A 70,676-nucleotide genomic window follows, 5' to 3' on the forward strand; every position below is an offset into this window, starting at 1 on the left:
GCCAACTTGACATAGATCCCAATGGTAAAGCAGTGGATCAAAAGGTATATCGCTCCATGATTGGCTCCTTGCTTTACCTTTGTGCATCTAGACTGGATATCATGTTTAGTGTGGGAATTTGTGCACGGTTTCAAGCCGCACCTAAGGAAAGCCACTTTGTGGCGGTCAAGCGAATTTTTCGATATTTGGCTCATACCCCTTGGCTTATGGTACCCAAGAGGAGCAAACTTCAACCTTGTAGGCTATTCGGACTCGATTGGGCGGGAGACAAAGTGGATAGGAAGTCAACTTCCGGAGGGTGCCAATTCTTTGGTTGCTCTTTGGTAAGTTGGTCCTCTAAGAAGCAAAGTTGTGTGTCTCTCTCGTCCACCGAAGCGGAGTATGTGGCCGCCGGTAGTTGTTGTGCACAACTTCTATGGATGAGGCAAACTTTAAAGGATTATGGTGTCATTTGTGACAAAGTGCCTCTTTGGTGTGACAATGAAAGTGCCATCAAGATTTCTCTCAACCCGGTGCAACACTTCAAGATGAAGCACATTGAGATTCGGTATCACTTCATCCGGGGATCACATTAGGCGAGGGGAGATCGAGCTCAACTATGTCAACACTCATGATAACCTTGCAGATATATTCACGAAGACCTTGGATGAAGCAAGATTTCGCGAGTTAAGGCATGAGCTAAATATCATTGATTCGAGCAATGTGGCCTGAACCCTTGCACACCCCACCATACTCAACTTGTTATCTTGTTTAGGTGTAGGCATGGGCATAGGGGGAGTGTTGTTCTCTCAATGAACTCTCCCCCCCCCCCATTATGCATAAATTGATCAACTCTTTCACATTAGCCATTTTTGATGGTACTTGTGCTTCAAAGACGAGTTTTGGTCATGGGTCCAAGGATAATTCTTCGCGGTGCCATACCAATTAACTCAAACATAGGTGGCTCCAGCCACCGCCCTCTCTCTGGAGAGGTTGTGTCGCGTGTTTGGTCCTTGTTGTCTTTTGCCTTTCTTTCTTCGTGCTGAGCTTGTGTTTGAGTTGCCTCGTGTGTTAGCTCTTTGGTGTGTCTGTTCTCGTGAAGGTTGCATTGCAAATGTTGTTTTCCTCTCTTGTTTGTGAAACTTCCATTTTCTTGGGTCTACGGTACTACCGTGGCTTGCCACGATACTACCGCAGGAGCTGAGCATGGTACTACCGCAACCAGCACGACAGTAATTTTTTACTGCCACTGGAAGAGCGGTACTACCGCCCCGCGTGCGGTACTTCCGCCCGGGCGGTACAACCGTGATGACCCGCGGTACTACCGTGCAGTCGTGAGCGCGTGGGGTTAAGAGCGGGCAGGGAGAGTTCCAACTCCCCCATACCCATTCAACTCTTTTTCCCCATGTCGTCTCTCTCTCTCCTGCCCAAGAACCGCGCCGAAGGACCTCGCCAGATCTCCATCTCCAGCCGCTCTCCTCGCATTCCGACCAGTGGGATCATTCCCCACCTCGCCCTCTTTCCATGGAACAAGGTTTCTCCCCAAATCCCTCTCTCTTTGCCTCGTTGTTTTGTCTCTAGGTTTTTGGGGAGATGCGTGTTGTTCTTAAGATTTTAGGCCAAATCTTTGCAAGAGTAGGAAGTAGGAGAGTAGTAGTGCAGTAGAGATGCTATTTGGTATGTTGCCACACAATTTTTTTATCAACCGTAGTACCGCTCCACTGTTGCGGCTGTGCCCATATCTGATTCACCACGGATCTGACCCCGAGCGGTACTACTGCACCTCCCGTGCGGTACTACCGCTCTGGCCGTTTTCACCTCATACGGTACTACCGCTCCTCGGGAGCGGTACTACCGCGTGAGGCGCAGAAGTAAAATTTTACTTCTGCTCCAGGCGCGGTACTACCGTGCCATCCCGGCGTGGTACTACCGCGGCTGGAGCAGCAGTAAAATTGAAGTTCCGCGCAATGGTGTGGTACTGCCGTTGAAGTCGAACCTTCCCTTTGGCAACTACCCAATGTTATTTCTACTTGTTTCATTTGTTTTGTTGTGGTCTTTGCATTGATCCTTCTCGCTTCTCTTGCGTGTTCTTGTGTTGTGTGTCATAGGTGGTGGTTGCGGTTCCAATGTCCGTTGTTCGAATCCCGTCCGCGACACGGGCTCGAAGAGCCTGCGCAACCAAGATGAGGCTCTAGAGGGCTCCAATGCCCCCCAACGCAGAACCAAGACCACCGCCACCAAGACCAGGGAGCCATCAATGGGCATGGATGAGATGCCACTAGCTGAGTTTGTCACTCGAAGGAAGATCAACCCCTATGTGAATCTCCGTGCAAACTTCAGAGGGAATGAGTTGTTCTAGACTAAGCAGTAGAATCTTATCTATCTGGATGTGATCAAGGCCAAGCAAAACATATCTACCTGGACATGCACTGGATTGACATGAATCATATGAGGCAGGATAAGCATCGGGCATATTTTGGTGAGGCTTTGGACCTGGTGGAGCAGTTTGGCATTAAGGACTTGATCACTTTCCACTTGGACTTTGACCCTGAGATTGTGGCTCAGTTCTTTGCCTCGGTCCACTTCCATACTGATGAGGCACGGACCATGACATGGATGACCAATGGACAATGTATGACCGCTAAGTGGAGGGAGTTCATGGATCTGCTACAGGTTCGTGATGAGGGGCTCAACTCGCCTGTTCGTGTTCGCCCTCATGCCAACCCTGAGTCCTCTAACAAGAACAAGCTTCAGCAATACTATGTTGAGAAGCAGCTTCCCAGTGGCAAGAAGGCGTGGGTGCTGAACCCATTCCTTGACATCATGCATCGGATCTTCCGCAACTCCCTCTTTCCACGCATTGGTGACAAGGATAAGGTACATGCCTATCTCGTGGATATGGTGCTCATCTGTGAGGAGGCGCGTCGTGCTCAGACGCAACCACTTGATGTCTCACATATCATGTGGTGTGAGCTACGGTTTGCGGTGTTCAACCGTAAGGTACCCATCTATGGTCCTTACCTGTTTCACTTGATCTCGAAGACTTGGGAGAAGCCCTATCCCAATGATGAGTTTAATGCCCTCGACTGGATCCATCACGAGCCCATCAAGCTCCGCATCAAGCCTCAGTGGGCTAACACCACTACCCGTGCTGAAGCAGAGGCTGCTCAGATGGATGTGGATGAGGATGAGATTGAGGAGGAGGAAGCGGATGAGGACAGCTCTGCTGGGTATGCTCCTCCCTCTACTGAGCCTTCATGGGCTAAGAAGCTGAAGGCCAAGATGAAGGCCTTGTTCTGTATGCAAGCCAAGGGGCAGTACAGGACCCATGTTGCTTCCAAGGAGAGTCGCCGCCGTGACAAGAGGATCTTGAGGACATTTCGCGAGGAGATATCCAGCGGGTCCAAGAAGCACATCACGCAAGAGGCAGAATGGATGGCGAAGCAGGGCTACCAGTGGACTGAGTCTGAGGAGGAGACCATCCCCGCTGCCGAGACCGACGAGGAGCGTGACGAGTGATTACTCCAGCTTGAGCTACCACCTGTGTTGTAGGGGTCCTCTTTGCCTTTTTGGTGTCTCGATGCCAAAGGGGGAGAGAATGTAGGATTTGCAAGTCTTGTGTCGTGTCGTGTGTTGTCTCGCTTTATCGCCTTGCTTTCATTCTGTTGAACCTCGTTGATTTGGTTTGCTCGTGAGTCGTATTTCCTCTTCATATGGTGTAAGACATATGCACTCTAGCGTATCTTATTGTCTTTCATGCTTAGTAGCCCGTGAGCTTATGCTATCTTGCTAGTTACTTTATGCTCATGTCTATTATCTTGCCTCCTTGCTTAATATTAGTTATTTTATTGCAAGATATGCCTCGCCTATAAAATATACGGGGAGTGTTGATCCTAGTATGTGTGTCGTGCAGTCCAAAGCACTTCTCTAGTGTGCACACATCTAGGGGGAGCTCGTCGATATTTTATAGATGTTGAGTTTGCCTATGCTTCATTTTATATCCCTATGTGCAAATCTCGTATTGTCATCAATCCACCAAAAAGGGGGAGATTGTAAGGGCATATTTATCCCTTAGTAGTTTTGGTGATTGATGACAATGTTTTTGCGGCCTAATTGTGTGCATTGAGCATTTCAGATATATCATGCCTAAGCACAAGACGATTTGGTGCCCCTCGAAGATTATTGAAGACAGTGTTTCTCTACATTTTTTCGGTGGATTTGAGTCGTAGGAAAGCCATACTATTAAGAGGGGTCCGCATTGGAAAGGTTTGGGTGGAATCATCACGTACACATTCGTTCCTTTCTGCACCACCTTTCCTTTGGCTCTTTGGAGCATCCTCCGTTTCTCCGTATCTCTACAAAAGGAAGGACTCCTAGTGTTTCTGAACTCGGGCATGCGGTAGTACTGCTCCTCAGAGCGGTAGTACCGCAGGCCCCTGCGGTAGTACCGGCCATGGGCGCGGTAGTACCGCAGGTGCTCACGGTAGTACCGCTTCTTGGACGCGGTAGTACCGTGGCCTCAAGCCTGCACAACAGCACGAGCGTAAGTAGGGGCGGATGTAATTTTTTACATCCGTGCCCTATGCAGTAGTACCACTCCTGGCTTGCGGTAGTACCGTGTCGGATTTTTGCATAGATTGAAACTCAGCAGAAGTTGCCACGGATGTATTTTTATATGTCTGTGCCTTCCCAGCCTAGACTAATCCTGCCTTGCGGTAGTACCGCAAGGGGGCACGGTAGTTCCGCGCCAACGGTTCTACCGCTCTCTGCCTTAATGCTTCAGGACTGGTTTTAGCCCCTGTCGTGCCAGCGGTAGTACCGAAGTGCTTCACGGTAGTATCGCGGGCCCTTGCGGTAGTACCGCTTGTCTAGTGCAGTAGTACCGCTCGTCGCATGCTGAGTTAGTGGATAAATGTTGGATTTGTTCTTTCACTATAAAAGGGGGGTCTTCTTCTCCGTGTTGACCATCTCTTCCACCCCCAAGCTCCATCGTTGCTCTAAGCTTCATTTCCACCTGATCTCTCTCCCTAGCCAATCAAACTTATTGATTTTTTAGGGATTGGTTGAGGAGGCCACAATCTACACTTCCACCAAGAGAAAATTGATTCCCCCACTAATCCCTTGCGAATTTTGTTACTCTTGGGTGTTTGAGCACTCTAGACGGTTGAGGTCACCGCGGAGCCATATTCCATTGTGGTGAAGCTTCGTGGTGTTGTTGGGAGCCTCCAATTAAGTTGTGGAGATTGCCCCAACCTTGTTTGTAAAGGTTCGGTCGCCGCCTCCAAGGGCACCAATAGTGGAATCACGGCATCTCGCATTGTGTGAGGACGTGAGGACAATACAGTGGCCATAGTGGCTTCTTGAGGAGCATTGTGCCTCCACACCGCTCCAACGGAGACGTACTTCCCTTCAAAGGGAAGGAACTTCGGTAACACATCCTCGTCTTCCCGGCTCCACTCTTGGTTATCTCGTACCTCTACTTGTGCAAGCTTATATTGTTTTGCTTCTTGTGCTTGCTTGTTTACTTGTTGTTGTTGCATCATATAGGTTGCTCACCTAGTTGTATATCTAGACAACCTACTTTGATGCAAAGTTTAAATTGGTAAAGAAAAACTAAAAATTGTTAGTTGCCTATTCACCCCCCCCCTCTAGTCAACTATATCGATCCTTCCAGAGGGCACCCAAGGATTTGGCTAGACATGACTTGTGTTTGTATGGTGGAGGGGGGGTAAACTTTACCTTTCAGTTTGGGGACCGCCGCTAATGTGTTTAGCATGGAAGATATTGAAAACGCTCGGTCGTGACGTTGATAGGAAAGGCATACCTCTCAAAATTATATTCATCTCTGTTTCAAGCTTCGAGCGCTGGCACCTCTGCAATTTAATGCTTCCCTCTGTGATGGGCCTATCCATTTACTTTTATATTATTTTACTTTTATTGTTGAGTCATCACCTTCTTATTTAAGCACCAGTTGGGGAGCACTATTGTCATTCTTATGCATTGAGTATAGTTAATGTTTGGTGTGACTTGACTGAATCTCTCCTACTATGAATTACAATATTTAGTCGCTACTTGAACTTCAGAGGTGCTCTGCATTTATGTTTTGCGATCTCAAAAAGGGATAGCGAGATACCATGTTATTATATTATATCATGATTGTTTTGACAAATTGTTTGTATCTAAGATATCTTATTATTGCTCGCTAGTTGGTTATGTCATTGGTATGAGTAAATGTGAGATCTAAATGTCATCATGCACATGGTTGGTTCATAATCTTTGTTGAAAATTTGAAGAATTTTTTGGCGAAGCTTTTCTGCGCCCTCGCTTTGCCCGCGCATCGGCAAGATTAACACAGAGGAGCGCCCCGAAAGGCTGGGCAGGCCAATTTTTAGGTGCATATCCAAACAACCACCAAAAAATGCGGGCAGGCTAATTTTTTGGCAGGGCTAGCTTTGGTAGTAATCCAAACAGCCCGACAGTACGACAAGGTCGACCTGTAGCCAATCAGCGGCCCTTTTGACTCAATGAAATGTGGGGCACCGGAGCCTGTGCATGATTAGCAGTTGCATGCAATAATAATCTTTAAAAAAAGGAAAAAGTCTAAAAATAACCTTGAATTCGTTCTCCAAGTCTGAATCAAACCCTGAAGTCAGAATCCCTGAAATTGTCACTCTGTATTTTTTGATCCCGGTTTATCCCGGCTGATTAGTGCTAAAAGCTGGTTTGGGCTTCAGGATTGCTTACGTGGCAAGGATTAGGGGTTTATTGGATGCAATGCTAGACTGACTGCGGCCCCTTCCAGTACTCACTTAAGTTGCAGCGGCGGGGGCAAATTAAGGGCTTGAGCAGGGGAACCAAATTAGGGATCGTTAGTAGGCTGGAGACGGGCGGCGGCAGCGGCGACGCCGGCAACGAAGGTTACTCAAGCAGGAGGCGGGCTCCGGCAGTAATAGACGACGTCTTCCTCCTCCCGCGCGTCGTACTCAGGCGGAGGTCGTGGGCACATGGCTCCGTCAAGGTCGTCCGTGCCGTACTGCGAGGACCCCATGGCGTACGAGCCGGCAGTGGAATGCCACTGTAGGAAGATTCTACTGCTGCGTTCATGGAATTGTAGTAAGCTTCCAATCTTCTTCTCTTGTAATTTTTCCTCGTCCTTGTTTCCGTTTCTGATGGTATGAACTGTTTCAGTCAGAGAGATGGCTGTGGATTTTTTTTCAGCGGCATGATGATCCCTGCTACCCATTTGTTGTACAACTACTAATGGATCTTTGGGATGCAATCAGGAGGTTTGAAGCTGCATGTGGTGATGGCTGGAAGCAATGGATGGAACAGATGCAGAGAAATGGAACAGAGGATGCACTGAGACAATTAGTTCTGAAGAAGAATGCAGAAGTTCAAGCAAATAGGGCAAGATGTGATAGTTTAGAAAGAAAACAAATGTCCAGCATTGTGTTTTATGGCATGATCATGTTAGTGGCAAGTTTATTTGCAAGATTTGTCCTGCATTGATAGCTAGAAGATGAATGTAATGTCAAAATTTTGTACTAGCAGAATGATGTAATCGCTGGATGATGGAATGGTACTTCATATTGTTGGATGATGTTATATTTGCTGGTTCATTTTGTTGGTCGGCAACTTTAGAAAATAGCAGCTAGTGCTACTTCTGGATATTTGTCCAGAGTGACAAAATAGCAGCTGGTACATTTTGCATTCGAAAGACATAAACAGATATCACACAAATAACAGGTAAATTTGTCCAGACTGACAAAATCACTACTTCTGGATATTTTGCACTGGAAAGACATACACACATATCTATATATCACATAAATAACAGGTAAATTTGTCCAGACTGACAAAATCACTACTTCTGGATATTTTTGCATTGGAAATACATAAACACGTATCACAGACAACAAGTAAATTTCTCCAGAGTAACGAAATCACTAGTTCTGGATATTTTGCATTGGAAAGACATAATTGGTTCAGTTCTACATAGATGCATTAGTTCAACACATATCTGGTACTACATGACCAGAGTGACATAACCAACAAAGTGACATAACCAGCAAAATGAAATAACCAGCAGTACATTAATATGCTAACTTAAATCACTAGTCCATCATATCATTTCTTTGATTTTTTTTCTTGGCTTGCACATTCTGTTTGTTTGTAGCCTTCCTCTTCCCTCCACTTGTTCATGCTTGTGCTTGAACTTCTCCTCCGCTCTTAGCCTGCTGGCTTGCTCTGATCTGAGCATCAGTGTTTGCTTGCTGTTGCAAAATATGAGAGTACATAGGCATGTCATTGCACAAATTATTAAAATAAAAGGACAATCATTTTAAAAAGAGAGTGAACTTGTATTTACCTCAGATGACTTCATTTTCCTGCCAGTTTTCTTCAGGAAGGCATTCTTCTTCTTCCCTTTTTCAGGATTCTTGTTGCAGCCTGTCTTGTTGTGGCCCTTGTGGCCACACATGCTGCAAGTAATTTTAGTGCCATGCTTTGACATTTTCTTTCCTTTGGTGCTTCTCCCTCTTCTCTCTTTCTATCATTCTTCCTAGGCCTACCTGGCATACTCACGTACCCAGGTGCTTGTGGTCTAGGTTTGTCAGAGACAGGCCATCTCTCATGTCCTTCTGCTGGCTCCAAGCAGTGTTCATATATCTTCTTAAATTGCTCAACTGAATAGCACTTGTGAATGAAATCAGCTATGTTTCTTCCACTCTTGTATATGGCACTAATGGCATGGCAGCAAGGCAGCCCTGCCAGCTGAAAGTAACCACAAGAGCAAGTCCATTTGTCCAAGTTTACTGTATAGCTCCTTCCTCTGCCACTGACATGTTTCACCTCGAACCCTTCCTTGCCATTCCAGAGAACATCACAGAACTGAGTCATTTTGATGGCCACCTTAAGCTTCTTGAAAATGTTTGGGCATATATCACTAGATTTCCACTTTGCACTTTTGCTTCTATTTTCTTGGACTCTAAGTGTCATCTTGTGTCTAATCTAGCATGGAGATGATAGGATAGAATCTGGCCTCAACTATAGCATTATTGAAGGACTCACATAGATTGTTATCCACTGAGTCACAAAGGGATCCAACAGGAAAGAATGCTCTTGCCCAATGCTTAGGCTCTGTCCTCATTATGTCCCTTGCACCTTCAAGTGTATCTTGAGCTAACTTGGCCTTCCTATACATGAAGTCTTCTCTGTTTGCAGCCTTGGCAATTGCCCAAAATTTCTTTTGCAAAGCATGCTCTCTAAACTTCTTTTTCCAGTTAGCATAGATGTGTCTAGCACACATTCTATGTTGTGCCTTTGGCAAGTAGTCTTGCATTGCACTGATCAAGCCCTACACAGAAGTTGGAATTTTATTTAGCATTTGTACATAAGACAAATGAGTACACCTAAAAAACCAACATAAATGTTTCATGCTTTGACAACATGATCATTTAAAAGCTCATAATTAACAGCATACCTTCTGCTGATCTGATATGAACACCCATCCTTCACCTTGATCATTAATATCCAAGTCCTTTATCAACAGGCCAATAAACCACTCCCAAGTTTCGGTTGTTTCTTTCTCCACTACTGCCCAAGCTACTGGATACATTTGATTATTAGCATCTCTACCAATAGCACATAGCAACTCACCTTGACATGCTCCTTTGAAAAAACAACCATCAAGCCCAATAACTCTTCTGCATGCTTTAAAACCCTATTTCATAGCACTAAAGCACACATAAAAGCTTTGGAAGATATTTTGATCCATGTACTCAGGGTCCAAGCCAACAAGGATTGTGCTCCCAGGATTGCTCCTAAGTAGTTCAAGCTGGTAATCAAACACCTTGGTGTACTCATCTTTCAGTCCAGCAAGTAGCTTCTCTGACACTATCTTCTTAGCAGCCTTGCACTTTGAAGTTGATACATCAGCAAAGAAATCTTTCAGAACAGTGGCTTTAATGCTATCAATTTTCCATGTGGGGTTGGCTCTTAAGATATGCTCATATCTCCTAGCAATAACTTTTGCAGTGACAAGATGATTGTCTCTGTTAGGTGCACACTCATGTTGATCTTCATATGTGATCACCTAGAATCTAGAACACCTGCTAGTATAAGCACCATATATAGTACAGGGACATCCAGGCCATCCACATTTAGCCCTAATCCTCCCTTCTTCTGACTTCATGAAGTTTATACTTCTAAATGTCAGGAGTCCATATTTTATTAGTGCCTTTCTCATCTGATCCTTGCTCCTGAAAACCATTCCTAGGCAGAATAGTGGAATATCTACCTTAGGGTTATACCTTGGGAACTTAGTCTTCCTCCTAACAAATTCTCCTTCATGATCACTGTCCTCATCATATGAGTAATCTTCGTCATCTGAGTCAAAGTGGTCTTCTCCTACCACTTCTTCCACATTAGCCACTAGATCTATTGGAACGGCACCAGATGGATTTCTCTTAGCCCATCTCTTTGAGTCTCTAATTCTCTTCTTAAAAGCCCTTGCTTGTTCCCTTAGCTCAACATATTCCTCTTCCAGTCCACTCTCATCACTTCCTGCCACATAATCACTATCATCTTCCTCACTGTCTGAAATTGCAGAGCCACTGTCATCACTCTCATGTTCATATGTATGTTGATCTGCTGCATTATCTCTATGTGTTCCTGGATTAATGACCTGAGAGGTATGTAGCTGAACCTGAGAACTTTGTGCCTGAATTTGTAAACTCTGTATCTCAACTTGTGCACTTTTAGTCCTCTGTTTCATTCTGAAATTGTGCTTTGTAGGGCTGCTAATAACCTGGGTTATAACACCACTATCATTTGGTACAAGCATACTTTCTGTTGCAGTCAACGATGATGGATTTCCACTAATTATCTGAACATCTTCCTCTGCAGTTATGACTGCATCTGGTTCTGTATCACTCCCTCCATCTAACTCATTGCTCATCTCATTTTCAAAATCACTACCACTATCACTTGCACTTTCATCATCTTGCTCCCCAAAGTACTCCACATAGACCTCAGCCACTCCTCCATCAGTTATGCATTCAGACATCTTCATACAGCCAGCATCATCACACAAAAATAATAGGCCATCCACTAGTTTTTTACCAGGGATCAGGAAGTAAAGCTTCATACTTTCTTTGAAAGGTATGTGATCACCAAGAAATCCTTTGATCTCTGGCAAAGATAATTTATCCCTTTCAATCTCTGACATTCCATCATCTCCACCAACATAGTCTAAAGTAGGTCCTATTCGAACAAATTGCCCACCGAAATTAAACCGCACATTCAGTTTGTCGCAAGCATCCATGATGAGAGCACAAACCCTAACCTGCATTGCCACACATTTTTGGACGAAATCAATGGCTAGTACAGCTTTTCCGAACTAAATGTAAAAGTAAATCCAATGTTTTCCAACAAATCAATGCCCTAATTAACCTCATTTTCCTGCCCAGAAACCCTAACCAGAGACAATCAATGGCAAAAAAATGCAAAGATGAGAAGAGGAACAGAAGGAGGAAGGGGATTACAGGAGATTTCTCCGGCCGCCATGATCGTCTTGCCGTCCCTGAGATCAACCACCGACAATCGCCATGGCCGCTGCGAGAAGGGACGGGAGGAGAAGCGTCGAGGGGCAGAAACAGAGGAGGGAGCGAAAATATATTGGGATTTATGAGAACGATAGGACCCACTGTCAGTCCAACTATTTCACCCTCTTTCCGCCACATATTCAATCCCAGTGCAAACAAACGTCTAAAGGGCCGGGATAGACCGGGATAACAAAAGATAAGGTGACAATTTCAGGGATTCTGACTTCAGGGTTTGATTCAGACTTGGAGAACGAAATCAAGGTTATTTTTAGACTTTTTCCTTAAAAAACTGCATGTAGCATGGTGCTGCGGACAATTTCTGGCAACATTTTTTTGCATGGACAATTACTAGCGACTTTTTTAGGGGACAATTAATAGTGACTTACAAGTGCATCAATGATGTAACTATATTATTTTGGTGACTTTATTGCACATTTGCTGCATCTAAATCTTTTTAAGAAAAACTAAATCTAAGTTTTGCTCTGTATATCTTCTTAATTTTAGACAATAGATGCATTTAAATATTGTTACAACTAGTATAATCATCATGTGATCAAATGATCGCAAACAAAACAAAACAAATATCTTATTTGCAAAAAAATGGTAGATATGATGGTCACAAACTAAACAACGACAACTTACCAAATTTTTAGTCATGACCTTGTTTTGGTCATGCCAAAAATTTTGATGGAGCTAGTTGGGGCTCAAACCAAACATACCCTGAATCCCGGTTGATTTGGCAGTTAACACATCATTCCTAGTCGTTCTTTTGGCATCGATGGACAAGTTTTTTTTTCTTTTGAGAAACACATCGATGGATAAGTAGGAGCCGAGCACTTAGAAAACTCGTACAAATGAGAGCTCCTAGCGCCCAGGCGCTTCAGGCCATATTAAAATACATTTTTCATTTAGATCATAAAGATCATAGTACAAGTCATGTAAACATCAACTTGACAAATATGAAGAGACAACAAAACGCTAGTCTCTGCATAATGAAACATTAGCCAAGAAAGAAAAATACAACCAAGATCAACGAATCCTCTCAGTTTGACATCAACGTCTGGACTCCCCGGTGATTTGGTGGGCGCTGCCCCATTTCATGCAGTATGATAAGGTTGATCTGTAGCCAATCAGCGGCACTTTTTCACTCAATAAAAATGTGAGACACTGGGCCATGTGCATGATTAGCAGCTGCATGAGGTAATCATCTTTACAAAAAACTGCATGCAACATTATGTTGCGAACAATTACTAGCGACATTTTTTTGCAGGGACAGTTACTAGCAACGTTTTTAGCGGATAATTACTAGCGACTTACAAGTGCATCAATGATGTAACTATGTTATTTTGGTGACTTTATTGCACATTTGTTGCATCTACATCTTTTTTAAGAAAAATTGCATCTAAGTTTTGGTCTGTATGCCTTCTTCATTTTAGACAATAGATGCATTTAAATATTGTTAGAACTAGTATAATCATCATGTGGTCAGATGGTGGTAAACAAAACACAACAAAGATTCCATTTGCCAAAATTTGGTTAGATATGATGGCCACAAACCAAACAACGACAATTTGCCAATTTTTTGTTGTACCCTTGCTTTGGTTATGCGGAAATTTTGATGGGGTTAGTTGGGCTCAAACCAAACATACCATGTATGAACTAGGCAACATCCACCAAATCACAAGGGAGTCCGGCGCTAATCTTTTGACGGCGCTTTTCCTCGCCCTCGCTTCATCCGCGCATCGGTGAGATTAACACGGAGGAGCGCCTGAAAGTGATGTGACACCATCTATCATTGCTAAAAATATTGTTGATAAGGCCAACCAGAAAAGGTATATAATTCCTGCGAGACGCAAAGAGAAAAAGAAACATAAAGAATGCGTGGCATTGGGGGGCAATTTTTTTACATAATGACATGATGCCAACACATATTTCTACTGGACATTGTTCACCTTGGCGCACCAGAGGACGTCGAGCTACTATTTAAAACGCCATGCATTCAAACTCAATTACTTGAGCACACAAGGAAATATCTAATGAGCATACAAGGAAAGCTAACTTTGTTTTGGACGTTTGTGATCAGCTTGCCGGATTTTTAAATTAGCTAAATCTTGTTTAGTTAGATTGTTTTATTTCTTTCTTATTATGATTTGGTCAAAGTACGAGAGTTGGATAGTTTGTTACGTGGCGTTAGAATCCAGATCGGTTTCAAAGTCAGGAAACAAACCAGGCTTAGCCCATGTGCCTGCAAGCACTATTAAAGGCCATATCGGCCGTTTTACGAGGGGTAGCTTTTGTTTTAAGTTATTTTCAGAGATGAACAGATTGGTAACTCGGGATATCTTCGAGACGCCGTTTGATATTTGTTGAATAGCTCTAGAGGCTATGTGATTTTGGTGTGAGATTGATTCTAGTATTTCAATTGCCGCTGGTCTGCTGAAGATTGTTCACGTACTTCCGTTGTTGGGTGTGCGTGTTATTTCTGTGGTGATTGCATCTACAAGATCGCGAGCGCCACATCGTTTCAGAAGACATCGTACCGTGAAAGATTGGAAAAATTATTCGTGCCATTGTTTTTCTGTCGCCGGTTGCATCAGGTGGTATCAGAGTAAGGTTGATCACGGTACAATTTTTTTTTTGTTATTTGATTCAATTGTTTGAAAGATGGTGAACTCGCAGCATGACAAATCTGATCATGAGGAGGTCGATGAGCTTCCAGAGGGTTTAGAGATAAGTGATGATTTGCGTATCCATCTGATGGCGATCAAGGGACCCAACAAGAAGCTTGGGACAAGGGTTGAGGAATTGTCTGCAAATATTGTAGGCGTCGAGGACAGGTTGAACTAGCGTTTGACTGCCAGTGACCGACAGCGCACTGATAGTCTACAGGTGGTGACTGAGAGTCTTAATCGGCTCACCGCAACAGTTCAACGCCTTCAAGCGAGAGATGTGGCACCCCGACAGTCCCGCTCACCACGACAATGTCGTGACCGCGACAACGAGATGATGGCGATTTTTCTGAGGACTCCGATGCTTGTGGAGGCTTACCTCACATACCACGGCATGATGCTGGGGATCGCCGCCATGCTGGGCAGCGCCGTGACTATGGCGGCAATGGTGCCCACGAGGATGATGGTTTGGGTCGAATCAAGATAACCATACCTGAATTCTCGGGATGTTGTGCTGATCCGTAGAAATATTTGGAGTGGGAGATGCGCGTAAATCAGATTTTTTTTATGGTTACAACTACTCCAAAGAGAAGAAGGTTCGTGTTGCATCGATGGAATTTACAGAGTATGCTCTTGTATGGTGGGATAATAAGAACTATATTCACGAGCGACTAGCGACATGGGCTGACATGAAGCGAATCATGAGGGAACGTTTTGTCCCTGCTTATTACACTCGCCAGCTTCACAATAGACTGCGTCGCCTAGTGCAAGGTACAAAATTAGTTGATGAGTACTATAAAGAGATGCAAGTTTTGATGATCCGTACAGCTGCGCGTGAGTCTGCGGAGGCGACCATGGTACGTTTCTTTGAGGGGTTAGAAGAAAAGATTCGTGACCATATTGATTTAATGCAATATAATGATATTCATGAGTTGTTTCATCAAGCGGAGCGTGCTGAACGTTGGGTATTGGAGAAGCAAGCTTCAGAGACTCGTCCAATTTATAACAGTGAGCGACATGGTTCTTCTCCTATTGATGGTGGGTTTAGTGCTAAATCGACTCCTTATAAGTCGGGAAGCATTGAACAGAGCAAAGTGGCGGCTGCATCAAAGGAGGTTTCTCAGGTTTCATCTAATGTGACTTCATCTCATCATCGTAATATTATTTGCCCTGAGTGTGGAGGACGTGGACACGTGAAGCATGAATGTTCCAATCAACGAAGGATTCTACTTATTGATGCGGAATATATTTCAGAATTTGAAGATGAGACGCCAAAGTTAGAGGATGGAATCGAAAGAGGTCATGATGATATCATACTATGTTATCCTCAAGATGATCCTGATATGAAGAGTTTGCTAGCATATAAGGTCCAGCGAGATGAAAAGACCATTGTTGAACAAGGACAACGACGAAGTATTTTTTTAATTGCATGTAACATTAAGGGAGAAGTTTGCAAACTGATAATTGATGGTGGCAGTGCTAGCAACATGATTAGTAAGGATGTGGTGGAATCTCTTTTGTTGCCAACATGGGAGCACCCAAGACCGTACTATATGAAGTGAATAAATGATGTTGGCAAAGTGAAGGTAACTCACAGGGTGAAGGTTCCTTTTTCTGTGGATGGCTATGTTGATAAGGTGGAATGCGACGTTATGCCACTACATGTTTGTCACCTTATTTTGGGGCGTTCGTAGCAGCATGATGTTAACGCTCTTCATCACGGACGAACAAACAGATACACTTTTATGCATAAGAGTGAGTTCTACGCTATTCTTCCCAAGGATGCACAGAATATATAATGTATTATAGAAGTGTTCAAGAAGAAATCTCCAAGGCCTAAGTCGAAACCAAGGACGGTTTCCTTTCAAAGGGAGAGAGGATGATGTGACACCATCTGTCATTGCTAAAAATATTCTTGATAAGGCCAACCACAGAAGGTATGTAATTCCTGCGAGACGCAAAGAGAAAAAGAAATAGAAAAAATGTGTGGTACTGAGGGACAATTTTTTACATAATGACATGATGCCAATATATATTTCTACTCGATATTGTTCACCTTGGCGCACCAGATGACGTCGAGCTACTATTCAAAACCCATGCATGCAAACTCAATTATGTGAGCACACAAGGAAAGATCTAATGAGCATACAAGGAAAGCTAGCTTTGCTTTGGACGTTTGTGATCAGCTTGCCGGATTTTTAAATTAGCTAAATCTTGTTTAGTTAGATTGTTTTTTTAATTTCTTATTATGATTTGGTCAAAGTACGAGAGTTGGATAGTTTGTTAAGTGGTGTTAGAGTCCAGATCAGTTTCGAAGTCAGGAAACAAACCGGGCTTAGCCCATGTGCCTGTGAGCACTATTAAAAGCCATATGGGCCGTGTACGAGAGGCAGCTTTTGTTTTATGTTATTTTTAGAGATGAACAGATCGATAACTCGGGGGTATCTTCCAGATGCCGTTTGATATTTGTTGAATAGCTCTAGAGGCTGTGATTTTGGTGTGAGATTGATTCCAGTATTTCAATTTTTGCTGGTCTGAAGATCGTTCACGTACTTCCACTATTGAGTGTGCATGTTGTTTCTGTGGTGATTGCATCTACAAGATTGCGAGCGCCACATCGTTTCAGAAGACACCCTATTGTGAAAGATTGAGAAAATTATTCGTGTTATTGTTTTTCAGTCGACGGTTGTATCAGAAAGGCTGGGTGAGGCAATTCTTAGGCGCCTATCCAAACAGCCACCAGAAATGTGGGCTAGCTAATTTTTTGGCGGGGCTAACTCTGATGGTAATTCAGACAACCCTTTAATCTCTAACGCCTCTTTCCAAGCTGCAGCGTTGGGCTTGCCTTAGACCTTATAAATATTTAGGTAGGTGCTTAGATAAATAAATTGATTTTTTTTAAGCACAGATGCCTATTTATAGAGAAGAGACATCTAATTAAGCGTTTATTCTGTATAAATAAACACCATTGCTTAAAAAAAACTGATTTATTTATATAAGCACCTTCTTACATTAAAGTACAATGCCTTATACGCGGGGCAGCATTTAGTGTGGACCCATGGCGGGTGACGTGGCCGTTGTCTGGCCATAACTCACACCACTTTATGTAGTGCCTGCCAAGAGCTAGTCCATACACCATCAACCCCGAGACCCAATCACCCAAGCAGCCAAGTAGCCAAAAACTCCAGCCTTCCTACACCGAGAAGCACCCAAAGCGCAGGCGCACGTTTGATCAACCCCTGTATTCCCTCGCTCTTCTTTTCGTCCCCGTCGCACCGTCTCCCACCGCGCGATGGCGCCGAGCGCAAGCCCTAGCCCAGGCCTGGCGGTCACGGCGCCGGTCCACCAAGCCCGCGTGCGGGTGCTCCACCCGGGGCAGGGCCTGCCCCCTGCTGGCGCGAAGCCCGGCCCGGTGGTCTACTGGATGCTGCGGGACCAGCGGCTAGCCGACAACTGGGCGCTCCTCCACGCGGCGAGCCTCGCCGCTGCTTCCGCGGCGCCGCTCGCCGTCGCATTCTCCCTGTTCCCGAAGCCGTTCCTCCTCTCCGCGCGCCGCCGCCAACTCGGATTCCTCCTCCGTGGCCTCCGCCGGCTCGCCGCCGACGCCGCCACCCGCCGCATCCCCTTCTTCCTCCTTACCGGTACACCCTTCGCATTTATCCCCTTCTGGTGTCTGACTTGTCGGCCCCGCGTTTTCGAAAGAGGGAACCGATTTCCCGGTACGAGAAACGTATTGTAACCGTTTACTATATTTCGCTGACAGGTGGGCCCATGGAGATACCAGCGCTGATGCAGCGGCTAGGGGCGTCGGCGCTGGTCGCCGACTTCTCACCGCTCCGGCCGGTTCGCGAGGCACTGGACGCGGTAGTGGGCGCGCTGTGCCGCGATGCTGCCAGTGTGGCCGTTCACCAGGTAGAATTCGAACCGGAATCACAAGGGAAATTGCAGTCGTTTTCAGGGGAATTCGACTGAGAAACATGCGGGCTTTGTGGCATTGGCACACAGGTGGACGCCCACAACGTGGTGCCGGTATGGACGGCATCGGGGAAGCTGGAGTACTCTGCCAAGACTTTCAGAAGCAAGATGAACAAGGTGTTGGATGAGTACCTGGTTGAGTTCCCCGAGTTGGGAGAGGTGGTGCCATGGGACAGGGAGCAGCCAAAGGACATTGATTGGGATACGCTAATTGACACGGTTTGCAGGTCCGGATGTGTTGCGACAAATTCACTGCATATGTGATGTGGAATGAAGAACTTGTTATGAGTGGTGTTGGATTCTTTGCTGATGTTGCAGCCAGGCAGAGGACGTGCCAGAGATTGACTGGTGCGAGCCAGGCGAGGCGGCGGCAATGGAGGCACTTCTGGGTACCAAGGATGGGTTCCTAACGAAGAGGATCAAGAGCTATGATTCGGACAGGAATTATCCCACAAAGCCAATGGCATTGTCCGGCCTCTCTCCCTACCTGCATTTTGGGCATATTTCAGCACAAAGATGTGCTCTCGAGGCAAAAAAACGTCGCCATCTTAGTCCCAAGGTGCCATTGTTTGCTTTGTGAATCTTGTGATTTGAGACCTTATGCAATAAAATAATACTCCTATATCATTAGACGTCAGACTATATTTCTTCTTAACAGCACCAAACTGCAAATCTGAATTTCAGTGCTGAAGTTAGTATGTTATCAAACAGTGAAAGGCCAATGACTAATAGCTATGTGAAATATCAATTGTTTGGGAACAGTCAGTGGATGCTTTCTTGGAGGAGCTGATAATAAGGAGGGAGCTAGCCGACAACTTCTGCTACTATCAGCCTCACTATGATTCGGTAGCCGGGGCTTGGGAGTGGGCGAGAAAGACACTAAAGGATCATGCTGCCGACAAAAGAGAGCACATTTACACGTGAGATACTCTATATTTTGTATTTGGGCTATATATGTATATCTGCTTGTCAGCAGTGAGGCAAAAGGCTCCTTAACTAGAATTTACTTTGCCTTGCAGGAGGGAGCAGCTTGAGAATGCAAAAACAGTTGATCCTGTATGTTTTAAATAACACCGTTCTACTCCTGGAGATACTAACGTCATTCTTACCTCATTTACTAATCGAGTTAGGTGTTTTCTTCTTGGATTCTTTATCAGCTCTGGAATGCATCACAGTTGGAGATGGTCCACCATGGAAAAATGCACGGATTCATGCGGTAAAGTAAATTATGCCTAGTTACCTACTTTAGATATCATATTTTTAATGCATTTTATTTGATCTTTCATTATTTTGATGTCATTTGGGTTGGTACGAATTGCCTGAGAAGATTATTCTTGTTGCTAAAAAGATGAAAAACTAAACTAATTATGTCTATAATCCATTAACCCATGAAGATCTTACAGGTCCAAGTAGGTGGCAAATCTGTGCGATTTAGAAAAAGAACATTTGAGCATCTATGCTCCACTTTCATCTTGGGGTCACAAGATGTGTTCTAAATTATTGTTTACTTCTGCAGTTATGTTCTTTGTAAAGCATATTGCTCTGCCCTGACATGGTAGTTTTCTGCAGAATGTATTGGGCCAAAAAAATTCTAGAATGGACCAGTGGACCTGAAGAAGCACTTTCAATAGCAATATATTTGAATGACAAGGTAATTTTGAGATGTTTGGCAACATTGTAGAGTTTTATTATGTTGCATTTCTTGGTGCTGGCAAATAGCTTCAATTGATAAAACACATGAAGCACATTATACAGTCATAATGAGTGAGAAACTAAACTTGCCAAATTTTAGTGTAAGATCCTATGCAATTACAGATCTCCTGAAAACACCGAACCATCAGTTGCAAGAGCCTACATTTGATTAAGTTTGTTTATAGTACTAATTATGGGACAACAGAAATTATGTTGATATGGTGGTGTAACAAGTGAAGTTGATGCCGGGCTGAAGTCAGCCAATCACTGCAAACTCTGGCGAAACAAGTCCAGCAGCCATGGGTATCACCTGGACAATCCAAATGGATCACATAGCAATTAGAAGCATCACAGCCTGAATCCAACGCACTTTAATTAGTTATCAACTAGTGCGCACGCAGATATTGTCTGCCTCCACCCTCCAGTCATGCCATTTTTCTGGTTTTCTAGTCTCTGAAAAATAACCTGTCCCCTTGTATGGCCGGCTAGGCCTTTATTTATAGTGCACCCAGGCACAATGCTATACTGTCTAGGACTCTGTTTCCATGCCCAACGGGAGCATCAGACTAGGACTAATATTTTTACAACAGACATGAGGACAAAACCGCTTCAGCCACCATTTTGGTAATGTAGGATGCAACTAGATTGCCAACTAATACTCGTATTTTATGAAAACCTATGAACCGACTAACTCAACAGCCGGCCTTAGAGAAACTGCCCTGATTCCATGCCATCGCGAGCATCCTGAGAGGCTTCAGCTACCATTTTGAGCAAAAGGCTGAAGTTTTGAAACGGTGTGTGCTATTTTCAGAAGGTTTTCTTGCCTGACTTTCTTCAGCTTAGAATTGTACTGGGCCTAATTTGTTCGATGGCATTTAGCTTGTCGATACCACCAAAGACTTATGTTGTCCTGCACATAGTTATGACCTACAAGTATTTCTGTCGCCTATGCTGGAGAGAAGAACACCGTTTAGTGTTCTTTGTGAATGCTGATTGTTCTGAAGATGTTTTTGTAACTCTTCAGTGATTTCCTTTTAGTCGCAAGTGGCAAATAGATGTCTAAGTTACGTCTAATAATCAAGAGAAATTTTGCTTGGTTGGTTCTTTTACAATAAGTTGGATGTAAGATGTCCATTACAAGTTGGGAAAAAGATCCCCAGGGAATAGCTCGAAACTGTACCTAAATTGCCGTAACCACCATTTTATCTTTCCTAGTTCATGTTATTGGCTGTTCACTTTTAAGTACTTGGAACGATTGGTAAGTCTTTCTAGAAAGCTAAAAAGTTCTGCTTCGCATTGCATTGATAGAAATAAAATGGTTACACGTCTAAGGCTAGGCATAGCAACCAAACACAACCACGGAGGACCACAACTAACAACCATTAGACAGTCGTTAGTTGCTACAATAGACAAACCATCAAACCTGCACCGGCTGTAATCTGTTGCAGTATGTTTTTGAACTAAATCTTTGGAATTAATCTGTTGCAGTATCACATAGACGGCAGGGACCCCAATGGCTATGTTGGTTGCATGTGGTCTATATGTGGCCTCCATGATCAGGTTTGTGAGATCCCCTTATTTTGCATTTAAACCCTTGAAAATCCTTTTTGGAAACACATTTATTAATCACAGTTTGGAGGCTTGCGAGTAGTTTTTACAACCGTACTATTTTCTTAGGGTTGGAAGGAGCGTCCGGTATTTGGAAAGATACGTTACATGAATTATGCTGGTTGCAAGAGAAAATTCGACGTTGATGCCTACATTTCTTACGTCAAAAGATTGGTTGCTCAACTCAAGAAAAGGAAATCGGAGGAATCTCTGAATTCAGCAGCCAAGTACTCGAAGTCTGAGAAGGACTAGCCCAGCTACTAACTCTAGTTCCGCATTGATTTTGATTCTGGTCTATAGTGGTAATTGGCAGTTAAAGACAACTTAAATATTGTAATTAGTTGTTTGTTCGTTTTAACTCGTGGGTTACATAGGCTTTTTTTGCGGGGACGTTTACATAGGCATTTGATCACATAATATTCCAACAGTAAGAATGTAGAGGCAAGCTCTTTCGCTCCATGATGCACCATTGAGAAATCTTCGCTAAGGCACATATACCTCTATACGCACGTCGTCACATCCTCTTGCCCTGCTTCTTCATGGGAAACTAGACCACCACCTCCATCTCGCTCCCTCAATGACAACGGCATCTCAAAACTGTGAGGCGCAATGAGATCCGACTGGGTAGCACTCCGGCTTGATCTCATTTGTTACTTTGTCGACCTTATCCTTACCACCAACAAGATGTTTACATTGACACACAACACATCTACATGGCATGGAGGGACCCCATGGAGCATCGATGCCATACAACTGCTAGGACAACCTCCTCCAATTTCCATCCCCATATGTGGGTGACGACACTGGTCAGCCTCTTCGCGGGCCTCTTTCATTCGTACTCATTGCTCAGTGGCCATACCCTCCTCAGGGTGTCTTGGAGACTTCACGAGTATACTAAGTTACAAGGTGACGAAAAACCGCGAGGAAAAGTAATCTAGCCAAGACTTGCAGCTACCTTATCAACTGGATCTCCAAACCGGTGCAAGCAAAGTTCTAGATCATTACGAATGTTTCTAATTGTAAGAAGATAGTTGTGACCTTTATTCCTGAAAATATCCGCATTGCTAGTGTCCCAAATCTTCCACAAGATAATGAGGAGCAGTTCTGGCCAGACACAGGGATCAAGTCTGGCAGGAGGAGTGAGCCGAAGGTCTTGAAACATGTCCTGTGTGGTGAGGCCATGTTGTAACCAAATCTGAGCAGTAGATGGACAGGAGGTGAAGAGGTGTAGGGTGTATTATGACGTTCTTGGACAATGCATGTAGTGAGCATCTGGGCTAAGTTCATGTGGAAGAAATTAGCTCGTGTGTTAAGTCTACCTTTGAATAATAGCCAAGCAAAGATCTTAATTTTGTTGGGGCTTCTGGAACGCCAAATGAGTTCAACGTGATCATCCTCATCTTCGTGCATTGTAATATATATCACAGGTTGCTTTGGAGGGGAAGTTGGATCCATGCACAAGGTAGCACTTGTCTACACCATCTGAGAGCTGGACATCATGTAACAACAAAGAAAGAGCCACAAACTCGTTTGGGGCAATAGTGGTCAGTAGGTTCACGAGGTTCGCAAGTAGCCCATAAAGCATGATGTGTGAGTGGGGAGTAGAGGCTTCGGAAGAGGTTTTTTTTGCAGGGTGGGCTTGGGAAGACTTTGGCTCGAGGTGTGCAGTGGAGCCAGGTGTCATACCAGAAAAAAGTTTTTTGGCCATTGTTTGTGTGCACAAAGGTTATGTCTAGTAGTGTGGGTAGCTGGGATTGGATGGCATTTGTGAGGAAGGAAGGTTTAGGGCAGGAGGCAATGTGTGGGAGGTTGCAAAGGTGTTGTTGATCTAACCAAGAAACCCAAGGAAGTTAGGGTGTGGAGCTATCAATAAGGTATTTGTGGCCAATTTCATTAGAAGGCAATTGTTTTGTGTAGCTAAATCTTCCAAGACCAACAAGTTTCTTAGGTTTGCAAACGTTTCCCCAAACAATCAAGCATTTATGGCAGGAGAGAAGGCAGAAATTAAACAACGAATTAGTTTGGTCAAAGGAACGGTCCGCCCTATCCACTCAAAGTCTTGCATTGAATTATAGCCGTGCCTGATGCACTTTAGCCCATCCGACAAAACACTACTTTTGGAAACGACCTTCTCCTAGAACATTGAAGCTAAATGATTGATGCCTCCTCATAAGTTTATGGGTCTGAATTTTCATGAGCGATTATCGTGATGATTCTGACGACATGGTTGGGGGGGGGAGGGTTATTTCATCGGGCCTGCAGCAGATGTCTATACTGTCGAGGCCATGCGTTGAAACAAGGCTTGGCTCTAGCTGGAAGCATGAGAATTTAGAACTTGATGATCCACTCCGACTATCTCTAATCGACGGAATGTATGAAAATAGTGCAAGATCCCTGTTGGTGGCGGCACCATCACATATGATTGTTTCAACACTATAGTTGATTATTCACAATGTTGTTTTTTTAGCACTATGCTCGAGAAACCAATCGTGTACCTCATGAATTAGCAGTATAGCTCGGGTTCATTCACCGGAAATGTGGACGGAAAACCCCCCTGATTCTATTTTGATTTTTGACGATCTATCCCTATTTGAGATGAGCTCGCCATGAAGGCTTTCCTAAAAACATGTTGTATTCAACCTCTAGCTAAGTTAAAATCTAGGTTCAATATATAAATGGGCTAGACCTTAGTTTTAATACTCTATCCATCACTCTCTGCTTGACTCCCATCAATCCATCTGGGCTATGGGTTGCCAGCCGCGCCGGACTCCCCTGTCACGACGACAAGGTAAGCCACTGCCTACGACACTAATCCCAAGCGGTTTACGTCGGTCAGGGCCGCATCGCGACTCCATGGGAGGGAACTCACCCTGCCAACATCATATGTTGAAACGGGTGTTGTCCATCGGTCTCATCAGACAACAGGGAGGAGACTGGAGATGGTGAAGGAGAGGGACAGGGTGGCGGCTAGGTCGCCTGTGTCGTGCTCCTCTAGAGCGACGCAGGCGATGTTACGTGATGAGATGGACGATCATGTCTCGATATCTTCTACTATATACCCAAATCAAAGCAGAGAACCAAATTCATCCTACCCATACATATCTCCGATCCTACTGTCCACGCCGCTCCCGTGTTTAGCATCAAACGTGTTTATAGCATTAAAACACCTGATTGATCTCAGCCATCATATATACCCCTATAAAAGCACGAATAGTGAAGAACCAAGTCCATCCTCCACTCATGTGTTTAGCACCAAAGATCTTATCTCGGCCGTCAAAATATGTCAATCTGAAGACCTGACGTTTAAATGGCAAGTAATTATCTCTTGATAGTTGTTCATATTTAGATCCCATGGTTATCTTTCTCAATCTGCTCTCTACGCAAAACAGGACTGCACTTAAATAAATTAAAAAAAACATAGGAGAGTACTCGTATGGATCAAGCATATATTTTTATAGGATATAAGAATTGAATTCTTGAAAATCATATTGTTATCCATCCAATGTTAAGATGGTCTAAATCTTGTGATCATAAACTGTGGTTACTGGTTTAGTAAATACTCACTCCGTCCTAAAAAAATTTGTCTGAAATTTGTCTAGATATGGATGTACCTAATACTAGTATCTAGATAAATTTAAGACAAGTAATTTGGGGTGTTAATATTTTTTATGATCAGGTGGGTGGTGACTAAGGCTGGTCGTAATGGTAGTATCATAGCTAGTATCATGCATACCAACTAGACTATTTTGCTGAGGTGGCATAGAATTAAATGAAGAAAGAGAGTGTTGAGTATCATATCATGATACTGTATCATATTAAATGCTATGCTACTATATGTCATGCATGACAATAAATAAGATAGCTATAATACTAGTATATGGTACTATGCATTACGGAGGTAGTATCATAGCTTAGTATCATGTGCATGATATTAAGGTATGATACTACCCATTACAAGCAGCCTAATTCAGTTAGATGATTGTGTTGCCAAAGGACGGCGATCCCATTATTTGATTCCTACCCCCAACAAGAACACCGAAATTTTGTCCGGGAGCTGACTGTACACTAGTGGTATCTGGCCAAGTGCAGAATCACCGCCAACCGCCACGCGACCAAATCCAAAGCCGAGACAATCAGTCGACAGCAATGATGAGCCAGTTAAATCAAATAAATGATCATCACCAAACACGTTAGGCAAAATCAATCCGGGCGGCGGCGAGCTGGAAAGCAGGAGGAGCCGAGCTGGAATAAAATCGGCGGCGACCGACGACAGGAGGATTACAGACGGAAAACTCGTTTTGGCTTTAAAGAAATCCAAGCCTTGTCATCATCATCGCCACCACCTCCCCCGTCCCGCTTCTCTTCCCTTCCCCGTCCCATTCCCTTTCCCTCTTCGCCGCCGTCCCAGACAGGCAGATAGCTCAGCTCAGGGGCTCTTCCTCTCCCCAAGACCATCCGCGCCCCCATCCTCTCTGGTTCTTGCTTCGCTGCGCCGCCGCCGGCAGCTGAGGTGAGGCTTCCCTGACCCCGTCATTCGTGTATGCCTCCGCCGTGTATTGGCCTGACCGTTTGTGCTGATGTCAAATCTGGTTCCAGGGACAAGAAGTGAGCAAAAGGAGAAGTCGATCGATTGGTCATTATGCGGCGGTGGTTTTGCTGCGCACATGTTGACACACCGTATCAGGAAAACGGGGATGAGTTTCCCAACAGTCCTGAACGGGCAAATGGTACGTTTGAGCATTGCCTGCTTCTAGAATCTGAACATATAAATGAGTTTCCGACAGACTGATACATCATGTTTCTACCCTTGTCCATGTTGAGTTGGCATTTTTTACATGACTAGTGCAAATGGCAGTTTGTACTATTAGGAATTGATAACAAGGGACTGCCCGTAATTCACCCCTGCTGGTTGATAGAGCTTTGTATTAGATGAGAGTACCATTTCCAGTGCAATGGGCATACTTGTCTCACTTGCAATCGGTTTTGGGGTTATTGACCAATTGGAACTTTATTTCCCTCCTACCATTATGATGGAAAAACCAGTTTTATTCAGTAACTCCCTCCGCCCCGAATTACTTGTCGCACAAATGGATAGAAATGGATGAATCTAGAACTAAAAATACATTTAGACATTCATTTCTGCGACAAGTAATTCCGGACGGAGGGAGTATAATATTTTTTTTTGAACGGTCACCGGGGGGGATAGCTTCCCCACCTGAATATATTACCACTCAAAAGAGATGTCTGAGAATTACAACAGCAGTTCGGTTACAACGTCAGCTTTAGAGGATAACTGAAGAGAGGAAGTTAAGCCATTGCCTAGCAAAGATATTGTCTTCTTTCTTTTTGAACCGGAAAACCCATAGAGAGAAATCTGCTACAATATTTCGTATCGTGGTTCTGTGGGAGTGATCCTCGTTTCTGAACACGAGAGCGTTTCTCGAGTCCCATAGTTTCCATAAGATAGTCAGAGCCACAGATGGCCAGATGTTGGGGTTGAGGCCCAAAAGCGTTGGGTGTTGGTGCAGAGCAGCAAGGGAGGTTGGAGCCGGCAGACCCAAGGAGGACCAGACCTGTGTCGCGTAAGAACAGTTGGAGATGAGGTGGAGGGCATCCTCATTCGGGTCTTGACAACGCGGGCATGCAGCTGATTGGGCAATGTGCTTGTGGAACATGTTGGCCTTCGTGTTGAGCCGATCGCGGAGGAGGAGCCATGCGAAGATCTTGACCTTGATCGGAACCTTGGAAGCCCAGACAAAGTCATGGTGAGGGTTGGTGTAATCTTCAGCAACAATGGAGGAGTAGGCGTTCTTGGCAGAGAACGGTAGTCCATGGGTGAGGGACCGTTCGTCGGATCGGTCCACCTGCTGGAAATCCTGCAACAGCAACAGCACACAATCCAACTCGCGAGCAGCAGCATTAGACAGACGGTTCCGCAGGTTCGCCAATAAGCTGGTTTGCCAAACAGTAGCCACTAAAACCTTGTCATCAATGGAGTGTGAGGAGAGGTTTGGGAAAACTTTTTGGAGAGGCGACTGTAAAAGCCATTTTTCAAGCCAGAAGAAGGTGGAGAGGCCATTGTAGGTGATCACAAATGAGTGCTCAATTAGCAGTGGCAAGTTTTTGTTGATAATTTTCCAAAGAAAGGAGGGTCTTGAAGTTTTTGCTGCGATGCCAAGAGGGTATTGGTGGTGATACCACTGTGTCCAAGGGACGTTCGGGTGCTGCAGAATTTTGGATGAGAATTTCATAAGCAAGCAGCGGTTCTGAATTTCTAGATTTTTAATGCCTAGACCACCGGTATCTTTAGGTTTGCAAACGTTTTTCCACGCGACTAAGCAGCTCGCCCCCGTGCAAGTTGCCTCGTTGGACCAGAAGAACGCCCTCCAAATGGCGTCAAGTTTGGCTATGATCGACTTAGGTAATCGAAAGACGGACATGAAATAAACTGATAAAGAGTCTAGGACCGCAGTCAGCAGGGTCAGGCGAGCACCACATGAGAGCAGGCGGGCAACCCAACCGAAGAGGAATTTCCGAAAGCTGTCTATGATCGGGTCAAAAGCTGTGAGTGGCAGTTTGGTGGGGGAGAGGGGTAGACCTAGATAAATTAACGGAAAGGAGGATAAAGAACATCCAATAGGTGCAGCAATGTTGTTTTGAGTGGATGAGTCGGTGGCGATGGTGAGAAGAGCCGTTTTTTGGAAGTTGATGACCAACCCCGTTGCAAGGGCGAAATCGTGTAGGGTTTTTCTGAGAGTTATGGTGGCGGCGTCGCTAGCAGCAGCGATTATCAGGGTATCATCAGCGTACTGAAGTGTCACGGGTGGTTCGTTTGGTCGTAGCGGGTGGCAAAGTACGTTCGTTTGGAAAGCGTTGGTGATCAGTCTTTGAAGAATGTCTGCAACGATGATGAACAAGTATGGCGAGAATGGGTCACCTTGGCGGAGGCCACATCTACATTGGATCCAGGACCCCGGAATGCCATTTAAGAGTATAGCCGTTTTCCCAGTGAGCAGGATGTTTTGGACCCATGAACAGAAAATGGGAGGAAACCCTCGAGCTTGTAGGATTTCAATGAGGGAGGACCAGCATATTGAGTCAAAAGCTTTCCTGAAATCGAGCTTGAAGACCATGGTCGGGGCTTTACGTGTGTGGCAAGCGCTTAGGATATCAGCAGCATAGATGAAATTTTCCGCAATGTTGCGTCCATGTAGAAAGCCCGTTTGATCATAATGAATGAGCAGCGGGATGAGTGGTTTAACTCTATTTGTGAGAACTTTGGCAACTGCTTTTGGAGTGCAGTTTTGTAGAGAGATGGGTCTAAAAGCGTCCGGAGATGTTGGCGCCTGGGTTTTTGGAAGGAGTACCATGAAGGCACGGTTGAAGCGGTCGAGCGAAGCGGTCTGATCGTGGAAGGCAAAGAAGAATGGTAGGATGGATTGTTTGATATCATTTCAGAATTTTCTAAAGAAGATGGGTCCAAAGCTGTCCGGTCCAGGGCTGGCGTTGGCGTTCATGGTGAGAAAGGCTTGGTGGATTTCGTCGTGGGAGAAAGGTTGTGCAAGATCACGGAGCTGGGGGAGGGGAGAGGGGTATAGCTGTAGCAGACTGAAGTTCCATGTAGCATTTTTTGTGGTCCCGATTAGTTGTTGGAAATAAGCTTTTAAGATGTCAGTTTTTTGTTCGTGCAGGAAAACTTCGGAAGTGTTGTGTATAAGCATGGGAATTTTGTTTGTTCGAGATCGCTGTGTGGCAGAGGCGTGGAAGAATCTAGTGTTCTTGTCGCCGTCAACGGCGACCCTGATCTTACCCCTTTGTTTTCAGAAGGCAATTTTTTGTTTGATGGCACGTTGTAGCAGGTTGGAAAGCGTAAGCCTAAGTTTCTATTCGAGTGGGTAGAGAGGAGCGAATTCCTTGTTTAGGTCAAGAGCCTAGATTGCCAGTTTGCAATTTGTTTCCCGTTGGTAGATGGGCTGCAGCGTCTTGGCCCAAGATTTTAGGGCCGATCGTGTTCCTTTAATGTTTTGAGCGAGAGAAGCAGCTGGATCTGCGGGAAGCCCGTTGTGGCGCTGTGAATTGGGCTGCCAGCAGCCGCGCACTATGTTTCTACAGGCTGGGAATGAAGCCCAGAAGCGTTCAAATCAAAAAAGGCGGGAAGAAGGGACGGACGTGGATATAGTGACCAGGAGTGGAACGTGATCAGAAATGAATCTAGTAAGAGAGGTGAGGTGCGAGTTGGGGAAAAGAGCATCCCAAGATAGGTTGATAAGTACCCTATCTAGACGTATTAGCGTAGGCGACAGTCTTTTATTTGACCAAGTAAATTGTCTATCAAGAAGTGGAAGCTCTAAGAGAGCAAGTTGATCAATGGTGTCATTGATGGCGTCGGCCTCCGATCGTCGGAAGTTTTTGTTGTTTCGTTCATTAGGGAATCGAGTAAGGTTAAAATCTCCGATTAGGAGCCAGGGGGATTGAGATGGTGGTTCGATCTGTTTGAGCTCGTCAAGGAATACTAGCTTTAGATCTCTTTGCGAGGGGGCGTAGACGTTTGTGATGAAGATGTTGTGTGGCGAGGCAAGACATTTGAGAGTTAAGGTAGATGTGAAACGCCTATGTTGACAATTGAGAAGCGAAAAGCAGCGTGAGTTAGTAGCCGAAAGAATTCCGCCCGCAGATCCGATTGCGTCGAGGTGGTTGTTAGAGTCTAGGAAGCATGGTAAGATCGATCGTAGTTTGATTGTATCTGGTTTTTGTAGTTTGGTTTCTTGGAGAAGGGCTATTGATGGGCGCAAGAGATTGATTTCAGAGAACACATTGGCACACTTGTCATTATCTCCTAACCCGCGAACATTCCAGGACAACGATAGAGTAGGTTGCGTTTTTCATAATGGAAACTTAAACTGGCACCTTACATAGGGGTAGTGACCCGACATACAACCATTTCGGGTGAGGATACAGTGAGACAAACTGACAGAAGTAGGCGTGAGCACCATTACAACTAGTTTCACCTTAATATAGCAACTACGGGGCGGTGCGAGGCACCGGATACATGGCCAGCAATGGCCGCCACACGAGTGGCCGATGAGGAGAGAGCACATCATGGCGATCCCAGGCCACCGGAGCCCGATGCGATGTCCGCCACCATCTCCGGCATGGCGCCGCAGGCAGCAGCAACCGCAGCAAGGTCGTCAGGCGAGGCAGGACCGCGAGCAGAGCCGTCGATGAGCCCAGTGTCATCGCAGAGACGAGCGTGGATCAGAGCGTCAGAGAGATCCTTCGAAGCAGCGGATAGATCGAGCTTCTTTGCCTTAGAGCGCATGGCCTTAGTGGTCATGGAAGAGTAGACAGGCGGCTCGATTTCAGCCAGCCGAGCGCTGCGCCTGGCCTTGATGCCGGAGTCGGCAGCCATCTTGGCACGCCTGCTAATGCGCCTGGCAAGGCACTCATGCGTAGGCTCAGGAGGCAGGTCCATAGGCTGGACGGCAGGAACCACAGGCAAGGGAAGCGCCGGAGGGGCAGGTGGGGAGGGTGGAGGAGACGGTGTAGGTGGCAGAGGAGGTGGAGAGGGGGAGCTGGCAGGACGAGCAGGGGGCGTGCAAGGCGCGATCGAGCAAGCTTCAGGGCTGGAGAGGGAGAGCGTGCGGGAGGAGTCCATGGAGCATGGACAAGCATGGCGACAGGCATGCCGTCAACCATGACAACAAGGATCGGGATGCCGTCTAGAGGCATAGCCGCGGTAGGAGATGGAGGAGGGCCCGAGGGCGACTCCGGCTTGCATGCAAATGGGGACATGGCTGTGGCAATGTTTCGGATCTGTGTAATGGTGGTGGGTGAGAGACGTGGGTTTGATATCTGGGAGGAGAGGGAGTCGTTGTCCCCGTCCTCAGAGGAGAAGGGCGATGCCCCGGAGCCATGATGGAAGAGCGCGCGGCTCTCCAGTTTGACAACGACGACGTCATTGTCTGGCAGGCGCACCATGAGGCAGGGGGGAAGGACGAAATCGCGGGCAACCATAACGAGAGCGCGAACGCTAGTGGTCGCCCTGGAAGCAGTGCTGGTCGGCGGAGACAAAATCTCCAAGATGAGAGAAGAAGTACTCTGCCCCCTCAGGGTGCCAGAGCTCGTCGGGGTAATCGAACGCCTCGATCTCGGCCATGTGGATGAAGATGGCCGTGGATCTTTTGTCAGCGTGTTCAGACCGTTCGAAGAAGAGGGTATTGCCCTGGTGGTGGATCGGCCCATGGCCAGTGGCCGCGAGGCGCTCCTCTGCGTTGGCAAAGGAGAGACGCCCGGCGCCACGTGCGGAGGAAGTGAGGCCGAAAGTGGGGTTGTTGCGGTGGTGTGCGATGGCCTGACGTATGAACCGGAAGGGGTTGTGCATGGGAGTGGCTAGGTGTACGTAGGCTAGGTTGTTAACTTGGCGAACGAGGCAGCTTGGAGGGACGAGGAGAGGGATGTGCGGTTCCGGGGGAGAGAAGCATGAGGCTGAGGTGGGTATGGTGGCGGGGGAAGGGGGAGGAGGCGGAGGCGGAGCGAAGGACGGCACCGGAGGCAAGGAGGAGGATGTGCGCGGCCCGAAGATGAGCGGGAGACGGAAGGGAGGCAGATCGTTGGTGAGGACGCAGTGGGAGCCGAATCAGATTGGCGCGCCGTCGGAACGCGTGGAGACAGCCGACGAGCCGGAGGCGGTGTGGGTGCCCATCGTGCGCGCCATTGAGCTGCATGGCGGACGCACAAAAGCAGGGTTAATACACGGGGAAGGGGGCATAGAAGGGAAGAAAGGAAGGTAGCGGATGGCCTTGCACCTGAAGCTCCGGTGGCCGGAGGACCAGCAGCGAGAGCACCGGACGGGGTCGCGGCAGTCAGCGATAGTGTGGTCACTAGCAAGGCACCGAAAGCATCTAGTCTTCTTCTTGCGGCTGTAGTGGTGGTGGATGTGTTTGAGGCTGGCCATCTGGGGAGGAGAGGATTTATAGGCCGGAGAGGCCGATGGATGGGGAAGGGAGGATGCAGAGACCCGAGGCGGGGAGCTTAGCAAAACCTCCCGGTAGCTGCGCGGGTCTTGCAGCGGCGTGGAGACCGAAGAGCGCGCAGGGCTGGCAGCAGTGGCAGAGGCGTGACACTGGTTAATGGCGATCTCGGGATGGAGCTGAGGGGACTGGGCGGAGAGTAGGCTGACGGAGGTAGGGGAGGCAGGTGGTGGAGTAGACGTGATGATGGGTGCATGCGTGTGCATGCAAGCGTTGGTTTTATCACGCGGTGAGAACGAACGGGAGGGGGCTTGTGGGTCCCGCGATTCAGTGATTGTAGGGTATGATATATAGTGCGAATTGGCGTCTGGGGGAGCGAGCAGGCCCAGCAGCCGATCGGAGGGCGGCTGTGGCGACTCAGGTGGACCGGAGCCATCAGTGGCATGTGATGGATGGCGTGTGAGCGGGTCGTCCATGGCCGTATCGTTTAAAAAACTAGGTTGGTCGATGGAGGGTACAGCGTAGCCGTCTACACTGTCTTGTTTTCTTTCTGGAGAAAGGATGCGGGGAGACGTGACGGGGGTGGCCGAGCTGGATGAGAGGCACACGTGTCCATAGCCATCGAGTGCATTGCGGTCAACCAAGGCAGCGGCAGGGGAATCCACACATGAAACAGTGTGGTGAATCTCAGTGGACAGGTGAGAGAGATCTTGCGGTAGTAGTTTAGTTGACGGGTGCGGTCCAAGCAAGGACGTGTAGTGGGTAGGCAGGACGGGTGCGGACAGGTCAATGGCGTCCGGTTCAAACACGACTGGCAGCGGTACCGATCGCACTATTTGAGATGCTTGGTCAAACGAGTCAAATAGCTGAAGTTCAAAATTTGAAAACAGTATGGGCGCGCAACGGAGGACTTCAGATCTAACCTTGACCGAGAACACATGCACTAAAAACAAGTTCGGAGCGAGCGTGACTGCGTGGAAGACCCGTTGGAAAGAAAACTGGTGGTCTAAAGCATTATTAATCAGAGTTTCATTAGCGCAAACTGACTTAGAGCAGAAAATGATCCATATTGGAATGGTGGGTTTATGAGTTAGACATGTGGTGGGTGTGGTGACAAGGCAGTGGTACTTAGAGAAAATCAGCTTATTGAACGAAATGCCAGGCCGGAACGGTCGTACCTTTGCATGCGATCGCTGTGGAGTGAGCGTTCTGGAAGTCGCAGGAGGCCCAGATGGCAGCCGACCGTTGACGATTGTGGGTCCCACCTGCATGGAGGACATGCACGGGGGGGAGCGTGGGGGCTCGTCGACGACGATGCGAGGTGGCACCGCCGATGCACGGAGCGGCGAAGGCGCCTGCTCAGCCGGCATTGCCGGCGTCACATGTGGCGCCACGGTGATGGTGGCGAACATGCGAGGAGCCACAATTGGGGAGCAGGCCGCCATGAGTGGCGACGTGGCAGGAGGAGACTGGCGCAGCGAATGCTGCGTTTGAGAGGCGCTCAACGGAGATAGAACGCGCAGCTCCACCAAAGTGGAACGAGAGTAGTGTGGCCACGAGAGTTTCGTCGACCATGAAGTCAGCTTTGTGGACGAAGAAGATGATTGTGGTTGGCGAGGCCGAGGCAGGTGGCGTTATGAAAACTTTGGATGAGAACAGGTCGAGGATGTTGCGTGCGAAGTCGACGCCGGGCGAGGGAGAGCGCAGGAATGCATCCGCATGGCCGAAGCGGTCACCGATGTCGAAGTTCTTTTTTTGGTGGATGGATGGCTGGTGTGCGAGGGTGGGCGGCGGTGGAAAAGGAAGAAACTGGATGGAGTGTGTTGTGGCAACGAGTATGAGCTCGGCGATGAGGGCTCGAACGATGCGCATGTTAGAGACAGTGATGCGAAAGAGCTAATCGTGGAGGCGAGTCTCCTGGAAGGCGGGAGCGTTGCCACCCAGGCAGGCTTGCATGAGGACGGCCATAAGTTCTTCGTCGAGGTCGAGCGATGAATGGTGGACATGCACGGAGAGGAAGCATGGAGGCTCGTGGCGGCGCGGGTTGATATGCTTGAAGAGGCACCGCCATACCTGCGCCTGGAAGTCGTCACCCATGGCGTCGCCAACTCCGAGCGCGGCCCACAGGGCCTTGGCGAGGGAGTATAATATAGCGATGCACAACTTTGTTGGGTACATGCATTGCTAGCTGTATATAGCAGATAGTTGACTGAAACAGCCAAACTGTACTGTCACATAGTCTAGACTAGTCTAACTAATACAATTATTCATTCATCAACGACAAGTTTGAAGTTCATTCCTCCGGGGCTATCTGTAACTACCAATTAGACCGTCATTTTTGGTGACCAACATGACAGTCTATTTATTCGAGGTCTTCGAGGAAACTTGTCTGGTACAGTTGAACGGCATTGATCAGCTGATGGTTTTTGCTGATTCAGTTATTCAGTTGAACTATTGCAAAGTTCAGTTATCCTGTAGTTCATGATAGTTATGGAAGGAAGGAGTAGGTGATATCATATATCTTTTTGTCAAGCGTAGGTGATACTCCGTATCATATATCAACGCATTCTGCATAATATCTCTGCGTTCTATGTCTCTGCTGCTGACACCATATCCGTTTTAACATATGGGCTTCAGGTAATGGTTTTACTCAAGTTGGTGATCAGGGAAAAGCACCTCCCTCCATTGAAGTACCTGAATTGTCATTTGATGAACTGAAAGAAAAGACGGATGATTTTGGGTCAAAAGCTTTGGTTGGTGAGGGTTCATATGGAAGGGTGTATTATGCTGTTCTAGAGAACGGGACACATGTGGCTGTGAAAAAGCTTGATACTTCAGCTGACCCTGAGCCTGACAATGAATTTATCGCACAGGTATGGTTGCCAGGTATATAGCTATCTGCATATGTATTCTATAAGTTATCTACAAACTTTATTGACCAATTGTTATGGGCCTTTTCCTTCTTTGGATATAGGTCTCCGTTATTTCTAGATTAAAACATGAACATTTTGTTGATATGCTTGGGTACTGTCTGGAAGGAGATCAACGCTTACTGGCCTACGAATTTGCTACTATGGGTTCTCTGCATGATATTTTGCATGGTATTTATCTAGCATACACATAAGAGTTACCATTAAGCAAATTCAAGGTTTTATATATGTCCATTCCATGCATCCTGCCATCAAAGCTACACATATATAACATTTTGCGTATTCTTTTTGAAATTTTGCTCTTTCAACAGGGAGAAAGGGTGTTGCTGGTGCACAGCCTGGCCCAGCACTTGACTGGATGCAAAGGATCAACATTGCTGTTGATGCTGCAAAAGGGCTTGAGTATCTTCACGAGAAGGTCCAGCCTTCTGTAGTCCATCGGGACATACGGTCGAGCAATGTACTTTTATTTGAGGACTACAAAGCTAAAATTGCAGATTTCAACCTTTCAAATCAATCGCCAGATATGGCTGCTCGTCTACATTCTACTCGTGTGCTTGGAACCTTTGGATATCATGCTCCCGAGTAATTATTTCAACTCATATATCTGAAATATTTTCCATAGTTCTGTATAATATATTTTTGATTGTGGTCCTGAGTAATAATCTGCTGGGGGTTTCACCAAATCATTGCAGTAAGAAAGGATTCTAGTGAACTTCAGCTTTGTGTTTTGCAACTGAAGTTTCTTTAACACTTAATATTTAGGCACTGAATAGATATGGCAAACTATAATATTCACCTGATTCCAACATATAAGAGGTGTCCTATGCCATGCAGGTATGCCATGACTGGCCAACTGACGCAAAAAAGTGATGTGTATAGCTTTGGCGTTGTTCTTTTGGAGCTCCTAACTGGAAGGAAACCAGTAGATCACACGATGCCAAGGGGACAGCAGAGTCTTGTTACATGGGTATGTATGCATTCACTTCTTTTGTTCACCCTATTATTCAACAAGATTCTGCCTTCAAAGGGGAAGAGATGTCATGTCTTTGTCTGTGGTGTTGTCCTGATGGGGGTCGATTTATAGAGGCTATAATAGACTTAATAAGGCTGAGGCTAACAGCCCCATTTTCACAGTACGTAAGATGTAACATATTTATGTTCAACTTCAAACCCCTTGTGTTTTCTGGCTGTAGATGCAATAATGCATGCTTTTATAATTCCATATAACATATTTGTTCTGGATTATGCGTAAGCAGTTCTGTACATGTCTGGATAACTTTGTTGTTTGGCACGTCAGTAAAGATTTTTGCAATGTTTCGTGTAATTTATTACTCTACCAGAAAAGGTAGCCGGATGTAGTAATTTCTAGGTTTAATTTATAGACTGATTTGTTATTCATCTTCAAACCAGGCAACACCAAGGCTTGGTGAGGACAAGGTAAAACAATGTATTGATCCAAGATTAAATGGAGAGTACCCTCCAAAAGGAGTTGCCAAGGTATATCTTCCTCCCTCCTCCCTAATGCATATGCCGATATGCGCTTGTGAAGCACTGTTTTTAGTACACATCTATATGTGTATCATTTTGTGCTAAAAAGGAAAGTTATAGATGGCCAACAATTACAAAGCCACTCAAAATGGCTGCGACCTGATGAGAACAACACTATGTACATGCTTAATACATCCAAAGATGGTTTTATTTAGGAAGTGGATGGACGGGCATTTCTCAGCTTTGCTCAAATATTCTTCAAGTTACTTTGTGTTGCTAGGGAAAAACTGCATTGCTAGCTCTAGTTTTTCTTTCTTTTAGGAATGGATGGACATTTCTCAGCTTTTAACAATCTTCAAGTTGCTATTTCTTGAACTAGATTTGTGAAATTCTAGCATATCAACCGTTGTTTTATTTGCTATCTGTGCAGCTCGCGGCAGTGGCAGCTCTCTGTGTGCAATACGAGTCTGAGTTCAGACCCAGCATGAGCATTGTAGTCAAAGCATTGTCTCCCCTTATAAATAAACCACAGCAGCCACCGGGAGCTCCAGACACACCTTCAGATACTTGACAACATGTGCAATTCGAGATTCATGTAAAGTAATACCAATTTTCCTCGGTACGTCATTTTGATGCAACTTTTCCACCTGTTTATATGTTGTCTTGATCAGGTTGTATATCAGAGAAATATAATAACACAATCTTATGGATCACCCTGTAGGTTGCCCTGGCAGGTACTGCTTGCCCATATTTCTTGTGGTCGTCGAGGACTACTGCAGCTAATTGGTTTTTTTGTGTCCTTTTCACTCCTATACTTGTTTTGTTTGTTCTGTGTTCTGTGTTCTTCAGGCAGTACTTGATGCTTCCTTTCACCTTGTAATTGGGTTGCTCATACTTCGATCTCAGTGGTTAATAATGCCTTAATTCTTTGAGTTTGTATTCTACTCCCTCCGTTCCCAAATATTTGTCTTTCTAGACATTTCAAATGGTTGCAACATACGAATGTATGTAGACATATTTTAGAGTGTAGATTCACTTATTTTGCTCCGTATGTAGTCATTTGTTGAAATTTTTAGAAAGACAAATATTTGGGAACGGAGGGAGTAGTGTTTTAAAATGCCACAGGTGCTAATGCATGTTTGTTGAGTTTTTTTAATAGAGTTTAGATTCTCTGCCCATGAAATGTTCACTTCAGTAAGCTTTTGTTGCCTATGTTAACTTATAATAACTAGTCTTAGTAGTCAGAATCCCGAAAAAAATAAGTCTTAGTAGTCAGAAATTTTTCTTGGTGAGAATTTGGTAAATTATTAGCAGGTTGTTTTGGTCTGGTAATTTGTAGTTGCCTGCCATACACAGTTCTTTTTGCATGTTCTTTTTACCTGATGGATTGTAAACATAGACGATCTGTCGCCAACATGTAGTTCAGACGCGGTGAAAGTGAAAAACATGTACTCTGGTGCAATTTGTACTCCTCGTGAAGTGCAACATGTACTTCACGCACATGTAACATATGCTCCATGTTGCTAACATATACTCTGCCTGGCGCATCAATCGCGCACTAGTGTATGTGTTGAGTGTGCATGGAAATAAAAACGCGGGGGTGGGATGGGGGCAGGCACCGGGCTAGCACGAGTGAACCAACCCGGCAGAGGGAGCCAGGCGCAACGCATGCCCCTCCTGTCGCAGCCGAACTAGCCCGGCGTGGGGCGAGGATGCCGACAGGCGGGTCCCGCCTCTCCTTCGTGCACGGGACAACGCGCAAGATGCTGCACGTGAGGCGGCCAAAATCACCCATGATGGTGGCTCTGGCTGAGCACACGGTCCACATGTCATGGACCCTTGAGATGGGCATCCGGGTGCGTACTGTCCGACAAATCACACGACATGAAGAGCCCCCGAGAGGCCCCCGCGGCACGCCACCGGGCAATGGACGGGGCAAAGGACAGTCTCGCTCGTGGAGACACCCAGAAGGCGGGCACGCCAGCCTCTTTTACAAGAGTAATGATACCCCAGCATCTCCACTAGGTACCCAATAATAAGGCACAAACACTTTTTGCGACAAAAAAGTGCTTTGCCCTGTATGAAAAAGATTACTTTAATTTGCAGCACCACCAAAATAGGGCACCAGGTGTTACAAATATGCAACATTTGGGCGGCTGGAGTAAAACAAATTTGCAGCCGCACCACCACCGTGTCAACACCACCCAATCAGCTAAATCTACACCCCGCCGCATGCTGCATCCGCAGCGGGATCTGTTCAGCATCTTCGTTGCCGCCCGCTGCGCCGATGAAATCCGCCACCATGCAACCTCCATTTCACCACACCACCTCCGCAGCGGCACGCTCGATTCGGTCGCCACCGGCCACCGCCTGCCGCCGCCCGTCCCCACTCGATGCCGCCCCACCTCCACGCCGATGTCGTTTTGTCCTCGCCCTCATTGTCGCGGCGTCGCCATACTCGCGACGCCGCAATGCCGTCGAAGCTCAAGTCAAGAGCAATACCAGCTTCAAGAGGGTGGGGGCGCATGGCTCTGGCCACTTCGGCGTCGAGTTCCAATGCGACGACCGTCGCTACTGGCTCGACACGTTCAAGACGGCGGGCATCATGACGTGAGCCTATGAGATCGTCGATTGGCGGCTCGGCCGGCCGCGAGAGGAGCTCAACTTCTCGGGGATCACAACCCGAGAGGATGCAGAGTTCATCGGTCTGCCAGTGAACATTATGCCGGTTAATGGGGAGGAGGAGGAGAAGAGCAATGCGGAGTTCATCTACATTGTTCCCGGCGAGAGCGATGCAGAAGCCATGGCGAGGTTCGCGAGGGAGAACTCGCAGTACATCCAATACATGACGGAGTTCTTTTGGAAGCGAGACCACGAGACGAAGAAGGCGGTGAAGAAGGAGGACGAGGCTGGCCCATCGACGGTGATCAACCTTTCATCGAAGGAGGAGTTCACATCCGATCAAGAGGAGACCCTGGCATATTGGAATTCGGTCGACATCCACTGTGTGTCAGACAAGTAGAGTAGTAGTGATCGTTTATGTTAGATCAAGTAGTATGGTGAACTTTTATGTTTCGGGTTTAAATCTATGCAATGTTTGGGTGTTTGTTTGAATTGATCTATGCAATATGCTTTCAAAAAAAATTAGGCCATCTATTGTAGTGGGAGGTCTTTAGTGTTGTGAAATGTTTCGGGTGTTGCAAATGCTTCAACCAACTTTTTCTTGGCCCTATTACAGAGGTCACCTATTGGAGATGCTTTTCTTCGAAAATGATCAAATCTATTATAAAAGTTCAGCGGAAGTACATTGAATTTCAAACATAATAGAAAATAGAGCGAAGTGCATAGTAGGTCCTTGAACTATTTCAAAGATATCATGTAAGTTCTCAAACTATGAAACTTTTCATCTAGGTCCTCGAACTATAGTAAGTGTGGCATGCTAGGTAAAATATGGTTCTCATACTACTTTAGTGTTTAGCTGATTTTGGACCTGAACGACACACTTATTGCACTTTGAGGACCTGAATAATGGTTTTCATAGTTCGAGGACCTACGTGACACCCCTCAAATAGTTTGGGGACCTATAGTGCACTTTACTCTAGAAAATACATTAAGATTTCGAGACCACCGAACGAACACTAATGCCACTAGAATGAGCCGCCTCCGCGGCGTTGTCAATACTGTCACCGCTTTCCTACCGAAGCCGGATTGATCTTGGTGATGACAGCCGGGATGTCTTCATGCACATGCCCCTAAGGATCAGTGCCCTAGAGCCGCAGTCGTCGCCATTGAGCTCTTGCATAGATCTGATCATCTGAAGCACCTGATACCAAATCTCGCCACATGATGAAAAACTCTTAACTTCACCGCTCTAAGAAGATGGCAGGAATCTACGCCAAAGCTCCTTCGACTATGTCCAGACCGACAAACTCGAGGTGAATCGAAGCTTGTAAGACAAATTTGAAGAAGAAGTGTCGCCATTCGCCCAAGCGCGGCACCTACAACAGCTTAAAACTGTAACTTGATCTTGCTTTCCTCCCTCCTCCCGGGTCGCCCCGCTCGCGTCCGGGAGGAAACCCTGGCCACCGCCGGCGGGGGTCCCCCGCCTTCTCCTCCTCAACCTCGTCGCCGCCAAAGGGTGCGGCCAGGCGAAGTCTGGTCGGCGTCGACGGCGGTAGGGAGATCTCACCCCTTCGCTCGGCGGGCTCAGTATGGGCCGAGGCGGCTGGGCCGGGGTGTCGCGCTAGCGGCGGGCGCGACAGCGCGGTGGCGCGCTAGAACCGACCGACGGTGGCGTGGCGGGTGGCGTGCTGGAGGTGCGCGCTTGGGGGCCGGTTTTGGTCGCGGCTCCGATAAATCTGGCCATCCGGGTGGCGTGGCCCGGGGCGGCGCTGGTCACGGGCGGCGATCCATGCCTCGTCTTTCGGCTGGTGGGGGTGGCACCGTGACGATGGTGGTCGACCCTCTCTCGCATGCTGCTCGGCTGGTGGTTGTGGCGGACGTCGACGACTCGGCGGGTGCCGTTGGCCGGCCGGTGGTGGTGGGGTGCACTCCGGAGGGAGGCAGAGGCCTCATGGTCCCTATCCCCGGTGGCGCAATGCGGTGGCTGTGGCGAGGGCGAGGCCAGCGGCTACGGCAAGGACAAGGCCGACACCTGCGGAGAGGTCGAGGTCGGCGGCTGCGGTGAGGTTGAGGCCCGCGGCTGCTAGCAACCCTCTCCCCTACCTGGATCTGGCCGGCTGGGCCTTCTTCCTGCCAAGGGTTCGTTTTGGGGTGAAGGGAGTCCATTTTACCTCTCATCGGTCGGTTACATCCATTAGGCGTCGTTGTGGTTGCAGAGGGGTCATGGATGGCGGGGCGGCGACCTCGATGGTGGTAGTCGCTATGCTTGTGGGCGAGGTGCGCGACTCAGGTGTGGCCTGGTTGCGATGGCCTCTCGGGCGGCGTGGCGGCCGGTGCTTCGGTGAGCGGTGGTGTTTCAAAGGTGGAGCGTGCGTGCCAGGGGGCGATCCCCTGCTCGGCTTCGGTCGGGCCGGTGGCGGCGGCGTCCGTGGGCGTCGTCTCCTTCCTGAAGGTGTCGTCGTGGCTACTCCCCCCCTTCGAATGATCCAGGTGAAAGCCATGATCCTTTGGATCCGACGACGACGGTGCTCTCCTGGTCCCTATCCCCAGTGGTGCAATGCGGTGGCCGCGACGAGGACGAGGCCAGCGGCTACGGCAAGGATGAGGCTGGCACCTGCGGAGAGGTCAAGGCCGGCGGCTATGGCGAGGTTGAGGCCCGCGGCTGCTAGCAACCCTCTCCCCTACCTGGATCTGGCCGGCTGGGCTTTCTTCCTGCCAAGGGTTCGTTTTGGGGTGAAGGGAGTCCATTTTACCTCTCATCGGTCAGTACGTCCATTAGCCGTCGTTATGGTTGCGGAGGGGTCATGGATGGCGGGGCGGCGGCCTCGATGGTGGTAGTCGCGCTGCTTGTGGGCGAGGTGCGTGACTCAGGTGTGGGCTGGTTGCGATGGCCGCTCGGGCGGCATGGCGGCCGGTGCTTCGGTGAGCGGTGGCGTTTCAAAGGTGCCAGCGGCGATCCCCCGCTCGGCTTCGGTCGGGCCGGTGGCGGCGGCGTCCGTGGGCGTCGTCTCCTTCCTGAAGGCGTCGTCGTGGCTACTCTCCTCCTTCGAATGATCTAGGTGAAAGCCATGATCCTTTGGATCCGACGGCGACGGTGCTCCGGTGCCGTTTCCCTTCTTGAAGGCGCTGTCTTGGAGGGCTACATTCGCCGAGCTCAGGCTCATCTCTCCGTGACAGTCTGTCATGGTGGACTACTCCGACTATTTCAAGCTCCGTCCTTATTGCTCATTTGTTGTATGTTTGAAGTGTTGGAGTGTTATGGCTGTTCCTGTACCTGCTATCCGGTCTTGGGTGTGTTGTGTGATGGTGTGGTGTGGTGTTGTGTGGTTTTCATTGTCTGTATCGGTGATCATTGCTTTATAATATAAAATGGGGGAAAACCCTTTTTCGGTAAGTGCGACACTTGCGAGGACTAAAAACCTTAAAATTTTCTTCTCATCACCGGCGGCCAGAGCGGCGGGCAAAGACAAAGCGAATCCATAGGCTCGCTGATGAAATTTGGAGAGGAGAGTTTGCTCTAGCCGTCTAGAGTTAGGGGAGGAGGTCTGAGACATGCTCTTGAGCTAGTCATAGCTAAATGCGCTATGCTCGCGGGAACACGGTAAACAGCTAAAGGAGCAAAATCGCACTCTCGCTTTCCAACACAACTTCCTCGGCAGTATCGCCTAGTGTAGCAGCGGCTCCGTTCCGGCCAGCTTTGCTCGCCGAGCCGGCCATGATGCTGCTGCTCGCGCGCAGCCTCCGCTCCCGCGTCTGCCCTCCCCTCGCCTCCGCCGTTAGCGCCGCGCCTTTCTCATCGGTATCGGCGGCCGCGGCGGAGGCGGAGCGGGCGGTGCGGGACGGGCCCAGGAACGACTGGACCCGCCCCGAGATCCAGGCCATCTACGACTCCCCGCTCCTCGACCTCCTCTTCCACGGGGTACATACTCTCTCACCCCCCCCTTTTCCGTCTGCGTTCCGTTCCAAGTTGGTAGTGCCCCCAATTTCCCAGTGGTCTCGTGCTCCCGGCTCTAGATTTGCTGCCAAGGTCGCTCCTCTGCGCCCTCTGGACTGTGGCGGGTAGACGAGCAGCTCCAGTTGGGCTACTTTTCCTTTAGACGTTCGTGTTGCGAGTGACATTGAGTGTGGCTCATTTTGGGATTAGTTTGCTTGGAGGAGCTTGGGGAGTGCACGGAGAGGTATTGCCTTTGGGGGAGTGACACTTTCTGATTGGTAAACCAGGATTATGAAATATTTGTGCACAAGTTACCTTTAATCTTATCAAATAATATAGGTACTATGCTAGAGGCTGCTAGCACCCGCTGGCCCATGTATTTAACATCCACACCCATTCCAGCTAACACCACTTGGAATTATTAGTTAAATAGTGTTAATCTGCCACCGAACATTGCAGTCGGCATGGTGGAAATTAGCTTCAACCTTTTCACTTTGGAGCCTTTTAGTAATGGAGAGTCCCCATCATTGACAGTGGTGTCAAGTCGAGTGGGATTTCGTTCTTGACGTCCGATTTAGCACAAGAGATATTCTCGGTCATGATTGCTGAACAGTTAAAAGTGGCGATTGACACAAAGACATTAGTAAGTAGCATTGATAAAGTTTTTTGGGGGCCTTGTTAATGGTTTGGTGTTGCCAGTGGTAGGTGGCAACTTTCTTTCTCGTTATCTACCAGTTTCAGAATTCTACAGCTTAATTCCCAGAGAAGAGTTCAAATCGAATAGTGCATAACGTCTTCCTGGGAAATTTTGCCGTAAGAATAGTTCTGGCTTCCAGGAAATTATCTTCTCATTGGCGTGTTCATATGGATTGTAGATGTAAGGATAATTTTGTCATAAGGATAATCTATTTAGTTACTTTGTAAGGTGTATACTGTACTCAAGGACATTTAGGGAGTATAATCTGGAAATTTGCATCAAGGATTTTATGTACAGAGTGTTTGGATGCTTGGGATTCAAGACTACCGAAAGTATCATCTTTAGGAGGATTTATGTGGTGGGAATGGGTTTATGAGGTACCGAAGGTCATATGCTATGTACTTGGAAATCTTTTTCATAAATCCTCAATTGTCCACTATTTGATTGTAGATGGAAATCAGTAACAAATTTAGCATGACTAATGCACAAGTCAAGGTGTTAGGTAATAACTACATTATTTATTTGATGTAAAATTGTAACGGTTCTGATCAACTTGGTGCATCACAGCTTGTAAGCATTGTTTGCACCATATGAATTTGTAAGCTTGGTGCCTCTGTGTTGATTATATGTAGTTATGTACAAAAGAGACATGCAGGATGATCATTCCACTCATTCATTGTTCTGTTCAGCACATTCACCACATTTTCCTGTAATGTCATTTCATCCCAAGGAAGATTTATTAACTTTGTTTCTCGTAAAAGGGGGAAACAAAATCTTAGTTACCTTGTCTTCAAATTTAACCAGATAATACTGTCATCTTTTGTAGGCTCAGGTCCATAGGAATGTCCATAAATTTAGAGAAGTGCAGCAATGCACACTTCTTTCAATAAAAACTGGTGGGTGCAGTGAAGATTGTTCATACTGTCCACAGTCTTCAAGATACAGCACTGGATTGAAGGCCGAAAAATTAATGAAGAAAGATGCCGTCCTAGAAGCAGCAAAAAAGGTACTGTTTGTGTCCAAGTTTATGGTTCATGGAAACATTGGCTGGCCCACATAGATACTTAATCGTCGTGTTCCTTCTTCTGTCCTATTACCTCTTAGGCAAAGGAGGCTGGGAGCACCCGATTTTGCATGGGAGCCGCATGGAGAGAGACAATTGGCAGGAAAACAAATTTCAACCAGATTCTTGAATATGTCAAGGACATAAGGTATTTATCGAAAAAGCTAACATGGTAGAATTAGTGTGTATAACATATTTTGATCACAATGCATAGCGTTTGAGGAAATATTAGGAAAAATGCAATTTTTCTTTATCATATTCTATTTTTAAAATGCAATATATATTGGATAAATATCTGTGCAGAGGTATGGGCATGGAGGTCTGTTGCACCCTGGGCATGCTAGAGAAACAACAAGCTGAAGAACTCAAGAAGGCTGGACTTACAGCTTATAATCATAACCTAGATACATCAAGAGAATATTACCCCAACATTATTTCTACAAGATCGTACGATGATAGATTACAGACTCTTCAGCATGTCCGTGAAGCTGGAATAAGCGTCTGCTCAGGTTATTGTGCTTAAATCACTGATAATTATAACTTCCATCGTGTGATTCCTATATATGTGTCTTTGCCTCTTTATTAATGAAATAACTTGATGTACTGTTTCGTGTTTGCAGGTGGAATTATTGGTCTTGGAGAGGCGGAGGAAGACCGTGTAGGGCTGTTGCATACACTGGCCACTTTGCCAACACACCCAGAGAGCGTTCCTATCAATGCATTGATTGCTGTCAAAGGCACGCCTCTTCAGGATCAGAAGGTATGTTACTGTTGATTATTTTCTTGTAGGTTAAGATGTCGAAAGTTATCGTAAAACAGGCTTGGATAACCTCAGTTGTCAATTGGGTATGATATACAGAATATAACCAGCTTCATGCTAAGATTATATGCTGATTTATTTGTAATAATTGCTTTTGCTAACTAATGCGCATTACCAGCCTGTAGAGATATGGGAAATGATCCGCATGATTGCCAGCGCACGGATTGTGATGCCAAAGGCAATGGTGAGACTTTCGGCAGGGAGAGTACGGTTTTCCATGCCAGAACAAGCTCTCTGCTTTCTCGCTGGGGCCAACTCGATCTTCGCCGGTGAAAAGCTCCTGACAACTGCGAACAATGACTTTGATGCGGACCAGGCAATGTTCAAGATCCTTGGCCTGATTCCCAAGGCTCCAAACTTTGGCGATGAAGAGGTCATGGTAGCAGCACCCACGGAGAGATGTGAGCAAGCCGCTTTGATGTAAAATGTCGGTATAGATTCTCGAGACCACATCCGGTGCAAAACTGGCACCATTATCTCCACCTAGAGTTTTGTACTGTAGAGATCATGACATTTTATAGTAACTTCAGATTCATCGAAACAAAATAGGGGGTTCTCTGCATCGCATTCCTGGGAAGCGGTCGTGCGATGTTATTTTCAGTCAGGTTGCTGCATATATAATCTTGACGGTGCGGCACACGTAGAAGAGGGTAATAGTTCAGGTTACAGAGCTTGTAGCACAAGAAAAAGAGAAGGAAAGAAGAATACAGAGAGACAACCATAGGGGTGGATATCAGTCATGATCTGTGTCTGGCTCATTTTCTCCATGCATTTCAACCATTGAGAGCTACAGGCAGGAAGCTGGCGGTCTTGCTTGACCATCGACAAAATCGGATCTTTGTGTTAAGTGGCGTCCTGAAAAACTCTATATCTTTCCGGTGTTCCAGCGTGCATAGATAGCTCGAGCCGTGGAAATTGTCGATTCCACCATTGCTCCGGCGACGCAGCCAGGAGGGCCGCAGCAGTGAACACATTCGAGTCTAGCCAGTCATTCATGAGGTGCCGGAAGCCACGGGCATAGGGACAGTTGAGCAAGAGGAGGCAGTTTCATGCTCCTGGTCGCATAAACGGCAAAGGGGCTCATGGGGAATACTACCTCGCTTGGCAAGATTATCACTTGCGAAGATCCTTTCATGAATCCAAAGCCGAAGAAAGAACTTGCATTTGGGCTGCACCTTTTTTTGAACTCCAAAGGATTGGGAAGTTTGCCCTGGAATAAGAACCAAAGAATTGTCGGAGATAGGCGGATTTATTAGTAGAGTAAATCATTGTTTCTCGAGAATTTGTTTCAGTGCCCAGGATCAGATGCACTCGAACTCCACGCCGTCAAGGTTTCTCGAGATATGTGATGTATGTTGTATTCTCCATTTGTATCTGCTCCGTATGTTTACTACAAATGAATTTGACCCACAATATTCATTGGAGGTTGGTGCCATTCAAACTCTCACGGCACACCCAAGAGACCGACGGCAATTTCCTGAGCCGGGATGGCCGCTCACGCTGTAACTCGCCCTCAAACGGCCACGTATCCCCTAGCCCTTGGGAAGAATATCACATGCAAACCAACATTCAAAGAAGACTTTGTGAAAAGAATAAGAAAATGCTACTGTTCACCGGCGGATGAAGCTGCGCGCGTCAACCGCCTTGGTAGTCGTCAGATTTGATTTTGATCAAACGGCGTGCAACCATCTTCAACCTTTGCAACTTGGCTCTAGTTGCAAAGCAAGCAGTGCAACAACGTGCTTGTTGCAAACATTGTTTGTCACGTCCATCACGCAACCAGTCTTGTACGCGCGTCACATGTCCCTCATGGGTCCCGTCCTCTACCTTATCTCCTACAGAACAAATGTGAGCCACTCATTTTCTTCTTCCTTCCCTTTTCAACGCATTCAACACACCACGAATCACGCTGGCCGTCGGCACCTACCTGCCGCACCTGCCACGAATCGAGGCCTCCACCTCAGCGCGACCTCGACCACCTTCATTCACACCGGATGGCAGTCATGCCACCCCTGCTAGCCCCATGCCGGGGACCTACATGCTCCAGGCCGGCCACCAACAACGTCTGCATCCTCCAGTGCGCCTCCATGTCTTGGCCTCCAGCAACACCGTCACGTCCAGCAAGAGGTCATAGATGAGTTTCTGCTACAACGATATTGTTGCAAATTGCGACGGCCAACGACAAAAGGGATTTTGTTTTTTGCAACAAGACTCTTGTTGCACGAGTGCAACACTACGTATGTTGCAAAGGGATCAACAATGAAGTTTTTCTTTCTGCGGCAAGGGCTTTGTTTCTGAAACATAGGCCTTGTTCCAAAGAAAAACCGTTCAACGTTTTGCAAAGTGACGAGTTCAACATGAGCCTTGTTGCAAAGGCTGCCGCGCACTCACGGGGAGAAGATCAAATGGCTGCCGAGCTCATCATCCAGTGACTACCGAGGTGGCGGATCTTTTCTAAACATCACCCGGCCGATGCGTAGCACGCCCCTTGTGAAAACCACGTTTGAAATGTTAAAAAAACTGGAAAATATACAAGATGTTAAGAGGGTCATGCTCTATTGCTATGCAAAAATTAAAGTTTAGACACATTACGGGATGCAAACTATGAAAACAAAATACCAAATTCATCAATGGATAGTATGAAACACATTACCGGATGCGAGCTATGAAAAAAATCAACTTGGAATTTCGCATGGAATAGAACATCACCTTCTTAACATCCCTTTTTTAGAATTTTTTTTCAAAACTTCAAAACATCATTTCCGCGTGGTTTCCATGTGTTATTCTTTCTAGCCCATGACATCAACTAGCTCCTTCGTGATCTAAACAGAACGCAAAAGAACTGTCTCCTTCGTTTTAGGTCTTTCGGTCGATCCGCTATCTCCCCCAGTCTCACTCCACACCACATCGACCCCACGATGTCAGCATCCGGGCCATCTTCTAATGCTTCCCAAAACCAGGAGCTCCCCTTCCTAATTACATTGCCTTTCTGCGGTGACGACCTCATGACCTCCACCGCTCGCAAGGGATTGCAACCCGGCTATAGATTCTACAAGTGCACCCACTACGATGGACTGACCTACACAAAATTTTGCCCCATGCATTCCATTAACCATGTCTTCTAACTTGTGCCAATTCTATTTGTGTTTTTTGTTGCATGTGAATCCAGTCCCTGCATGTCCTTTCTTCGAGTTACATGATGTATATGTTGGAAGAATCAACCCACACCAGAAGGAGAACCAAGCTGCACAATAGCAAAGAAAATACAAAATGATAAACCAAAACGAATTAGCCAATTCCTTTTGCTTGGGAAACATGGCAAAATTAGAGTGTGTTTTCAATCCAGTGTTGAAGGGTTGAACTTTATTATCCTTGATCCTTAGGCTCACTATCCTGAGATCTTGTTTTAGAAGGACTTTCCACGCATTGATACTTGGTGCAATGTTTCTAAGGATCTTACTATTTATTTGCATCCAAATGTTCCAACAACCCATGATCAAAATATCAAGAGCAATATCAGAAGATAGAGCTGCGACGGACGGCTGGATGTCTAGGAGGACATAAGTGCTTCCTCTCCTATTATGAATTGAATCCCAACAACTCAGGCAAAAGGGTAGTTTCAAAATAAGTGCAAGGAAGTCTCCACACACTGAGTGCAAAGAACATAAAATTAGAGCTGGAAGTATTTCCTTTGAGGCAGATTCCTAGTGTTCAATCTATCATGCAAAAACAATTAGAAGAAAACCTTATATCTTAGAATAACAACAATTTCTGAGACAAATTTGAGAATAGGATGAGAAAGGCACATATTCTCAAAGACGTATACATCTTGGTGGCAGAAAAGATTGGAGAATTCCAGGAGTATAGCCATTTGTCCTTATCCTTAGAGAGATGAATTTGATGCAACAAAGCCTACAATTGTTCAAACTGGTGGAAATCATGCAAGGAAAGAGGTTCGCGAAAAAGCTCTTCCAAATTGGGGCAAATGACTGCTTGCTTGATTGAGATTGTATCATTCATAACAAATGAATAGAGATACGGAAATAATTGTAAACAACTTCTCTCTCCCTAGTCCCCATCTATCTCACTATTGAAGAATGGTGTGACCTTGACCAATCTGACAGGAAGCAGTAACTTTTAATTTAGGTAGCAGCTTGAGAATGCTCTTCCTCCAAAAGTATCCAATCAATATATCTTGAGTTGGTCAAGATGCATAATAGGATTCCTGAATGAGATTGACCTAAGTTAAATCATAGTGGTTGAAAATTTTGTGCAAATGCTTCATCAGCAAAGCCTTGTTATGAGTTTCAATGCCCAACACACCGAACCCACCATCCACTTTGGCAGGAAAACTTTGTCCCGAGCCTTCAAAGTAGTACCTTTATCTTCCATGCCATAGTTTCTCTAGAAACAATGCTTAAGATATTTGTTAATTTGGTCAAGCACAAATTTGGGCAACTCTAGAGCACATAAAGAGTGTGGGAAAACTAGCGAGACAATCTTTACCAACTGAAGCGTTTCCCCATATAAAAGGAATGATGATCATCCAGACATCCTTCTCTCACTTCTCTTCATAACAGGCAGAAATCATTTATCTTGGGTTTGGTGGTATAGAGGGGGAGGCCTAACACTAGTGCAAGTATGTAAAGGGAAAAGATCCTTGCACACACCCAACAATAGAAGCATGTTCAACTGTTGCCAGGCACATTGATGGGAAAAATCATAGATTTACTGTAATTAACTCCGAGTCCGGTATAGACTACAAAATGCAACATAAGAATTTGAATGTGCTAAAGTTGAATAGGGCAGACATGCATAACAAAAAAAATGGTATCATCAGCATATTGGACAATAGGGAAATCATGGCATGCACCAGTAGGCAGGGAATGCTGGATAAGATTGTTGACCTCATCTTCATTAAAAATTGATTGTAGCAAATCTGTAGCCATGACAAATATAAGAGGGGAGAGTGGATCTCCTTGTCTGACACCTCCCTTGCAAGGGTATTGCATGCCTGGGATGCCATTCAGAAGTACAACTGAATAAACACAGGAGTAAATCATGTCAATCCATCAAAGCCATCTCTTACCAAAAACTTTGGCTACCAACAACTGCTTTATAGTTTGATGTTCAATCATATCATAAGTATTCTCAAAATCTAATTTTAGAATGATCAAATGCTTGCCAGACTACTAGCATTGTTGAATTTATTCATATGCCCATGCCAGACAATCCAGGATAGATCTTGATTTTAGGAAGCCATATTGATTAGCATGAACCAAATTCAAGATAATTCTTTGGAGCCTATTGGCCAACAACTTAGTAATTATTTTGATGGAGCAATCCAACAAAGAGATGGCTAAAATCAATTACATTCACAGGTAGAACTTATTTAGGAATCAGAGTGATGAAACATGAGTTGTTGCTCTATAAATATGCTCTTCCATGATAGAAATCATTAATAAGGCAATACAAATCATCAACAATAATATTCCAACAAGCGTTGATGAAGTCAATATTAAATCCATCAGAACCAAGTCCCTTATCAAGGGGCATTCTTCACTACCTCATCAATATCAGATTTAGAAAAAGGAGCTTCTAAGAAATCTAGACTAGTCCTTGTAGTAATTAAAGTTTCCAGGTTCAGCAGATTGTGACTTTGCACAGAAGTGCCCAATCTTTGTTTGAATGGTGTCCATAAATAGCAGCTTTAGCATGAGGATCATGGCGTTCCAATCCCAAATCAACTTTCAGGGAAACAATATGATTTGTGTATGTATATGATTGTGGGTTTAGCATGAAAAACATTTAGAATTGGCTTCTACCATCTTAGTCCATCTGACAATTGCCCTTCGTTTCTAGTAGATCCACTGGTAAGATAGCAACTTGATTAAGTGCTCCTTTAGAATATCTCTACCATTACATTCAATGATATTCAAGTTTCCAAATTCCTCGATAGTGTTAATGAAAAGGATGACCTCATTAGTGGAACTGATGGTGGAAGCAAGAATATAGATATAGCTAGCCCAAACTTTCAAACCCTTTCTTAATATCTTAAACTTTGTAGTGAGTCTCTACGCACTATCAATTTTAGGAACCCATTGTTCCCAAAGCCTTTTATTAGCTTCCTTGAAATTAGGGTGTTGCAACCAACAATTACAAAATCTACATATTTTAGACTTGGGGATGGAGGTGCCGATTTTAATCATATAAGGAATATGATTAGAAATAGGCGTGTCAAGAGGAAGAACCAGGGTATTGGGGTAATGAAGGTTCCTCGCTTCAAAAGTAAAAAAACTAGCCGAATTTCTCTAGGATGGGAGAATTTTGCATGTTGCTCCAAAAGTAAAGCATGCATTTCAAAGGAATTTATACTAGCACGAGAGCACTGATAGATGCATTAAAATTATTATATCTGAAATGTAGACACCCTCTTTATTTTTGTTCCCAGGACACCCCGCATAGTTAAAATCACCTAGAGCCAACCAATCTCTATCATCAGGCATATCAATAGTTTGGAACCAATTAAGGAATATAGCTCTAGCCTCAGACTAACAAGGACCATATATATTACTTAGGAGCCAAGAATCATTATTATGACTGATGAAGACTTCATATATATGAAAATGATCATTCTTGAACTCAGTTTGGCGAGATAAGAAGTAATCATTCCAGGCAATCAAAATACCCCGAGAGGCCCGAGCTTACTTAGTCTCCTTGGGCAACAATTTCTGACATAATGCAAGTCAAAATGTTCTCTCTTAGTTTTCTAAAGGCATAGAATAACACAATTGAATTCTTCAATCTTATTTCTCAAAGCTAGTCATTTATCTTTGTCATTTATCTCTCTAATATTCCAATTGAGAACATTCCCATGTTTGGACACTTCAAATTGATATATACACTTAAATGGTCCAAATCCACATTAACATACATATCCACACTATGAAGCTGATTGGCATAGTGGCCCGAGTTGGTTTTCCATTTACAACCTTGTATTTTCTTTGTCGGGGTTCCGGGCCCTATGGATCTTTCAAAATACAAGGACCGGTGGGGGCAGAATACTCCGTTGGTCCATAATTGCGGAATTGTGGATGGCTGCATGGGAACTTAGTAGTAGCCAATTTGTTGCTGGTGTGAGAGGGTAGTGTCTGATTCGGAGATATGGCTGAGGGAGTCTTGGATTAGGGGGTCCTCGGGTGTCTGGACTATTTGATATGGGCCGGACTGATGGGTTGTGAAGATAAAAGCAGAATACTTTCCCCCGTGTCTAGTTAGGACTCCCATATGCGTGGAAGGCAAGTTTGGTGTCCAGATATATTATTTCCTTCCCTTACAAACCAACTCTGTACAACCCTAGACCCCTCCGGTGTGTATATAAACCGGATGGTTTAGTCCGTAGAGGCTATCAGAATTCTCATAGGCTAGACAACTAGGGTTTAGCCATTACAATCTCGAGGTAGATCAACTCTTGTAACCCCTATACTCATTGAATACAATCAAGCAGGACGTAGGGTTTTACTGTTGGGAAACGTAGCATGCAATTTCAAAAAAAATCCTACGCTCACGCAAGATCTATTTAGGAGATGCATAGCAACGAGAGGGGAGAGTGTGTCCACATATCCTCGTAGACCGAAAGCGGAAGCGTTTGACAACGCGGTTGATGTAGTCGAACTTCTTCTCGTTCCGATCGATCAAGTACCGAACGTACGACACATCCGAGTTCTGCACACGTTCAGCTCGATGACGTCCCCCGAACTCTTGATCCAGCAAAGTGTCGAGAGAGAGTTTCGTCAGCACGACGGCATGGTGACGGTGAAGGTGAAGTGATCCGCGCAGGGCTTCGCCTAAGCACTACGACAATATGACCGGAGGCGTAAATTGTGGAGGGGGGCGCCGCACACGGCTAACAATCGTTGTTGTGTGTTCTAGCGGTGCCCCCTCATATATATAGGTTGGAGGGGAGGAGAGGCAGCCAAGGGGGCGCCCCAAGTAGGAGGAATCCTACTTGGGCGCCTCCCAATTCGGCCTCCCCCCTTCCATATTCATCCAGAGGGGGAAGGAAGGAGGAGGGAGGAGAGAAGGAAGGGGGAGGCCGAATTGCTCCCCTTCCTTTCTCTCTTCCCCTCTTTCCTTCCCCCCTTATTTGGCCTACATGGGGCGCACCAGCCCCATAGGGGCTGGTCTGTCCCCTTCTTGGCCCATTAGGCTCATGTAGTTGCCAGGGGATGCCCGGAACCCCTTCCGGTGACCTGATATGTACCCGGTACCCCTGTAACACTTCCGGTGTCCGAATATCATCGTCCAATATATGAATCTTACCTCTCAACCATTTCGAGACTCCTCGTCATGTCCGTGATCTCATCCGGGACTCCGAACAACATTCGGTCATCAAATCACATAACTCATATAATACAAAATCGTCATCGAACGTTAAGCGTGCGGACCCTACGGGTTCGAGAACTATGTAGACATGACCGAGACACCTCTTCGGTCAATCACCAACAGCGGAACCTGGATGCTCATATTGGTTCCCACATATCCTACGAAGATCTTTATCGGTCGTACCGTAATGACAACATATGTTATTCACTTTGTTATCGGTATGTTACTTGCCCAAGATTTGACCGTCGGTATCTTCATACCTAGTTCAATCTCGTTACCGGCAAGTCTATTTATTCGTTTCGTAACACATCATCTTGTAACTAACTCATTAGTCACATTGCTTACAAGGCTTATCATGATGTGTATTACCGGGAGGGCCCAGAGATACCTCTCCGATACTCAGAGTGTGATACAGACACGATATCGCCACACATACCAACAGATGATAGTGCTATGCAAGTTGAACCAGTAAAAGAGTTAAGTCATAGAAAAGTTGTTGAAAATACATCCATATTTCATCGAGGAAAGGATGATCGTGTGCGCCAGTTATGTGGACCTGGTGTGGCCGGCCTAGCTAGTTGTACATCAAAACGTTATTGCTCGGGTGATACACGTGACAAGTGCATGAGGTTACGAACCAACAACAAAAAGATAAATCAAAGTGATAGTGGAGTATATTTGAATGAAGCATGCATGAGAAGCTATTCACATGGACTTGTGCGCATAGAAAGGCCTGATGGGTTACATGCCAATCATGAACCGGTACTGGAGGAGATTATTCCTACCTTCCGTACACCACCAGGGAAAATAAGATTAGGTTCTTTCCTAATCTCCATCAAATCAGGAGAGAGATTGTTATTTTAGGTAGTTTTTTTTTGTGTTTGAATAGATATCCAAGTCGTTGGTGCGTGTGTTAGTTGGCATAAAATCAGGTGGAAATATTAGCGTGGCTTCCTAGGAGTCTTGTACGAGAGTCTAGCTAGTTAGGTATTCTAGTGCATGCGTTATTTTTACGGCATATAAAAGCCAAGCTTCGGCCATGTACGAGGAGAGTTTTAGTTTATTCGTGAGATATGAACAACACAGTAAAACGTCCAGGTTTTGGGCGACCATATCTTGTGTATCATCTGTGATTTTCCCATCGTGGAAATTTGCTAGCGACGGAGGGTTGATTATCACATCGACGCCTACGTGCTGATCCAAGGGGATCATTATTTATATTCGTGTATTTTTGTACGCGGGTGAAAATTATTCTTGGAGGTTGTGAGGAGGAACAGGGGGACGGACTGTTAATCAAGCATCGTCGCGAAAGATTGGGCCGCCTACACGAATTAGCCTCTCACTAGTCCGTGCCTCGTCAAGTGGTATTCAGAGCAAAGGTTAGTCACGACGACTCAGTTTGTAATATCGTCTGCGGAGTCAAGCATCAACATGTTGAGCAGGAACATATTGATGGAGGAGGAAGGCATTGGCGAGGTCACTCTTTTTCACACTCGTTGCGTCGTGAACGAACGGCGTGATAATCTGACAATCGATGAGAGTACCATAGTCAATATGGTGAGCATCGAGGTGGTGGAAAAATTAGGGCTGAAGATGGCGCCTCTTGAAAGACCGTACACACTGAAGTGGTTCAAAGGTGGAAACAAAATTATGCATCAGATTTTGCTAATTTTTGATCTAGGAAAATATTGTTGTGCGGAATTTTTTCATGTTTGTCCTGTGTCCATGGTGTCGTGCCATCTGCTACTTGGGGACCCATGGTGCAAGCGTGTTGGGGCTGTTCGGGATGTCAAGAAAAATAGTTATTCTTTATCACAGAAGGGCAAACAAATTTGTTTTATTCCCATGCCAGCAGATGTGTTCGCTGCTGATTGGAAAGATCGTTTGCGAAAAAGAAGAGAAGAGCAAGAAGAAATAAATAAAGAAGTTGATGCACCGATGAAGGGGCTAAATCTCTTGGTGGAGAAGGTGCAAGGGGATGGTGATGCTAAAGGGCAGCGTTGGAGTGTTTTTAAAACGCAGTGCATGATCAAGGGTTGTGCATGGAAGATGATAATTGATGGTGGCAGTTTTACTAATGCCGTTAGCAAAGATCTCGTGCATGCCTTGGGTTTGTCCATGTGGCGGCACCCACAACCGCACCACGTGGAGTGGTTATACAACTCCGGAAAATTAAAAATTACACATAAGGTGTGTGTGCCATTTGTTGTTGGAGATTATATTGATAAGGTGGATTGTGATGTCTTGCCAATGAATGCTTGTCAGTTGCTATTAGGGAGACCGTGGCAGTTTGATCGTGACGCGGCGCATGCCGGAAGATCGAACACGTACACATTCATGCATGGTGGAAGGAAGCATATGCTAAAACCGATGCTAGATAGTGCAATCATTAGAGAGCAACAAATTCCGGAGAAGGAGGTCGTGTTAAAAATTAACATGAAACCGCGGACGGTTTCACTTCAAGGGAGGGAGGATGATACAGACACGATATCGCCACACATACCAACAGATGGTAGTGCTATGCAAGTTGAACCAGTAAAAGAGTTAAGTCATAAAAAAGTTATTGAAAATACATCCATATTTCATCGAGGAAAGGATGATCGTGTGCGCCAGTTATGTGGACCTGGTGTGGCCGGCCTAGCTAGTTGTACATCAAAACGTTATTGCTCGGGTGATACACGTGACAAGTGCATGAGGTTACGAACCAACAACAAAAAGATAAATCAAAGCGATAGTGGAGTATATTTGAATGAAACATGCATGAGAAGCTATTCACATGGACTTGTGCGCATAGAAAGGCCTGATGGGTTACATGCCAATCATGAACCGGTACTGGAGGAGATTATTCCTACCTTCCGTATGCCACCAAGGAAAATAAGATTAGGTTCTTTCCTAATCTCCATCGAATCAGGAGAGAGATTGTTATTTTAGGTAGTTTTTTTTTCGTGTTTGAATAGATATCCAAGTCGTTGGTGCGTGTGTTAGTTGGCATAAAATCAGGTGGAAATATTAGCGTGGCTTTCTAGGAGTCTTGTACGAGAGTCTAGCTAGTTAGGTATTCTAATGCATGCGTTATTTTTACGGCATATAAAAGCCAAGCTTCGGCCATGTACGAGGAGAGTTTTAGTTTATTCGTGAGATATGAACAACACAGTAAAACGTCCAGATTTTGGACGACCATATCTTGTGTATCATCTGTGATTTTTTCATCGTGGAAATTTGCTAGCGACGGAGGGTTGATTATCATATCAACGCCTACGTGCTGATCCAAGGGGATCATTATTTATATTCGTGTATTTTTGTACGCGGGTGAAAATTATTCTTGGAGGTTGCGAGGAGGAACAGGGGGACGGACTGTTAATCAAGCATCGTCGTGAAAGATCGGGCCGCCTACACGAATTAGCCTCTCGCTAGTCCGTGCCTCGTCAAGTGGTATTCAGAGCAAAGGTTAGTCACGACGACTCAGTTTGTAATATCGTCTGCGGAGTCAAGCATCAACATGTTGAGCAGGAACATATTAATGGAGGAGGAAGGCATTGGCGAGGTCACTCTTTTTCACACTCGTTGCGTCGTGAACGAACGACGTGTCAATCTGACAATCGATGAGAGTACCACAGTCAATATGGTGAGCATCAAGGTGGTGGAAAAATTGGGGCTGAAGATGGCGCCTCTTGAAAGACCGTGCACGCTGAAGTGGTTCAAAGGTGGAATCAAAATTACGCATCAGATTTTGCTAATTTTTGATCTGGGAAAATATTGTTGTGCGGAATTTTTTCATGTTTGTCCTGTGTCCATGGTGTCGTGCCATCTGCTACTTGGGGACCCATGGTGCAAGCGTGTTGGGGCTGTTCGGGATGTCAAGAAAAATAGTTATTCTTTATCACAGAAGGGCAAACAAATTTGTTTTTTTCCCATGCCAGCGGATGTGTTCGCTGCTGATTGGAGATCGTTTGCGAAAAAGAAAAGAAGAGCAAGAAGAAATAAATAAAGAAGTTGATGCACCGATGAAGGGGCTAAATCTCTTGGTGGAGAAGGTGCAAGGGGATGGTGATGCTAAAGGGCAGCGTTGGAGTGTTTTTAAAACGCAGTGCATGATCAAGGGTCGTGCATGTAAGATGATAATTGATGGTGGCAGTTTTACTAATGCCGTTGGCAAAGATCTCGTGCATGCCTTGGGTTTGTCCATGTGGCGGCACCCACAACCGCACCACGTGGAGTGGTTATACAACTCCGGAAAATTAAAAATTACACATAAGGTGTGTGTGCCATTTGTTGTTGGAGATTATATTGATAAGGTGGATTGTGATGTCTTGCCAATGAATGCTTGTCAGTTGCTACTAGGGAGACCGTGGCAGTTTAATCGTGACGCGGCGCATGCCGGAAGATCGAACACGTACACATTCATGCATGGTGGAAGGAAGCATATGCTAAAACCGATGCTAGATAGTGCAATCATTAGAGAGCAACAAATTCCGGAGAAGGAGGTCGTGTTAAAAATTAACATGAAACCGCGGACGGTTTCACTTCAAGGAAGAGAGGATGATACAGACACGATATCGCCACACATACCAACAGATGATAGTGCTATGCAAGTTGAACCAGTAAAAGAGTTAAGTCATAAAAAAGTTGTTGAAAATAGATCCATATTTCATCGAGGAAAGGATGATCGTGTGCGCCAGTTATGTGGACCTGGTTTGGCCGGCCTAGCTAGTTGTACATCAAAACGTTATTGCTTGGGTGATACATGTGACAAGTGCATGAGGTTACGAACCAACAACAAAAAGATAAATTAAAGTGATAGTGGAATATATTTGAATGAAGCATGCATGAGAAGCTATTCACATGGACTTGTGCGCATAGGAAGGCCTGATGGGTTACATGCCAATCATGAACCGGTACTGGAGGAGATTATTCCTACCTTCTGTACGCCACCAGGGAAAATAAGATTAGGTTCTTTCCTAATCTCCATCAAATCAGGAGAGAGATTGTTATTTTAGGTAGTTTTTTTTCGTGTTTGAATAGATATCCAAGTCGTTGGTGTGTGTGTTAGTTAGCATAAAATCAGGTGGAAATATTAGCGTGGCTTCCTAGGAGTCTTGTACGAGAGTCTAGCTAGTTAGGTATTCTAGTGCATGCGTTATTTTTACGGCATATAAAAGCCAAGCTTCGGCCATGTACGAGGAGAGTTTTAGTTTATTCGTGAGATATGAACAACACAGTAAAACGTTCAGGTTTTGGACGACCATATCTTGTGTATCATCTGTGATTTTCTCATCGTGGAAATTTGCTAGCGACGGAGGGTTGATTATCACATCGACGCCTACGTGTTGATTCAAGAGGATCATTATTTCTATTCGTGTATTTTTGTACGCGGGTGAAAATTATTCTTGGAGGTTGCGAGGAGGAATAGGAGGATGGACTGTTAATCAAGCATCGCCGTGAAAGATCGGGCCGCCTACACGAATTAGCCTCTCGCTAGTCCGTGCCTCGTCAGAGTGAAAAATCCTAATCTCGATCTATGCCAACCCAACAAATACCTTCAGATATACCTATAGAGCATCTTTATAATCACCCAGTTACGCTGTGACGTTTTATAGCACACAAGGTATTCCTCATGTGACCAACACCCAAAGGTTTTACTAGAGTCAATAATCTAGTTCACATCGCTATGTGATTAACACCCAAAGAGTACTAAGGTGTGATCATGTTTTGCTTGTGAGAGAAGTTTAGTCTACGGGTCTGCCACATTCAGATCCGTATATATTTTACAAATTTCTATGTCTATAATGCTCTGCATGGAGCTACTCTAGCTAATTGCTCACACTTTCAATATATATATATATATACATATATATATATATATATCCAGATCAAGACTCAGAGTCATCCAGATCGGTGTCAAAGCTTGCATCGACGTAACTTTTTACGACGAACTCTTTATCACCTCCATAACCGAGAAACATTTCCTTAGTCCTCTTTAGGTACCTAAGGATAATTTTGACCATTGTACAGTGATATTCTCCGAGATCACTATTGTACCCTTTGCCAAACTCATGGCAAGGTATACATAGGTCTGGTACCCAACATGGCATACTTTATAGAACCTATGGCTGAGGCATAGGAAATGACTTCATTCTCTCTCTATTTTCTACCGTGGTCGTGTTTTGAGTCTTACTCAACTTCACACCTTACAATACAGGCTAGAACTCCTTTGACTGATCCATTTTGAACTCCTTCAAAATCTTGTCAAGGTATGTACTCATCGAAAATATTATCAAGCGTCTTGATCTATCTCTATAGATCTTGATGCCCAATATGTAAGAAGCTTCACCGAGGTCTTTCATTAAAAAACTCTTATTCAAGTATCCTTTTATGCTATCCAGAAATTCTATATCATTTCCAATCAGCAATATGTCATCCACATATAATATCGGAAATGCTATAGAGCTCCAACTCACTTTCTTGTAAATACAGCTTCACCGTAAGTCTGTATAAAACCATATGCTTTGATCACTTCATCAAACCATATATTCCAACTCTGAGATGCTTGCGACATTCCATAGATGGATCGCTGGAGCTTGCACACTTTGTCAGCACCTTTAGAATCGAGAAAACCTTCCGGTTGCATCATATACAACTCTTTAAAAAATCCATTAAGGAATGCAGTTTTGACATCCATTTGCCAGATTTCATAAAATGCAGCAATTGCTAACATGATTCGGACAGACTTAAGCATTGCTACGAGTGAGAAAGTCTCATCGTAGTCAACTCCTTGAACTTGTCGAAAACCTTTCATGACAAGTCGAGCTTTGTAGATAGTAACACTACTATCAGTGTCCGTCTTCCTCTTAAAGATCCATTTATTCTCAATGGCTTGTCGATTATTGGGCAAGACCACCAAAGTCCATACTTTGTTTCTCATACATGGATCCTATATCAGATTTCATGGCCTCAAGCCATCTTTCGGAATCTGGGCTCATCATCGCTTCCACATAGTTCGTAGGTTCGTCATGGTCTGGTAACATGACTTCCAGAACAGGATTACCGTACCACTCTGGTGCGGAACATGCTCTGTTCGACCTACGAGGTCCAGTAGTAACTTGATCTGAAGTTTCATGATCATCATCATTAGCTTCCTCTCTAGTTGGTGTAGGCATCATGGGAACGGATTTCACTGATGTGCTACTTTCCAATTTGAGAGAAGGTACAATTACCTCATCAATTTCTACTTTCTTCCCACTCACTTCTTTCGAGAGAAACTCCTTATCTAGAAAGGATCCATTCTTAGCAACAAAAATCTTGCCTTTGGATCTGTGATACAAGGTGTACCCAATAGTTTCTTTTGGGTATCTATGAAGACGCACTTCTCCGGTTTGGGCTCGAACTTATCAGGCTGAAGCTTTTTCACATAAGCATCACAACCCCAACCTTTAAGAAATGACAACTTAGGTTACTTGCCAAAACACAGTTCATACTGTGTCATCTCAACGGATTTAGACGGTGCCCTATTTAACGTGAATGCAGCTGTCTCTGGTGCATAACCCCAAAATGATAGTGGTAAATTGGTAAGAGACATCATAGATCACACCATATCTAATGAAGTACGGTTATGATGTTCGGACACACCATTACGCTGCGGTGTTCCAGATGGCGTGAGTTGTGAAACTATTCCACATTGTTTTAAATGAAGGCCAAACTCGTAACTCAAATATTTGCCTCTGCGATCAGATTGTATAAACTTTATTTTCTTGTTACGATGATTCTCCACTTCACTCTAAAATTCTTTGAACTTTTCAAATATTCCGACTTGTGTTTCATTAAGTAGATATACCCATATCTTCTCAAATCATCTGTGAAGGCCAGAAAATAATGATACCCGCCGCGTGCCTCAACACTCATCGGACCGCATACATCGGTATGTATTATTTCAAATAAGTCATTGACTCACTCCATTGTTCCAAAGAACGGAGTTCTAGTCATCTTGCCCATGAGGCATGGTTCTTCATGCGCTTTACACCAATATGACCTAAATGGTAGTGCCACAAGTATGTTGCACTATCATTATCAACTTTGCATCTTTTGGCATCAATATTATGAATATGTGTATTACTACGATCAAGATTCAATAAACCATTTATATTGGGTGTATGACCATAGAAGGTTTTATTCATGTAAACAGAACAACAATTATTCTCTGACTTAAATGAATAACCTTATTGCCATAAACATGATCCAATCATATTCATGCTCAACGCAAACACCAAATAACATTTATTTAGGTTCAACACTAATCCCGAAGGTAGAGGGAGTGTGCGATGGTGATCTTATCAACCTTGGAATCACTTCCAACACACATCGTCACCTCGCCCTTAACTAGTATCTGTTCATTTTGCAATTCCTGTTTCAAGTTACAAATCTTAGCAATTGAACCTGTATCAAATACCCAGGGCTACTATAAGCACTAGTAAAGTACACACCAATAACATGTATATGAAATATACCTTTGTTTACTTTGTCATCCTTCTTATCCGCCAAGTATTTGGGGCAGTTCCGTTTCCAGTGACCATTTGTTTTGCAGTAGAAGCACTCAGTTTCAGGCTTGGGTCCAGCTTTGGGCTTCTTCCCTGAGAGTGACAACTTGCTTGCCATTCTTCTTGAAGTTCCCTTTCTTTCACTTTCCCTTTTTCTTGAAACTAGTGGTCTTGTTAATCATCTATACTTGATGCTCTTTCTTGATTTCTACCTTCGCCGATTTTAGCATCGCGAAGAGCTTGGGAATCGTTTTCGTCATCCCTTGCATATTGTAGTTCATCACAAAGTTCTATTAACTTGGTGATAGTGACTAGAGAACTCTATTAATCACTATCTTTATCTGGAAGATTAACTCCCACTTGATTTAAGTGATTGTAGTACCCAGACATTCTGAGCACACGCTCACTGGCTGAGCTATTCTCCTCCATGTTGTAGGCAAAGTACTTGTCAGAGGTCTCATACCTCTCGACACGGGCATGAGCCTGAAATACTAATTTCAACTCTTGGAACATCTCATATGCTCCATGGTGTTCAAATTTTTTTGAAGTCCCGGTTCTAAGCCGTAAAGCATGGCGCACTAAGCTATCAAGTAGTCATCATACCGAGCTTGTCAAACATTTATAACATCTGCATCTGCTCCTGCAATAGGCCTGGCACCTAGCGGTGCATCAAGGACATTATTCTGTTGTGCAGCAATGAGGATAATCCTCAGATCACGGACCCAGTCTGCATCATTGCTACTATCATATTTCAACTTTTCTCTAGGAACATATTAAAATTATATAGGAGCTATATCGCGAGCTATTGATCTACAACATAGATATGCAAATACTATCAGGACTAAGTTCATGATAAATTAAGTTCAATTAATCATATTACTTAAGAACTCCCACTTAGATAGACATCCCTCGAGTCATCTAAATGATCACGTGATCCATATCAACTAAACCATGTCCGATCATCACGTGAGATGGAGTAGTTTTCAATGGTGAACATCTCTATGTTGATCATATCTACTATATGATTCACGTTCGACCTTTCGGTCTCCAGTGTTCCAAGGCCATGTATGTACATGCTAGGCTCGTAAAGTTTAACCCGACTATTCTGCATGTGCAAAACTGTCTTGCACACGTTGTAAGTGAACGTACAGATTATCACACGTGATCATCACGTGGTGTCTCAGCACGACGAACTGTCGCAACGGTGCATACTCAGAGAGAACACTTATACCTTGAAATTTTAGTAAGGGATCATCTTATAATGCTACCGCCGTACTAAGCAAAATAAGATGCATAAAATATAAACATCACATGCAATCATAATATGTGACATGATATGGCCATCATCATCTTGTGCTTTTGATATCCATTTCCAAAGCACCGTCATGATCTCCATCGTCACCAGCTTGACACCTTGATCTCCATCGTAGCGTCGTGGTCGTCTCTCCAACTATTGATTCTACAACTATCACTAACACATAGTGATAAAGTAAAGCATTTACATGGCATTTGCATTTCATACAATAAAGCGACAACCATAAGGCTCCTGCCAGTTGCCGATAACTTTTTACAAAACATGATCATCTCATACAATAACGTATATCACATCATGTATTGACCATATCACATCACAACATGCCCTGCAAAAATAAGTTAGACGTCCTCTACTTTGTTGTTGCAAGTTTTACATGCCTGCTACGGGCTTCTAGCAAGAATTGTTCTTACCTATGCATCAAAACCACAACTGTGATTTATCAAGTTTTTTGTTTTAACCTTGAACAAGGACCGACCACAGTCAAATTCGATTCAACTAAAGTTGGAGAAACAGACACCCGCCAGCCACCTTTATGCAAAACTAGTTGCATGTCTGTCAGTGGAACCGGTCTCATGAACGTGGTCATGTAAGGTTGGTCCGGGCCGCTTCATCCAACAATACCACCGAATCAAAATAAGACATTGGTGGTAAGTAGTATGACGATCAGCGCCCACAACTCTTTGTGTTCTACTCATGCATATCATCTACGCACAGACCTGGCTCGGATGCCACTTTTGGGAAACGTAGCATGCAATTTCAAAAAAGTTCCTACGCTCACGCAAGATCTATCTAGGAGATGCATAGCAACGAGAGGGGGAGAGTGTGTCCACGTACCCTCATAGACCGAAAGCGGAAGCGTTTGACAATACAGTTGATGTAGTCGAACTTCTTCTCGTTCCGACCGATCAAGTACCGAACGTACGACACCTCCGAGTTCTGCACACGTTCAGCTCGACGACATCCCTCGAACTCTTGATCTAGAAAAGTGTCGAGGGAGAGTTTCGTCAGCACGATGTGATGGGGAAATGATTTGCACAGGGCTTCGCCTAAGCACTACGACAATATGACCGGAGGCGTAAACTGTGGAGGGGGGCGCCACACATGGCTAACAATCCTTGTTGTGTGTTCTAGCGGTGCCCCCCTCACATATATAGGTTGGAGGGGAGGAGAGGCAGCCAAGGGGGTGCCCCAAGTAGGAGGAATCCTACTTGGGTGCCTCCCAATTCGGCCCCCCTTCCATATTCATCCGGAGGGGGAAGGAAGGAGGAGGGAGGAGAGTAGGAAGGGGGAGGCCGAATTGCTCCCCTTCCTTTCTCTCTTACCCTCTTTCCTTCCCCCCTTATTTGGCCTACATGGGGCGCACCAGCCCCCTAGGGGCTGGTCTACCCCCTTCTTGGCCTATTAGGCCCATGTAGTTGCCGGGGGATGCCCGGAACCCCTTCCGGTGACCCGATATGTACCCGGTACCCCCGGAACACTTCTGGTGTTCGAATATCATCGTCCAGTATATGAATCTTTACCTCTAGACCATTTCGAGACTCCTCGTCATGTCCGTGATCTCATCCGGGACTCCGAACAACATTTGGTCACCAAATCACATAACTCATATAATACAAAATCGTCATCGAACGTTAAGCATGCGGACCCTATGGGTTCGAGAACTATGTAGACATGGCCGAGACACCTCTTCGGTCAATCACCAACAACGGAACCTGGATGCTCATATTGGTTCTGACATATTCTATGAAGATCTTTATCGGTCGTACCGTAATGACAACATACGTTATTCCCTTTGTCATCGGTATGTTACTTGCCCGAGATTCGACCGTCGGTATCTTTATACCTAGTTCAATCTCGTTACCGGAAAGTCTCTTTACTCGTTCCGTAATACAACATCTCGTAACTAACTCATTAGTCACATTGCTTGCAAGGCTTATCATGATGTGTATTACCGAGAGGGCCCAAAGATACGTCTCCGATACTCGGAGTGACAAATCCTAATCTCGATCTATGCCAACCCAACAAACACCTTTGGATATACCTGTAGAGCATATTTATAATCACCCAGTTACGTTGTGACGTTTGATAGCACACAAGGTATTCCTCCGGTATCCGAGAGTTGCATAATCTCATAGTCGAAGGAATATGTATTTGACATGAAGAAAGCAATAGCAATAAAACTGAACGATCAACATGCTAAGCTAACGGATGGGTCTTGTCCATCACATCATTCTCCTAATGATGTGATCCCGTTCATCAAATGACAACACATGTCTATGGTTAGGAAACTTAACCATCTTTGATTACCTAGCTAGTCTAGTAGAGGCTTACTAGGGACACAGTGTTTCGTCTATGTATCCACACATGTATCAAGTTTTCGGTTAATACAATTCTAGCATGAATAATAAACATTTATCATGATATAAGGACATATAAATAACAACTTTATTATTGCCTATAACGCATATTTCCTTCATTTACCTCCTTTTAGAGGGCTCGAACCTGGGTAAACATTGTGTCCCCATCGTCCCTTGATACCATTGATTCTCAGACGCACAGTTCGGAACCCCCTGCCAGAGATCTGCCAGTTTTGACACCGATGTTGGTGCTTTTATTGAGAGTTCCACTAGGTCGTCGACAGAAGGATCGATGGCTCAAATCGTCATCGGCGACGATGCTGTTTCCAGGGAGACTTTTCTTCCCGGTCAAATCTTTGTGTTTGGCGGCTTCGCTCTGCGGGCCAATTGAACTGGTCACCTCGAGCAGGTCGACAGCTACGCCCCTGGTCACCAGATCTGGTTTGGAAGCTTGAATTACATCGCTAATATTTGAGGAGACCTGATCTTCGAGGGGTTCTCGGCCTCAGCTGCTCCTCATCTAGATGAAGGAAGCCCATCGGATTTAACATCAGATTCCGTTCAAGGATCGACTCTCGTGCCTGCCCTGGCCTTAGATCCAGAGCGGACCACTCTGTACAAAGATGGGAGGATAAGCCCCGCCGGACTCTCTCCCATTACGGAGCTCCTTGCCGGAGACCTAGAGGTGACCATGTTGTCAGCAGGCCTGGAGTCAGACATGACTATTCCTGTCATCGGGAAGCCAGACTCGTCTCTGGATATCAACTACGAACTTTCGAGGTTTGCATCCACCGAGCTCGGTCAAGTGGTGACTACCGGACCCAGTTTCGCAGGTCCTCAATCACCTGTCCAGCTTTCGCTCCTAAACGAGGTGCTCGACCTAATGCGATCTCTCGCCATCACGGAAGCGCCACTTCCAAACTACGCCCAGCCTGAATTGGGGGCTGAGAGCGGGGAATTTTACGCCCCACCCACCACCCACTTAATAGCCACTGTTGAGGACCTAACCGACATGCTAGACTATGCCTCCGAAGATATCGATGGTATGGACGACGATGCCGGAGCCGAACCAGGCAAAAACCTGCCTATCACTGGGCGTTGGATGACCACTTCTACTTACGACGTGTACATGGTGGATACGTCCGATAAGAAGGACGATGATGGCACGCAAGATCCGATTGAGGACAAGCCCGTCGAGGCACCACCAAAGCGCCAACGTCAGCGGTGCCACTCACGATCGCGCCAGAAAAAGGAAAGCAATACCGCACCGTACATAATGAAACTCTGGACAATGCTAAAGACCCCGACCACCCCGTCGAACTTGCGTTCAAGCAGGATGAATGGGAAGAGGGACAAGTCAACCCAGATGAACTTGTCGATCATGAGGATTTGGAAGATAGTAACTATCTAACGGCCTCCGAGGAGGACGTTAGCCTCGGTAACGAAGATTTCATCATGCCAGAGGAACCCCTCGAACAAGAACGCTTCAAGCAATAGCTCATCGCCACTGCGAGGAGCATAAAAAAGAAACAACAGTAACTTCAAGCGAAACAGGATACACTCAATGACAGATGGACCAAGGTCCTGGCTGCCGAAGAATACGGCTTCGAGCGCCCAACAAAGAGCTACCCAAAGCGCAGGCTACTACCAAAATTCGACGATGAGGCCCTTGAGCCAATACTGTCAAAATACAATTATGCTAATGAACCGGACCAACCACCACATGGACATGACAAGGAGGCTAATTATGCCGAACACCAGCCCGCGCCACCTCTCCCTAGAGGCAAAGAGGCAGCGACCCCGGGCTACACGTATGACTTACGATAGGACCTGGACAGTAGAGCCTGCCAGACCAGATCAATCTATGGATCAAGGGGACATGCTACAACACGAGACGACGACCATCAAGCCTGGCGTGACAAGCATAACCAAGTTCGGACCGAGAACCAAAAACGGACGTCATCCAAACTCTGTCGTGATGTTGCCCGATATAGAGGCACTGAGGGAGTCCTGGATTAGGGGTTCTCCGGACAGCTGGACTATATCCTTTGGCCGGACTGTTGGACTATGAAGATACAATATTGAAGACTTTGTCTCGTGTCCGGATGGGACTCTACCTGGCGTGGAAGGCAAGCTAGACAATACGGATATGTATATCTCCTCCTTTGTAACTGACCTTGTGTAACCCTAGCCCCTCCGGTGTCTATATAAACCGGAGGGTTTTAGTCCGTAGGACAACATACAATCATACCATAGGCTAGCTTCTAGGGTTTAGCCTCTTCGATCTCGTGGTAGATCAACTCTTGTAATACTCATATCATCAAGAATAAATCAAGCGGGATGTAGGGTTTTACCTCCATCAAGAGGGCCTGAACCTGGGTAAAACATCGTGTCCCCTGCCTCCTGTTACCATCCGCCTTAGATGCACAGTTCGGGACCCCCTACCCGAGATCCGCCGGTTTTGACACCGACATTGGTGCTTTCATTGAGAGTTACTCTGTGTCGTCGCTAGAAGGAAGGATGTCTCGTATCGTCTTTAAAGACGGTACTACTGTTGGGAGAGGTTTGGCTGTCGGCCAAACTCTCCGGCTAGGCGGTTTCATCATGACCGCCTGTTCGGCCGCCGCGCCGACGATGACTTCTCGAGTCATCGAAAACAGCCTCCACATCAAATCGACAGTCGCCGAACAGATGGATCCAATGGAGCTCGCCTCCTTAAACGAGCTCTTGGATCGCATCACCGCCTTGGGAGTCGCTACAGACTATGATCGGATTGGGCTTAAACCCGATCAAAGGAAGATTAACTCTCCACCGGTCACCCATCATATTGCAGTGGTGGAGGAACAATGCGGCGACCTTTCCTCTATCTTGAGGACCAACTATGTCCGGATTCCCGAGCTCTCCGAGCCGGACGCCCATTCGCGGGAGGACAACATCCAATCCCTGAACTTAGAGTCAGGCAGTGGGCCAGGATTATCGGGTAACACCCCGGAACCGGAACTTCCAAAATTGGAAACTCCTCGGCCCCTGGATCCCAGATCAGGTAAGGGTTCGGATTCAATTCCACCCACCCACCCAAACATAAGCGATCTTTCTCACATCAGGCAAGAGCCCCAGGAAACAGTACATCACTATTGGGCCAGATTCCTCCTTGCGATGAACAAGGTTAAGGACTGTCGCGAGGAAGACGCAATCCTATTTTTCTGCAATAATTGCGCGGACAAGGGAATCCTTAACGCCATAAATCGCCTTGAGATAACACGCTTCGCTGACTTGGCATCCATAGTACGAAAGTACTGTGCGATGGAAAGTGCCTGGAAAACCGAAACAAACTTTTGGGATAATCCGGCCCTGCATACAAACCTAGTCCGAAATAAAAGGGTGCATTATCACAATACACCCGGGTCAACTACGAAAAAACAAAAACCCTCTACAGGGGATGGAACCGTACTGGAGGGATGGCTCAACGGACCCTGCAAAATACATAGTACAGCGGATACAATACCATGTATATAGGCATCACGTCCGAGACAAGTAGACCGACTCCTGCCTGCATCTACTACTATTACTCCACACATTGACCGCTATCCAGCATGCATCTAGAGTATTAAGTTCATAAGAACAGAGTAACACTTTAAGTAAGATGACATGATGTAGAGGGATAAACTCATGCAATATGATATAAACCCCATCTTGTTATCCTCGATGCAACAATACAATACGTGCCTTGCTACCCCTACTGTCACTGGGAAAGGACACCGCAAGATTGAACCCAAAGCTAACCACTTCTCCCATTGCAAGAAAGATCAATCTACTAGGCCAAACCAAACTGATAATTCGAAGAGACTTGCGAAGATAACCAACCATACATAAAAGAATTTAGAGAAGACTCAAATGTTGTTCATAGATAAACTTGATCATAGACCCACAATTCATCGGTCTCAACAAACACACCGCAAAAGAAGATTACATCGAATAGATCTCCACAAGAGAGGGGGAGAACATTGTATTGAAATCCAAAAAGAGAGAAGAAGC

General features: G+C 45.7%; 5 protein-coding genes and 2 pseudogenes across 5 annotated transcripts; 5 read left to right on the forward strand and 2 right to left on the reverse strand.

The window, feature by feature from the left end:
- Positions 1–7,854: 7,854 nt before the first annotated feature.
- LOC125525677 (uncharacterized) lies at positions 7,855–11,646 on the reverse strand. Its single transcript, XM_048690679.2, has 4 exons — positions 11,523–11,646; positions 9,461–11,323; positions 8,348–9,334; positions 7,855–8,252 (listed from the first exon to the last, which is right to left on the reverse strand). Exon 2 carries the CDS (start codon positions 11,300–11,302, stop codon positions 10,073–10,075), a length of 1,230 nt encoding a protein of 409 aa, XP_048546636.2. The 5' UTR covers positions 11,303–11,323; positions 11,523–11,646; the 3' UTR covers positions 7,855–8,252; positions 8,348–9,334; positions 9,461–10,072.
- A 5,732-nt stretch (positions 11,647–17,378) lies between these two features.
- Positions 17,379–21,922, forward strand: PHR1 (photolyase 1). Its single transcript, XM_048687572.2, has 10 exons — positions 17,379–17,892; positions 18,015–18,163; positions 18,257–18,453; positions 18,545–18,785; positions 18,989–19,146; positions 19,246–19,282; positions 19,384–19,442; positions 19,796–19,877; positions 21,407–21,478; positions 21,596–21,922. The coding sequence occupies exons 1-10, from the start codon at positions 17,544–17,546 to the stop codon at positions 21,776–21,778; spliced, it is 1,527 nt and encodes a 508-aa protein (XP_048543529.1). The 5' UTR covers positions 17,379–17,543; the 3' UTR covers positions 21,779–21,922.
- Positions 21,923–25,730: 3,808 nt separating this feature from the next.
- On the forward strand, positions 25,731–37,849 carry LOC125521121 (protein CYTOSOLIC ABA RECEPTOR KINASE 5). The gene is made up of 9 exons (XM_048686169.1): positions 25,731–26,036; positions 26,123–26,253; positions 35,134–35,369; positions 35,471–35,597; positions 35,738–36,011; positions 36,264–36,396; positions 36,840–36,926; positions 37,348–37,536; positions 37,639–37,849. Exons 2-8 carry the CDS (start codon positions 26,166–26,168, stop codon positions 37,486–37,488), a joined length of 1,086 nt encoding a protein of 361 aa, XP_048542126.1. The 5' UTR covers positions 25,731–26,036; positions 26,123–26,165; the 3' UTR covers positions 37,489–37,536; positions 37,639–37,849.
- LOC147959323 (uncharacterized) lies at positions 31,582–35,114 on the reverse strand (annotated as a pseudogene).
- Positions 37,850–43,061: 5,212 nt separating the features above from the next.
- On the forward strand, positions 43,062–46,620 carry BIO2 (Radical SAM superfamily protein). The gene is made up of 6 exons (XM_048685846.2): positions 43,062–43,458; positions 44,997–45,176; positions 45,275–45,381; positions 45,537–45,742; positions 45,854–45,993; positions 46,172–46,620. Exons 1-6 carry the CDS (start codon positions 43,255–43,257, stop codon positions 46,475–46,477), a joined length of 1,143 nt encoding a protein of 380 aa, XP_048541803.1. The 5' UTR covers positions 43,062–43,254; the 3' UTR covers positions 46,478–46,620.
- Positions 46,621–55,869: 9,249 nt separating this feature from the next.
- LOC147959324 (uncharacterized) lies at positions 55,870–57,242 on the forward strand. The gene is made up of 3 exons (XM_087532601.1): positions 55,870–56,074; positions 56,294–57,134; positions 57,233–57,242. The coding sequence occupies exons 1-3, from the start codon at positions 55,870–55,872 to the stop codon at positions 57,240–57,242; spliced, it is 1,056 nt and encodes a 351-aa protein (XP_087388727.1).
- A 988-nt stretch (positions 57,243–58,230) lies between these two features.
- On the forward strand, positions 58,231–59,231 carry LOC147959325 (uncharacterized; annotated as a pseudogene).
- Positions 59,232–70,676: the final 11,445 nt, after the last annotated feature.

The sequence above is a fragment of the Triticum urartu genome, chromosome 7A (genome assembly GCF_056163025.1).
Source record: "Triticum urartu cultivar PI428250 chromosome 7A, HENAU_Tu73, whole genome shotgun sequence".
Lineage (NCBI taxonomy): Eukaryota > Viridiplantae > Streptophyta > Magnoliopsida > Poales > Poaceae > Triticum > Triticum urartu.

What these genes read in the sequence shown, in the direction of transcription:
- LOC125525677 (XM_048690679.2), bottom strand. Translation starts at nt 11,302, where the DNA reads ATGGATGCTTGCGACAAACTGAATGTGCGGTTTAATTTCGGTGGGCAA.
- PHR1 (XM_048687572.2), top strand. Translation starts at nt 17,544, where the DNA reads ATGGCGCCGAGCGCAAGCCCTAGCCCAGGCCTGGCGGTCACGGCGCCG. An exon ending in CCAGTGTGGCCGTTCACCAG is followed by an intron (nt 18,164 to 18,256) that starts GTAGAATTCGAA and finishes ATTGGCACACAG; the next exon opens with GTGGACGCCCACAACGTGGT. An exon ending in ATGCAAAAACAGTTGATCCT is followed by an intron (nt 19,283 to 19,383) that starts GTATGTTTTAAA and finishes ATTCTTTATCAG; the next exon opens with CTCTGGAATGCATCACAGTT.
- LOC125521121 (XM_048686169.1), top strand. Translation starts at nt 26,166, where the DNA reads ATGCGGCGGTGGTTTTGCTGCGCACATGTTGACACACCGTATCAGGAA. An exon ending in TTTGGATATCATGCTCCCGA is followed by an intron (nt 36,012 to 36,263) that starts GTAATTATTTCA and finishes TATGCCATGCAG; the next exon opens with GTATGCCATGACTGGCCAAC. An exon ending in CTCCAAAAGGAGTTGCCAAG is followed by an intron (nt 36,927 to 37,347) that starts GTATATCTTCCT and finishes CTATCTGTGCAG; the next exon opens with CTCGCGGCAGTGGCAGCTCT.
- BIO2 (XM_048685846.2), top strand. Translation starts at nt 43,255, where the DNA reads ATGATGCTGCTGCTCGCGCGCAGCCTCCGCTCCCGCGTCTGCCCTCCC. An exon ending in TCCTAGAAGCAGCAAAAAAG is followed by an intron (nt 45,177 to 45,274) that starts GTACTGTTTGTG and finishes ATTACCTCTTAG; the next exon opens with GCAAAGGAGGCTGGGAGCAC. An exon ending in GAATATGTCAAGGACATAAG is followed by an intron (nt 45,382 to 45,536) that starts GTATTTATCGAA and finishes ATATCTGTGCAG; the next exon opens with AGGTATGGGCATGGAGGTCT.
- LOC147959324 (XM_087532601.1), top strand. Translation starts at nt 55,870, where the DNA reads ATGTTGAGCAGGAACATATTGATGGAGGAGGAAGGCATTGGCGAGGTC. An exon ending in CACACTGAAGTGGTTCAAAG is followed by an intron (nt 56,075 to 56,293) that starts GTGGAAACAAAA and finishes CCATGCCAGCAG; the next exon opens with ATGTGTTCGCTGCTGATTGG.